The sequence below is a fragment of the Chiloscyllium plagiosum genome, chromosome 35, assembly GCF_004010195.1.
Source record: "Chiloscyllium plagiosum isolate BGI_BamShark_2017 chromosome 35, ASM401019v2, whole genome shotgun sequence".
Lineage (NCBI taxonomy): Eukaryota > Metazoa > Chordata > Chondrichthyes > Orectolobiformes > Hemiscylliidae > Chiloscyllium > Chiloscyllium plagiosum.
Genome location: NC_057744.1, coordinates 17,298,180 through 17,370,268, shown reverse-complemented (window position 1 = coordinate 17,370,268; position 72,089 = coordinate 17,298,180).

The window sequence follows — 72,089 nt, the reverse complement described above, 5'->3', positions numbered from 1 at the left end:
CCACAGTTCCCTGAAAGTGGCAACACAAGTGGAGGTGGTGGTCAAGAAAGGAGATGGCATACTTGCCTTCATTGGTTGATGCATAGAATATAACAATTGGTAAGTCATGTTGCAGCAGTATGGAAGTTTACTCGGCCACATTTCGAATGTTATGTACCATTCTGGACGTTACACTACCAGAAGGATGTGGAAGCTTTGGAGAGGGTACAGAAACAGTTTACCAGGATGTTTGCCTGATTTGGAGGGTATTAAATAAGAGCAGAGTTTGGACAAACTTGATTTGTTTTCACTTGAACTCCAAAGGATGAAAGGGCGACCTGTTGGAAGTGTACAAACTAATGAGAGGCATGGATCAAATGGATAGTCAGAATCATTTTCCCATGGTAGAAATGTCAGTTACTAGGGGACTTAGATTTAAGGTAAAAGGGGATAAATTTAAAGGTGAGATTCAAATTATTTTTACACAGTAGATGATAAGTGCCTGGAATGCACTGCCACAGGAGGTAATGGAGGATACGAGACAATAGCAAAGTTTTAGAAATATCTTGACAGATACATGAATGGGGGGAATGGAGGGATATTGGCATGATAGAGGCAAAAGGTTTTACTTTAGAAAAGCAACTTATGTGGACAAACTCTTGGTGGACAGAAGGGTTTGTTTCTGTGCCATACTATTCTTTGTTCTTTTCTTTGTTAGACAGATCTGGTCAAGCAGAAGGCAAGGTCAAGAGTTGCCTTCAGGTTCAGGAATTTTTAGAACTTTGATTATTGCATATGAATGGGAAGTATTATACTTCATGAAGTGAAAAGTAAATAAAAAGCTGTTTTATTGTCAAATGTAATGAGTTTCTCATCAATCAGTTGTCTGTATAACACAATATTTGATGGTCTTCTCATGTGCACCAGTCCTTCACTTGATTTTGTGTCCAGTTTTTAACTTGATTGAAATATTAAGAATTGTGCTTTTCACACTTGACAATTTGCTGATCTATCAAACAGATTTGATAGCTTGAATTTCTTTGATGGATAGATCGATTCTGGTGAATTTTGTTGCATTGACTGATTGTTCATGCGAATTTGAAGCCATTGATTTATTTTGATTTGGATAATAATTGTTTGGATTTTGATCTCCCTGTACTACACTCCTTTTGTTGCTTTGTTGTATTTATTCAAGATTAAAATTGCTTTTGAGTATTTATGTTTTAGTACTAAAGTTCAAACCTGCTGAAGTTTCTACTGTTCTAAATACTGTTTGCAATGTGAAGTTAGATTTTCCTTTACCAATATGGTGTATTCATAGAGGTGAATGAAGATATTCCTCTTCCAAGATGGCTGAATGATTTCCAAAATCTTTCTCAACATGGCTTCTATAATAAGAGTCAATGATTTTTGAACTATATCAAAGATAAATGCCATCATTTTGTTCATATATTTTTTATTTAATCTAGCGTATGTTCACATCTAATCTGATACATGATCAGATTGGTGCTCCTTTTCTTTGTCTCTGATACAATTTTTAACAAGTCACATTGATAAAACTTGTGTTCTTCAGCCAGTCCGTCAAAATAAAAAATAATTTATTATCCTCACACTTGGATTCTGAAGTTTCAGAGCTTTAAGAAATGATTCTTATTCCTGACTACTTTCTTTCAATCAATTTAACTTAAGCTTGTTCTTCAGAATATTCTTAACTTATTTATTGATCAGTTTGTTTTCAAGAAAATACTCAAAATTTGTTCAGCAACTGATGATAATTTTATTTTTGGTTCCCAGCCGAGTATTTTGCATTTCTCTTTCCATGAAGGGTTCTAATCTGCTTTGCTTGCCCAGTAATCAGCCTAATCTTGCGAGTACTAAATCAGAATTTATTCCCTGGGCAGCAGATAGATTTTTGCCGCTCTCAAAGCCTTCTCTTTTCCCATGAACGTTTGTTTCCCCTTTTGGTTTCTAAACCTATCAGCATCTTTGTTGTATAGTTTTATATTGACACCTGAGAGTTTAAGTTTCTTTAGAACTGTGCTTATTGATTATTAATGCTAAATGCTACCACATATGGTAATCTGAGATATACCAGGCTCTAATCTCACTGTTATATTACGAAAGGTGTACCCTCTACATACAGTTCTCTCTATAAATCCCACAAACACAAAGAAACCTCCAACCAACTCCACCCACACTGTGCTATTTATGCCCAAAAAGGGAACATCAGTATAACAACGTCACAATGTTGTTCCAGGTTCCTTAAGTCCTTTGACAGCAAATCAAACTCATGTCAAATATTCTTCCCTAAGTTTGCTGTTCTCTCTTTCTCTCTCTCTCTCTCTCTCTCTAGTTGATCGTACAAGGTCAACAATATTGTATTTTCTTCCACAAGAACCATTGTAACTGTCACATATGTCACCGGCCCCTCATCGTTGTCCAGTCAGTAAACTGGAATCTTTGTATTTTGCCATTATCTGAACAGCATCACCACAATTAGTTCAGGGAAAAGGAGTCAAGATTAGAGTGGTGCTGGGAAAGCCCTTCATTGGGAATGAGGCCGGGGGATGAAGGGCTTTTGCCCGAAACTTCGATTTTCCTGCTCCTCGTATGTTGCCTGACCTGCTGTGCTTTTCCAGCACCACTCTAATCTTGACTCTAATCTCCAGCATCTGCAGTACCCACTTGCAGCTCAGGGAGAAGGACCGCCACCAAGTTCGGAGAGCAATACTAAGGTATAACTTTGCCTGGGTCATCTGCACTGCAAGAGCAAGTGTACAGCTAAGCCACCTACTCAGATTGCTTTTCCTTCATTACTCAGAGCTGGTTAACAGGAATTGTAAGTCAGAGCCCAGGGAGGTGTTTCAAAAATATTTTTTTTTTTAGAAACAGCCCGGCCCTGTGGCTGTGGTCACACTTCAGGTTTGAGATGCTGTTTCACAACTCTGCCCGCCCATTAGTGCTTTAGAAAAAAAATGCTTATTGACAACAAGCCATTAATTTATCATGAAGGTGACGTACTTCGTGCACTGATTAATATTTTGTTAAAAGTCTTTGAGTTCAAATTACTGCCCCCACCAAAGAAAGTTCTTCATAAAACTTTCAATATAGCAACTCCATTAATTGCTGATAAAAACAGAAAATGCTGGAAATGCTCAGGGGGTAAGGATGCATCAGTGAAGAGAGAAACAGAGTTAAAAGGTAGCACCCTATTGGGGCCTGACTGATATGGTCTATGGCGTGATTGGGGGAGCTGTCAATTAGAATTCCAGTGAGCTCAATCGCAATGTCTGTAACACCATGCTGTATCTTTTATGCTTTTGGCAAGCAGCATGGTGAGTTTCTAACAAAGCAGCAGCAATCTGCTAATTAAGAGGGATTACTGCTTTTTAAATGCCTTTACGAATGCCACAACTCATCTCATTAATATTCAGCTACCTCTCTTCCCGAACACTGAAACAAACTGGGTGTTGAGAAAACTCGACATGGAATGGAGAGGGACTTGGCGCCAAAGGAGCTCCATGTTAGACACTGGGGGCTAAAAGTCTCAGGGCATGCTCCATGGGCATCAGCTACATACTCTCCACATGCAGAGACATTGGCATCAGATATGCCTAAGATCCCTCATTATAGAATCCCTGCAGAGTGGAAGCAGGCCATTTGGCCAGTCGAGTCCACAATGACCCTCCGAACAGCATCCCAACCAGACCCACCCACACCGTATTCCTGTAACCCTGTATTTCCCATGGCTAATTTATCTGGCCTGCTCATCCTTGGACAATTTAGTTTGGCCAGTCCACCGAACTGTGGACCGTAGGAGGAAACCCAGAGGGTTCCCACACAGACACGGGGAGCATATGCAGATTCCACGCAGACAGTCAGCCGAGGATGGAATCGAACTTAGGTCCCTGGTGCTGTGAGGCAGCAGTGCTAACTACTGAGCCACTGGTCTGCCCTGTCATGGCACATGTCAGATCCTCTGTCAGTAATCTTCTGGTCTTCAGTGCTGCACCCTAGACTACACCAGCAAGTCTTATTGTAATGTGACTGCAAAGACACTGTCCGCTAAGGGACACAGACCCAGTTCATTAACTGGAACAGCCTGTATCTCTGGACTCTTCACTTTCTGCCATGGTGCTCACTCATGCTATGCCCACTTGGATGCTCAGAATACCTCTGTCTTACATTATCTTTGCCAATTTGCACTGTGCCCTCTCAGCCAAAGATACAAAACTGTATACCACTCTGACCTGCCTTACTTAAACAGGAGTCTGGTACTGAAAAAGCACAGCAGGTCAGGCAGCATCCGAGCAGCAGGAGAGTCAACATTTCGGGCATCAGGAATTCCTGATGAAGGTTAGGGTTAGGGTTAGGGTGAGGGAATTCTTGATGAAGGGTTTATGTCCAAAATGTCGACTCTCCTGCTCCTCAGATGCTGCGTGACCGGCTGCGCTTTTCCAGCGCTGCACTTTTCGACTCTGATTTCCAGCCTTTGCAGTCGTCATTTTCTCCTTATTTAAACAAGACTCCATCATATCAAGGGGGACAGCCTTCACTCAGGGACTCCCTGCACAGTAAGTCAAGGTACCCTCAGATACTTACACAGAGGCTTGGAAAGTTGACCAGCCACTCACAGCAGTGAGGGTAAGCATGCTTTCCACATGAAGGGTGAAGAGCTGAATGGTGGTAGCCCACCACCTGCCTTGACTCCTTCTGCCCCAGTGGGTGCTGCTTCCCTCCTGGAATGAGACAGAAGGAGACAGGTATTTAGGGAGATGAAAGTGGGTGGTACAGCTGTTACTTTTGGTGCAATTGGGAAGGTGTCACAAGAGAAAGACTAGCAAATACAGAGGACATGCCGAGTTAGTGATATGTGGGGTTGGGGAGGTGATAGCGGGTGGTGAAAATGTTTTACAGGAAATAGTGATAGTGGTGTGTGGATATGGGTATAGTGGCAAAGGGAGAAAGTGAGTGTGAAGTCTCAAAGAGAAGGTGATAGCACTGACCTGGGCAGAGTGGAGAAGATCATTGACCTTCCTGCTCCAGTGCTGTGCATTCCTCCAGACAGTCGAGACTGCTTTATCCCAGGTGTCAACTTCAGATCAGGCTGGCATGGTCCAGTATAGGGGCTGGCATGGTCTAGTATTGGGGCTTCCATGGGGAAGGGGCAGTCCTGCTTTGGCACCCCCGCATCCAGCAGGACCTCCAGATCCCAAAGAAGGATGAGGATTTGTTCCTGTCCTCCATATCTGTAGCAAATGTCATAAAACTTGCAGGGCAATTCTGGACTGGCAATGCTTGTCTGAATATACAACGCGCTTTGAAAGATAATGCGGGAGCAAAAGCTGTCAATGAATTCTGAGTAGTAAGTTGTTCTGAGAATGGTGTCTGTGGTAGTATAATGCCAAAATCAGATATCATAGGGATAGGGTTGGTACTTAGACCTGGTCTCCATCTGACTGCCAGTTCTCAGGACAGAAATCCCTCAAAAAAAACTGCGTCTCAGGCTTAGCCAAATAAAAAGCAAGATTCAGCCCAAAGTTTCAGGTCAGTAACTTTTCATCAGCATCATTACTTTCTGATGTCAGCTAAAAGTTGGTGGAAGTTCAGCAATCTCACAAATTAAATTATTACTGAGTTGTCTGTGAACTCCATGCAGACAACAGTGAAAAAAACCACATCAATAATAATTGAGCTGAACTTATTTGATTGACATGCAGCTGTAAGTGTTCTGGCATGGGAAATCACTTGAGTTAATGGTCCTGCTCTTTGAAACAGATAAAGATGAGAAAGTTCATTTTCTAAATGCAACTAAATCAGCAGACCTAGGTTATTTAGTCATCATAACTGCTGTTCCTGTTGGTCACCTGTAAATGTGATTTTTCTGCAGCAGACGGTCACTTAGGACTGCAATGGAGACGCATTGTTAGGAATTAAGTATTTATGTGCTGTAGCAGTAAGGTAATTCAGAAATGGTTTCTTCATATATCTGTAATGATTTCAGCATCTGCTTAAATATTTACTACACTACACTCAGTTATTCGAGATTTTTATTGTTGTTGAGTGTAATTGCAAACAAATAAGTTGGGAGCAGGAGTAGGTCTGCTGCAACGTTCAGTGCTACTCCAGTCTCCCATCTACTCCCATTAACCTTCAACTACCTGCTCAAAAATGACAGGACACCTGATCTGACTCTTTAGAGAAAGGCCCATGGGATCTTTTTCCAAACAGGCACTTTAGAGGGCTGTGGTGGGCCCATCACTAAAATGAGCTAGCAGCCTGACCAGAAAGAACTGCCAGTCAGATGGAGACCTGCAGACCATGGCTGCAGCTGGAAGAACAAGCAAGATTCTGGAGATCAAGGCATCCCCGAGCACCTTGTGAGGATTAGAGAATTTTCTGAGATTGCTGGGAATGGGAGTGGGGATTTGAAGCAATGGCAGAGGAATGGCTCTCAGCAGCCAAACCGCTGCCCAATGTTCTTTCCCTCGATCATGTAAAACTTAGTGCCAGTCAAGGGAGCCCCTCCCAACTTGGGCCACTGGCTGAGGTTATTGTAGCCAGGTACTGAATAGGTTCTCAGGTTGCCATTCATCAATGACTTAAGATCCTCCATTGGCAGCAGGTGGGAAGGATGATCTTGGACCATCCTGCCCAGAACCTAGTCCTGATGGAGGCAGAGGAGGTGGTGGGTGTCCAGTAGGCCACCATCCTGTCTAGTTAAAAAAAAGAAACTGTGGAAGTGGAAATCAGAAACTAAAACAGAAATTGCTAGCAAGACTCAGAAGGTCTGGTAGCATCTATGAAGAGAAAACAGCGTTAACATTTCAAGTCCAGTGGTCCTTCTTCACAACCAACAATTTTCAGTTTTAGACCCTGTGTTGTTCAGTTGCTTTCTCACCTTCAGGCCCACTATTTCAGAGAGCAGGAGTGTCTGTTGAATATTATATTAGATCAGTGGTCAGCAAGAAGAGACATTTTTAAATTTAGTTAACAATCTTAAGAACAGCAGTGCTGTTACACAAGTATCAATAATTATGAAAAATTAGACAGCAACACATATGTCAATGTCTTGCAACATATTTTTGCTGATGCTTTTAGCATGTACTGAGAGCAAAGAAATAAATAATTTTCTTACCAAGACTTTAAAGGTTTTTATGATACTCTCTTATAAAGTTAACCAAACTTTAAATACAAGAAAGCTAATTTCCATCAGCATCAGTAAACAGTGACCAGCTGCATGTAATAACGTAATCGTGTCTAACATCATTTTGCTTGTCAAAACAGCAAATGTAACTTCTTATGACATTTGAAAGAATTTCATATTTTCATAATTAAACCTTTCACAAGTTCTAGTTGATATTTGTTAAAGCATCCATCCCTAAGGACATATTTACAGGATATTCCAACTAAATTTGAAACACGTTCTAAAAACTGATAATGAGGAAATAATGGGTTTGATCAATGAAAGTAAGGAGCTGCAAATGAGCCCTTAATGGGTTCCATGCTGTTTCAGAGCTTAGGCTTTCTGACCCCAGTATTAGAGGATGCAGTAGTGTTATTGTATTACTGGGTTAATGTTTTAGAGGCATGCCTGTAATCCAGAGAGCAAGGGTTTAAAGCTCATCAAAGCGGTTTTTGAACTTGAACTTAATTTTTAAAAATATATTATGTATACTCAAGTGCCAATAATTCCAAAAAACCAGACAGCAACACATTGATAGATTTCATAGTATCATACTTTTGTTTACACTTCTAAATGTACACCTACTGATAGCAAAGAAAGGATTAATAAAAAGCTGGTTTTAATAAAATGAAGACATTGTATTGTCATAATAATCCATATCATCCACTGATGCCCTTTTGAGGAACTTTTACCTCTACCATAGTCTGGTCGAGGCTGAGCAAGGCACTTAATTGTATCCGACTACTGCAGAAAATTACAAAAAATCTTTTCAACATGAACTCCAACAATACAGGTAAAGGCAATTAGTGCATGCCTTGCTGATGACATCTGAGTATAAATGAGGTAAAGAACAAATGTCACTCCAAAATTCAATGAGATCAAGTGAAGAGAATACAACTTTATAGGTTAAGTCAAATCTCTATCTTGCTTCAATTTAAGACCAATAAATTATTTTTTTTAAAAACTAGTCCCAAAGGTTTTTGTAAGTTTCTTAATGTCCTTATTCACTCGTGAAAAGCTTAGGCTTTTTAAATTCCAGGCCCGTTTGGCCAGTCTGCTTACCGTGGGTACACTTCCAATGCCACCCAGTGCACATTTAAAATAATCTTTTTGTCAGCCTGGTAATCAGTTGCACTTGCCTCAGACAAAAGGGAGTAAACTTTGTGAGCTTTCCCAGAAAGCTTACACTACAGTAATAAGGACCAGTGTTGGATAAGTCAGTTTATCTGGTATGCTAACCATTTGAAAGAGATTGATGACTGAGAGTGTCAAGTTCCTGGAAGTGATGATCCCTAACAATCTATCCTGGTCCACCCACATTGATACCACAGTCAGGAAAGTATCACAACACTTCACCTCTACTTCCTCAGGAGGCTAATGAGATTCAGCATGTCCATAAAGACACTAACAATGTTTTATAGATGCACCTTAGAAAGTATCCTATCTGTATCTTTACTGCATGTATTTCAGCTACTGTTCCTAAGACCCCAAGAAATTACAGAGCGTTGTTTAACACAGCCCAGTCCATCAGACAAACCGGCCTCCCATCAATTGACTTCATCTGTTGTGGTTCTGTTCGCCGAGCTGGAAGTTTTTGTTGCAAACGTTTCGTCCCCTGGCTAGGCGACATCATCAGTGCTTGGGAGCCTCCTGTGAAGCGCTTCTTTGATGTTTCCTCCGGTGTTTATAGTGGTCTGTCCCTGCCGCTTCCAGTTGTCAGTTTCAGCTGTCCGCTGTAGTGGTTGGTATATTGGGTCCAGGTCGATGTGTTTGTTGATGGAGTTTGTGGATGAATGCCATGCCTCTAGGAATTCCATGGTAGAATTTGAATGCAATAAAAATCTGGAATTGGGAGTCTGATAATGAACAATCGTTGGGGAGCAGAGGAGGGGGACAAACCTTTCTGTTTCAATAATGCCTTTTACAAAGGGAAATCCTACGGAAACCCTACCTGGTCTCGCCTGCTTGTAACTCCAGACCCACAGCAATGTGGCTAACTGGGTGGATAACAAATGCTATCCTAGCCAGTAGTGCCCAGATTCCATGAATTTAGAGAAAACAAGCTGGTAACACGTTTTAAAATACTTGTGGTCCCTACTATCAGTAATTCACTCTCACCAGCCTGTTATAATCCATCCCTTTGTCTGCTCAACAGCTGTTGTCTCTCTGGGTTCCATCTCCACCCAATTCCCCCACCCTCCTTCCTCTGTTATTTCCGCACCCAGCCTTCTTCAATCTGACTGAAGGTGTGACGCTTGCCAGTTAAGTGGCTGAGGGCTCCCTCCTGTTCTGCAGTCTGGGAGAAAGCTTTGTGTGTGAGGGCGGTGGGGACAAGATTTGAACAAGGAACAAATCCCAGCTTAATTAGTGTTAAATAATGCTTATCCAGAAATGCTCTTGTGTTCAGCAATGTGCGTTCTTGTCCACTGCACATACCCCATTACCTCAGGTACCATTATGCTGACGTTTCCACCAGAAATGTCATTGTCATCAATCTGTCAGCAATTTGGTCAAAATCCCAGCTGCCCATATGGCCTTGCTTCAATCCTTCCACAGTAATAATTACAGCAGGAAATCTGGATCCATCGTGTTATCAGGGTACATTTGTACATCTGCTTTAACAAAAAGTTAAATGATGAAGTATGATACTTTACAACACCATTGTAGGGAAGGCAACACTTGCAGGTTTCATTAAAGGGATTGATGGTAGTCCAGCAATGATGGGCAAAGTACTTAGCTGGTGATCATTTAATGAGGTTGAAACCCAGTGAGATAAATCAATAAACGATATAAATGGAACACGAAATGACACGACCAGCTATCCTTAGTAGCCACACACGCAGACAACAAGCAACATGAATTCGACTGGGACAACACTACTATCATAGGGCAAGCCAGACAGAGAACAGCCAGGGAATTCCTAGAGGCATGGCATTCATCCACAAACTCCATCAACAAACACATCGACCTGGACCCAATATACCAACCACTACAGCGGACAGCTGAAACTGACAACCGGAAGCAGGAGGGACAGACCACTATAAACAGTGGAGGAAACATCAAAGAAGCGCTTCGCAGGAGGCTCCCAAGCACTGATGATGTCGCCTAGCCAGGGGACGAAACGTTTGCAACAAAAACTTCCAGCTCGGCGAACAGAACCACAACAACGAGCACCCGAGCTACAAATCTTCGCACAAACTTTGACTTCATCTATACTTCCCATTGTCTCAAGAAAGCAACCAAACTAATCAAAGGTTATACTCTTTTATACACCCTGGTTATACACTTTTCCACCCTCTGCCATCAGGCAGAAAAATATAAAAAATTGAATACACATGCAAACAGGTTCAAGATTAACTTCTTGCCTGCTGTTATCAGACATTTGAATGACCCTGTTAAATGTTAATGTTGACCTCTCTCTACATCTTCTTGGCAACTGTAACATTGTAGCCTGCACTCTCTGTTCTGTTACCTTGATGCACTTGTATGGTATGATCTGCCTGTAAAGCACATAAGACAACACTTTTCACTGTACCTCAGTACACATGTCGGTAATAAATCAAATCAAATCATCATCAAACTTGGGAATTAAAGAAGAAAAATGAGTTGCCTCTGCCCATACGTCTGAGCCAATGGTAGCTTCACGGGACACAGTAGGATCCTACCCCTCAGCTCAAGCCGTCTTAGTTCAAATTCCCTTTCCTGCCATTTCTCCTGAAATTCTCTCCTTTCCTTGTTCCTTCCCTTTTCCCATTTCTCTCTTTTTCTCATTCTTTCCCTTTTTTATGAAATTATAATTTGTGCTGCTGCAGTTTTAATCTCTCTATTATTCTTTCCATTTCATCATCCTTCATTTCCACCTGTGAACCATTAGCCGCCTCTTTTAAAATTCCAGGTTTTCTGGCTTTCAAGTGAAATGCGAATCCCTAAGTGCCTCAATGAATCATTTAACTACTTGAGAGACAAAACATCTAAATCCTCAAAAATAGTTTCCCACAATTCTGCTAGTGACATACTGACCATGAATGTTTAGATTTAGATTTAGACTTTATTGTCACATGTACTCAAGTACAAAAGCACAGTCAAAAATCTCAATGTTGCCACACTTGGCTTGATTTTAGGGATAGGTACCTAGGTACAAAAACTTAAGAGCAAGTTAGTAAGAAATAAGGAACAAAGTTAAAAGTTAAAGATTAGAGCCCTTCTTAGTGTTAAGTCAAAAAATAATTTCTATACTGTAGTAATCCAAACTCAAGAAAATCTTTTGCAATTTAAATAAAAAAATGGTTTCAACGTAACAATTTGACCTTTCAAATTCTTTCATTTTGTTTTTAAGTTCATGTTATGAATATGAGGCCCAACTTATAATGTGCAGTTTTTGGAAGAGATACCCCATTTGTTATGTTTCTAGATGGGATTCTCCAAAATCCCAGGTCATGAGAGATGAACTGGCTTCTCTTCGTTTTTACCTATCCTTTTGGTTGGTTGCAACAAGTTTAATTTGAAAAGGCTCCCAGTTGTTGTGTGTACAATTCTGCCAGAACAAATAAACAGATATCTTAAAATGAGCCAATTTAACCAGGCTTTCTTAAGTTAGCAAAAGAATTAGCTTATTTGTTGTGACTCATGACAGGAAACAATAACTCAACATACAAGTTTTTTTAAAAAAATGTACAAATTGGTCTCCGAATCATTATGAAAAGTAGATAGCCAAACATTGCAGCCATTAGTGTGGATGTTTCTGGTTGATCTCGGGGATAGTTTAACAGTTAAATTTGAGATTGGTGACTTTGCAGATTAACTGAAATTCCTTTGTCCTTGTTCTGTCCAGCAATGGTTAGCTGGCAGTAAACACAGCGAGACTTTTACTTTTCCCTTTTTTTTGACCTGCAGTGCAGGGATGTTTAATAGCTATTCTTAAATCAATTACCTTCAGAGCACACCACTACAAATACAAAAACTTCAGGCTACTTACACATAGACTGGGATTGAAGTGCATTGTTAACTCTTATCCCTTTGATCCCTTTAGTTCTAAATCCAAAGAAAGGATGTAATTTAAAGGGCAGAGGCCTACTGATCAGTACACAATCAAAATGGTGTCAGTGTAAAATGTGTTGACACAGTCTTGGTGGGCTGAAGGGCCTGTTCCTGTGCTATCTTGTTCTTTGTTCTATAATGGTGACCCAAAAGACCATAAGACCATAAGACCATAAGACATAGGAGCGGAAGTAAGGCCATTCGGCCCATCGAGTCCACTTCGCCATTCAATCATGGCTGATGGGCATTTCAACTCCACTTTACCCGCATCCTCCCCGTAGCCCTTAATTCCTTGTGATATCAAGAATTTATCAATTTCTGCCTTGAAGACATTTAGCGTCCCAGCCTCCACTGCACTCTGCGACAATGAATTCCACAGGCCCTTCACTCTCTGGCTGAAGAAATGTCTCCGCATTTCTGTTCTGAATTTACCCCCTCTAATTCTAAGGCTGTGTCAACGGGTCCTAGTCTCCTCGCCTAACGGAAACAATTTCCTAGCGTCCACCCTCATGTCTCATCACAGGCCCACTCAACTCAAAGGGAAGCTACATAATAATGCAAAATCATCTGACTGCTAAAGGCTCTTTATCCAAATTAATATGTGGAAGCGCCAGATTTGATGAGTCTTAACTAGAGAATCCTTGACTAGCACTCCCAGATCCCTTTGTACTTTGGCTTTACGAATTTTCTCACCGTTTAGAAAGTAGTCCATGCTTGTATTCTTTTTTCCAAAGTGCAAGACCTTGCATTTGCTCACATTGAATTCCATCAGCCATTTCCTGGACCACTCTTCCAAACTGTCTAGATCCTTCTGCAGCCTCCCCACTTCCTCAGTACTACCTGCCTGTCCACGTAACTTTGTATCATCGGCAAACTTCGCTAGAATGCCCCCAGTCCCTTCATCCAGATCATTAATATATAATGTGGACAGCTGCGGCCCCAACACTGAACCCTGCGGGACACCGCTTGTCACCGGCTGCCATTCCGAAAAAGAACCTTTTATCCCAATTCTCTGCCTTCGGTCAGACAGCCGATCCTCAATCCATACCAATAGCTCAACTCGAACACCATGGGCCCTCACCTTGCTCAGCAGCCTCCCGTGTGGCACCTTATCAAAGGCCTTTTGGAAGTCTAGGTAGATAACATCCACTGGGTTTCCCTGGTCTAACCTTGGTCTCCTGTCACTTCCCTTTACAACATTGACTGAAGTGTGGTATGCTTCCTATTTTTGCTAGAGTAAAAGAGGATACAATTTCATTTGACCATGAGCAAAGTCATGGATGTTTACTCATAATTAAAAATACTCATAATTGTTCAATGTCTTGAAGTTACCTGCAGTTATAGTCCATAAGAAAATCAACAATGTCAACTCGTATTGATGATCAATAAGTCTCAAGGATGTGTTGGTCTCTTACGGTTGGAGAGTTGGGATGGTGAAAAAGAGATAGGAGGAGAAAGAGAAAGTCATATAAACAATGCCATGCAATGGTCTTTTTCACATCGCATCCCATATGCACATGCACTTGGAGGATGAGAACTTGAGAGGCAATAAAACCTTTCAAAATATGGAATAATTTGATCTGCAGAGTTTTTTCTTTTAATTTGAAACTGTACATGTAGGAGTCAGAGAATGCCTTAGGCAGCAAGACTTTGAAGAAGAGTTCCAACAGACTAAGAAGGAAGAATGAGGAGAATTTAAGAAGATCAAGGTGAAACACAATTCAAGCCTTTAAATTCATGAAAGGCATGGATGAAGTTGAAGAAACATGTCAGATAACTAGAACACTGGAACACTGTTGAATATTAATAGACATCAAGTAGAGTTATAGATTGAAACAAAATTCTCCACCACAGGGTATTGAATATGTAGAATAAAGTATCTCAGAAAGTAATTTGTTGATCGGTCAATTGTGTCAGATTTTCTTCTTTTGAGAATACTCAAGATGGTATTTGATATTTTCTGAAGCAACAATTGATGGTAAGTTAATGGGTGCTGTGTTGTCAGCTTTTATTTCCAATTTGAATTAATTGAATTTAAATTTCATCAGTTACTGCGATAAGAGTTCAACTCTTGTCCCCAGAACTTTAGAATGGGTCTTTGGATTTTAAAGGTTTATTCATGGGATGTGCACTTTGCTCGCTAGGCCAGCATTTATTGCCTGCCCAAGGTATCTGAGAGGGTGGTGCTGAGTTACTGTCTGGACCTCTCTTGTTCATTTTCTTAGGTGCACCTTTAATGCTATTGGGGGGAGAGGGTTAATTCCAGGAATGTAATCTAGCGGCACTGAAGGAAGATCAATAGATTTCTATGTCTGGATGGTGAGTGGCTTGCAGAGGAACTTGAAGGTAGTGATGTTCACATGTCTCTGCTCTCTTGTCCTTATAGATGGTAAGGGCTGTAGATGGTTTTGGAAAATGCCTTTATGGATTTCTCTAGTGCAACTTTTGAATGTTATATGCTAATTCTACAACATAACTGTGGTGGAGGTACTGAATTTGCCCATCAGATTGGTCACATTATCCTGCATAGTCTGCAGCTTGTTGAGTGTTGTTAGAGCTGCACTTATTCAGGCAATGGGGAGTATAACACATTCCTGGCTTGCACTTTCCAGATGGTGGATAAGCCCTGTGGAATCAGGAGATGAGTTATTTGCTGCACCATTCGTAGTCTCTGAGCTGTGCTTGAATCACAGTAATTGATTGGTTACTTGTATTCCTGAAGAAGGGCTCATGCCCGAAACATCGATTCTCCTGCTCCTTGGATGCTGCCTGACCTGCTGCGCTTTTCCAGCAACACATTTTCAGCTCTGATCTCCAGCATCTGCAGTCCTCACTTTCTCCTCATTGATTGGTTACTCCCGTTCAGATTCTGGTCAATAGTAACACCCATAATATTAATAGTGGAGGATTCAGAGATGGGGTAATGCCATTGAATATCAGGAAACAGTGGTTAGATACTATCTGTTATTGTATATAGTCATTGGCTTGCACTTGCCTTGTGCTAATGTTAGTTGCCACTTCTCAGCCCATGCTTGCATATTGCCCAGATCTTGCTGCATTTGTACATGGACTACTTCAGTAACTGAGGAATCATGAATAATGCTGAATGCTGTCAAATTATTGGTGGTCATCCCTATTTCTGACCTTTAATGATTGAGGGAAGGACATTGATGAAGCAGTTGAAGATTTTTAGACCTGGGACACTATGCTGATAAACTTCTACAGTGCTGTCTTGGAGCTGAGATGTTGGATCTACAACAAGCACCGTCATCTTTCTTTGTGTTAGATAAGCTCCCCATTGTGCTAGATATGATTCCCATTTATTCTGATTTTGCGAGGGCTCTTTGAGACCACATTTTATCAAATGCAGCTTTGTTCATTCTCACCTCATCTTCCGAGTTCATCTCTTTTGCCTTTATTTGAACTAAGGCTACGTTGAGGTCATGAACTAAGTGATCCTGGTAGAGCCCAAATTGAGCAGTAGTGAGTAGGTTATTGGTAAACATGTGATGTTTGCTAGCACTGTTGCTGATGCCTTCCATCAAGTTTTTGATGACAGAGATTAGACAGATGGGCCAGTATTTGGCTGGGTTGGACATCTCCAGCCTTTTGTTTACAGGATATTCCTGGGCAATTTTACTTATTGTTGAGTTGATCCTTCGGTGTTGTAGCTGTATTGGACTAGCTTGGTTATAGATACGCTGAATTCTGGAGGACACATCTCCACTACTAATGTCAGAATATTATCAGGGTTCATAACTCTTGCAGTATCAAGTGCCTCAACCATTTCTTGATATCAAGTTGAGTGGCTAAAGACTAGCATGGTTCTCCAAAGGAGGACGCTGAGATTATTAGTTCACTGTATTACCGCTATTCTCTTTCACCCCCAAATTAACAGATAAATAGATGGCCTGAAGGGAGTAAACATGCAATGGCTTTAAACAAATACTTTGAATTTCTGGATCATCTGAATAGCTGCTTCCTTTTATGATAAAGTGAAAAATCACATAATACCAGGTTATTGTCTAACAGGTTTATTTGGAAGCACTGGCTTTCGAAGCGCTGCTCCTTCATCAGGCAGTTGTGAAGCAGGACCTTAACACACAGAATTTCCCAGAACTTCTTTTAAGTCGCAATCTCAAGATAACTTAAGGTTTTATAACAAAAGGTGACATCTCAGTTCAGACAATGCCTTAAAGGTGCAAGGTCAGAGTCTGTCTGTATCCCAATCTTGAGTCAGACTGGTTCTATTTCCAAAGTGGAATTTACAAAATATTATATGGAATGACTGCCTGTGTGTTCTGCATTTTTTGAGCAAAATAGAATGTCTCTGCAAATATAATTCTGCAAATACAAATTCGCCCCATAAACTTATATGTGTGTGCGTGTGCAGGAGGGAGAGAAAGGTAGAGTGAGTGTGTGCTTGTAAGTGTGCAGTGTGCTGACTCCATTTCCAGAAAGAGAGCCCACAACTGAAGGCAGAAACCACCCCTGATGGCAGCCAATGCACACCCCACAGCACACACACAGATGTTCATTCTCCATAGAGGCCTGGTCTATCCACAGAGAACTAGGCCCACTCACAGGAATACAGTTCATTGTAAATAGTGCAATTAACTCACAAGGGATGATCCACTCAAACAGACAGGGTCCACTCCAGGATGCAGCAAATACTTACCTCCCAGCAAACACACAGGCCCTGTTCCTGGGAATGGATTCTGCATTCTGAAGAGAACTGTTTATGGTAATAGACTCAGTGTACCTGTGGACTCTGTTTTTGGTAATTGACTCTGCCTTTTTGCATGTTGGGTTTACCAACTGCACTGTCTTGTGTGTCCCTGGGTCTGGCAGGCCTTACTGTGAGCTGGGAGGCCCATCGTTCATCCTGAAAGCTGTCACCCCGAGATCCAAAGGGTGGGTAGGCCGTCCTGAGAACTGGAAGGTTGGGAGGATGCCCCGGGAGCCGGAAGGTGGGTAGGCCATTCTGAGTGCTGTCGCCCTGAGATGGGGTGATCAGAACGGGCTGTCCTAGAGGTGGCCAGAAGGTGTGTCAGAGCAGCCCAGTGCCAGAAGCCGCGTAAGGGTTGGCTGAGATCCAGAAGGCTTGTGGGCTGTCCTGTGTGCCATCGTCCCAGAGAGGGGAGTGGCCTGTCCTAGAGATGGCTGGAAGGTGTGTCAGGGCGGACTGAGAACTGGAAGGGGCATAGAGGGGACTGCCTTTGAGTGACCGGAAGTTGGGTGGCTTGCTGGGTTGCCGGGGGCGTCTGTGTTATATGCACTGTTTTATTGTTCAGTTTACCAAACTGTTTGTGTGTGATTGCCTTCTAATGTAAGGTGGAATTCAAGGTTAGTCCTTGTTTCCCTGTGAACGGGTTGTACGGTAGGGTTTAGCATCTGGCTTTGCTGTCCCTTTCACCTGGAAATTGCTGTTTCTTGTGTCTGGCTGTTAATGTTGATTGTTTGTAACTTGCACTGTTTAATAAAATTTTAAAAATATAACGAAGAGATGAAAATCTCCTCAGACCAGGGGAGTGACTCTGAACTGGCTGGCCACTCAGCTTGTGTGTACTACTGTTATTGGTTTCTGTGTTTTTTTGGGGGCACCTGATTCCTGAACTGGTTGATCTGCACATCCAGTTTGTTAACTGGTATTCCTTTTTTTATTGAGGACTGATTCCTAAACTGGCTGATTTACACAGTCATTGTGTTTCCAGTGTATTTCAGTTCTCATTTGGGAACTGTTGTTTCATTGGCTTGATACGGCCTGTGTGTTACTTTTTTCTTTTACTTTGAGAAAAGGATTATGCTGATTTTGTGGCAGGGCTTAGACTTCGCACTTTGGTTTTCTTTCTTTTTTGCATGTATTTTCACTTATTTGGTGGTTGGTCTGGGGCCCTGCGTAATACTGCACCTTTTCAGATGAACTGTTCATCTGTGGGTCAGGATCCTGAGGGTAGACTAGGCCTCTGTAAAGACTGAACACCTGTGTGTGTGCTGGGAGGTGAGCATTTGTTGCCTGTTGAAATGGATTCTGCTTGTTGGAGTTGATCATCCCCTATGAGTTAACTGCACCTTTTGTAATGAACTGTACTTCTGTGACAGGGTCTGTTCCTCTGAGGATGGACCAGGAGACTGAACATCTGTGTGTGTGTGTCCTGTGGGGTGTGCATTTGCTGCCGTCAGGAGTGGACTCTGCTTTCAGTTGTGGACTCTGTTTCTGATAGTGCACTCTGCATACTGGAGTGGACTCTGTTCCTGGGAATGGACTCTGCACTCTGAAAATAACTGTTTCTGGGAATGGACTTTGTGTGCCAAAAGGCATTCTGTTTGTTGCTAATTGACAATGTCTTGTTGCTTGTTGGGTTTATCATCTGCACTGTCTTCTGTGTCCGTGAGTCTGGCAGGCCTTGCTGTGAGCTGGGAGGCTCATAGGTTATCCCGAAATCTGTCACCCTGAGAGCCGGAGGGTGGGTAAGCTGTCCTGAGAACCAGAAGATGGGGAGGCTACCCCGGGAGCCACAAGGTGGGTAGGCCGTTCTGAGCGCTGTCGTCCTGAGAAGGGGTGATCGGGATGGACTGTCCTAGAGGTAGCCGGAAGGTGTGTCAGAGCAGCCGAGAGCCAGAAGATGCGTAGGAGCAGGCCGAGATCCAGAAGGCTTGTGGGCTGCTCTGTGCACCATCCTCCCAGGGAGGGGAACAGGCTGTTCTAGACGTAGCCTAGACATCTGTCAGGGTAGTCCATAGGCTGGATGGTGCATTGGGGTGGGCAAGAGCCAGATGATACATAGGGGCTGACCGAGAGCCAGAAAGTGGGTAGGCTCTCCTCAGTGCTGTCACCCCAGGCACGTACCGGGGTGGGCTGTCCTAAAGGTGACCAAAAGGTGCAAAGGGCAGTTAGGGAAGCCGGAAGGTGGGTAGGCCATCCTGATCGCTGTCGTCCTGGTGGGGGAGGGATGTGTGGAAAACGGGTCGGGCTGTCCTAGAAGTGGTCAACAGGTGTATCAGGGTGGACCAAGAGCCAGAAGGGGCATGGGGCGGACTGAAAACTGGAAGGAGAGGAGGGGTGTGCTGCCTATGAATGGCTGGACGGTGGGAAGGATGAGTGGGTTACTGGGGGATCTGTATTCTATGCACTGTTTCTTATTTGAATGGACTGTCTTGTATGTATTTGTTACTGGCATTTTTGTGATGACTGGAATTGGGATTTGAAGTTGTCCTCATTTCCCTGAAAGCTGGCTGTATGATGAGCTTTGGGATCTGGCTTTGCCGCTCCTTTCCCCTGTAAATTGCTGTTTCATACTTACGACTGTTCCATACTTACGGCTGTTCATGTTAACTGTTTGTTTGTCATTTGTACTGATTAATAAAATATAACCAGGAAATGAAAATCTCCTCAGTCCAGAGGATTGACTTTGAGCTGGCTGGCTTCAGCCTGTATGCTGTACACAAGTTAATGAAGGGTGATTTAGTGATGGGATACTGGCATCTGTGCAGTTATTTCAGCATTTCCACCAACACTACAATTATCCAAGATATCCACACCCTTTACTACTGCCCTATTCCACATTCCCAATCCAAACTGCCACCATCATGGCCTCGTTTTCAACTACGTAAGCCCGAGGCTCCGAAATTTCCTCTTTGCACGTCATGCCCATCTAACTTTAAGATACTTTAAAACACTTCTTAAAACCTATGTCTTTGATCATCTGACCTGACAACTCCTTATTGGCTCTTGTGTAAGCTCTTAAAAAATAACAGATAGGAGCTGGAATAGGCCGTTCAACTCTTTGAGCCTGCTCTGTCACCCATTGTGATCATAGCTGATCATTAAGCTCAATATCCTAAACGCACCCTCCCGCTATATCCCTTGATCCCTTTAGCCACAAGAGCTATACCCATCCCTTTCTTGAAAACCCTTAATATTTTAGCCTCTACCACTTTTTGAGGTAGTGAATTCCACAGGCTCACCACTCTCTGAGGGAAGAACTTTCTCCTCACCTCAGACCTAAAAGGTTTACCCCTTAACCTTAAATTGTGCCCTGTGGTTGTCGATTCCCTCACCATTTCGAACATGCTTTCTGTGTCTAGCCTGTCTCGTTAGAATTGTGTAGGTTTCTATGGAATTACCCCTCATTCTTCTAAACCCCAGAGAAAGTAATCCTAATCGACTCAATCGCTCCCCATACATCAGCCCTGCCATCCCAAAAATCAATTTGCTAAACTTTTGCTGAACTCCCTCTATAGCAAGAACATCCTTCCTCAGATGTGGAGATCAAAATTCCACACATCATTCCAGGTATGTCCTCACCAATGACCTGCATAATTGCAGCAAAGCATCCTTGTAACATATTGGTTTTTGTGAGGTTCCTTGAGACAATTCATTACATGAAAGTCACAATGTAAGTTGTTGTTATTGTCGTATAAGACACAATACAACATAAATACTACATCAATGACATCCGTGCTGAATTGTGCTGCTAAAGGACAAAGCTGACCATCCGCTAAATACGACTTATTGTCTGGGTACTATCAATGGATCCACACCCATCAAAGTGTCAGCTAGCAGACGTACAATGAATGAGAAATACAAGATTAGAAGTAGATTTTATTTTCCACAGTACTATAATTCAGCATGGAAAGACTTTTGTATACATCATTCTGCCACTTCACACTGAGCACCCTTGTTATTAATATTGTAATAATGCAATAGAATGCAGCTGCTGCAGGCACCTGTCAGCCAATATGAGTTACTATCGTTCAACCCTGAAGCATATAGAGTGCATTCCTCATCTGCTAAAACATTGAATGTTACAATGATTCTTTCCTTCATGGTCTATGTAGAAAATGTGAAAACACAAACCACAATATGTTTACATTTTGAAGAAATTTAAATAATAAGGCCCTTCATATACAATTGTCATATACAACTGCAGATAAAGGTAAATTAATTCAATGTGAAACTAAAACAAAGTTCACCTGTATTGGTTTTGTTAAAATACTGGTAGGAAGATTTTCAAAATACTAGTTCACCAACATAACAGTGACATGACATTCAAACCTTTCTCGCGAATTTTCATTTTGTGGTCTGCATGGAAAATAAAGAAAGCAACCTGATATTTTTGAAAGATGGTCATTATGCAGTCAGTGAATAAGCGAAATGTAAGGTGATACACAAGTGGCACTACGATTTGCAACCAGATCTCCCCCCTGCTTTTTTGTTCTTTGGGTACCTTGTGTGGCATTGGAATTACCTGGAATCATGTAGGGTTGAATTTTGCGGCAGTAATTCCACTGAAACTGTCAGCATTCACCATCACTAACTCTCAGAAACTGATTACTTCTGGAATGCTGATTACTTCTGCATATGTACAGCTTCATGATATATACTGTCAGTAATTCTGCGCTGCTCCATAGGGTGCACTCTTAAGGGATCCTGCCTCCCCCACAGGATACAATCAATTAGAAGTCATCAAACTGACCAAACTGTAAACCTTACAGTTTTAATTACATACAAAGTTCACGATTCCTTCCGCATTGGTCCAGGAAGAATAGCTTCATATTTATTGCATTATGATCATAAAGTTCCACATTTTTAAAACATTTGTTCAATATTTTATATCCTTCCTACATTTTCTCTTTTCTCTTTTCCTATACCTACACTTCCATTTCATCTCTATCTGTAAAATTTAAAACATACCTGTTATGGACCAGGCCAGACCACTCAAAACATTCTTAAGCAGGCAGCCCAGACCATAACATTATTATTTGTTCCGGTAGGTGTCCAGTGAAAATTACCCAGAGTAAGTTAGCTAGGTTGACTACTAGATTTTAAAACAGACAAAAAAAATTCACAAAATTACACAATGAAACACAAAGAACAGAACAATGAACCCCTACAGAACTCAGCCTATCCAACTAGATTTCATTATGCTGTTCCGAATATACACAACAGTCACAATAAGCAAACTCCCTTTAAACCCAGTATAAATGAAATACATGCTTACAGGTTGAAGTTGAAGGGCAGAAAGAGAGAGAGTTTCCACACAGCTCCATGTTGAACTTCCCAGTTCAAGACTGAACTAAAACTGCTCAGCCCAGCTCAGGTAAAGTGCTGACCACTCTCCTCTCTTTATACAGGTGACTTCTAAAACATGACCACTTTGGCCTAAAGTCTCATCTGTTTACATAATAACAAAAGGCGTCTCAAAACCTTTTTCATCTCTGTACCAAACTAGACAGATCAGAGTCTGGTACAGTTTATTGCCTCTCTGAAAAAAATCAAGGACAGAGTCTCCTTGAGCAAAGGAACAACTTTTAGAAAAAACGGGACATACCAATGAAGCGATTTGATCATAGTTATTTCATGTTTTGTGGTTTCTGACAATTCTTCAGTATAATTGGTTGCTTATTAGAGTTGGTAACAATGTTGTTGTGAAATGCCTGGAGAACAATTTCAAATTAATGTCAGCATAAAGGAAAATATATCTGATAGAGACTACTCCCACATGCTGACACACAAATGACAATGAGAAGAGGGATGGTCAATACAAGACCGAAGGTGTTATATCTGAATGCACGCAGTATAAGGTAAATGAGCTTGTGCCGCAGATCGAAATTGGCAAGTATGTCATGGTGGGCATCATGGAGATGTGGCTGCAAGGGGATCAAGATTAGGAGACGAATATTCAAGGGTATACATCTTATCAAAAAGATAGGCAGTTGGGCAGAGAGGGTGCAGTTGCCTTATTAATAAGAAATGAAATTACATCAATAGTAATAATAAGAAACAAAGTAGGCCACTTTGCATAGTTGCCTGTCCCAAAGTCCACCTTGGAGGATGGTAACCCGAACGATCACCAGGCAGGAGTGTTTGCTCCCAGTCACAGAACACTTCAGCGGTCTGGGATATTCAACCTCAGACCTTCAGGTGACCATCCTCCTAGGCAGACTTTGGGACAGGCAACAAAGCAAAGTGGGCGAGCAGAGGCTGATAACCAAGTTCGGTACCCATGGGGATGGTCTTAACTGGACCATGGGTTCATGCCACACTACAGGTGACCACACTGCACTATACATTCTTTCTCTCTCTCGCTCTCTCTCTCTCTTTCTTTCATACACAAACACATACACACACACACACCTCTCACACACAAACTCTCTCTCATATGCTCACACAAACACCCCCCCACACACACCACACCCACACATATATCCTCTCATAGACTCCATTCCACTCACACACATACATATATACACACTCTTTCTCAGACACTCATAACCCCCTCCCACACATGCACACTAACATGCTCACACTCACTCCATCTCCCCTGCACACACACACACATATCGATTGTGCAGTGAATTTGTACTTGCAAAATTACATTTTATTTCGCTCAAAAACTGCATACATCCATGTAAGATTCAGTAAATCCCACTTTAGAAATGGAATCAGTTTGAACATTAGGTTGCAGCTGGACTTTAACCTCACACCTTCAATGCAGTATCTGAGCTGAGATGGCACCTATTGTTAAAGCTAACTTGAGAATGTAACTTTAAAAAATGTTCTGGGATTTACATAAGAAAGAAACAAAACTAACATGGTCATTCTAAAAGGTGACAGACTGAACAAACAATCCAGCTTTTTTCAATATATCATTTCAGTGGCATCACACTGTAACCTTTTGCTATAAATTCTGTGTTATATGGTCTTATACTCCACAGCCACCTGGTAAAGTAGCAGTCCTCCGAAAGCTAGTGCTTCTGAATAAACCTTTTTGACTATAACCTGGTGTTGTGCAGTTTTTAACTTTGTCCACACCAGTCCAACACTGGCACCTCTAAATCATCAGTAATACAAACAAAGACTGTAAGAGTTTCTATAGATATATAAAGGGCAAAAGAGAGGCAAAAGTGGGAATTGGGCTGCTGTAAAATTACACTGAAGAGATAGTTGTGTAGAACAAGGAAATGGCTGAGGAACTGAAAAATTACTTCCTGTCAGTCTTCATGGTGGATAACATGAGTAATATCCCAACAATTCAAGAGATTAGGGGTCAGAGTGGAGTATGGTGGCCATCACCAAGGAGAAGGTGCTAGAAAAATTGAATGATATGAAGATGGATAAACCACCTGGGCAAGATGGATTGCACCCCAGAGTTCTGAAGGAGATAGCTGAAGAGATAGTGGAGGCATTAGTGCTGGTCTTACAGAAATCACTCAAATAAGGAAGGGTCCCAAAGGACTGAAAAATTGCTTACAGGACACCCGTGCTTAAAAAAGGAGTAAGGCAAAAGACAGAAAATCACAGACCAATTAGCCTAACCTCTGTCGTGGGTAAAATCCCAGAATCCATTGTGAAGGATGAGATTTTTGAATACTTGCAGTGTGTGGTAAAATAGGGCAAAGTCAACATGGTTTCATTAAAGAATGATCATGCCTGAAAAATCTTCTAGAATTCTTTGAGGAAGTAATGAGCAGGATAGACCAAGGAGACGTTTCGGGCAAAAGCCCTTTCGGTCGATTTTTCCCGGAAGGGCTTTTGCCCGAAATGTCAATTTTTCCTGATCCTCGGATGCTGCCTGGCCTGCAATGCTTTTCCAATATCACTCTAATCTAGACTCTGATTTCCAGTGTCTGCAGTCCTCACTTTTGCCTAGACCAAGGAGTTCCAATGAATGTTATCTACTTGGACTTCAAGAAGGCCTTTGAGAAGGTGCTGCACAGGAGGCCACTGAGTAAGATAGGGACCCATGGTGGTAGAGACAATGCACTAACATGGATAAAAGCTTGACTGCCTGACAGAAAGCAGAGCGTGGGATAAAAAGGGCCCTTCTCAGGAATGGCAGCCCATGAAAGTAGTGTTCCATAAGGCATAGTGTTTGGACCACAACTTTTCACTTTATTCATTAACAATCTAGATGAAGGAACTGAGGGCATTATTGCAAAGTTTGCAGATATTACAGAGATAGACAGAGAAACAGGAAGCACTGAGGAGGTGGGAAGGCTACAGAAGAATTTGGACGGGTTAGGAGAATGAGCAAAGAAGTGGCAGGTGGAGTACAATGTGGAAAGGTGTGAGGTCATGCACTTTGATAGGAAGAACTGAGGCATGGACTATTTTCAAAATGGAGAGAAAAGTCAGAAGTCTGAAATGCAAAGAGACTTGAGAGTTCTAGTCTAGGATTCTCTCAAGGTAAACTTGCAGGTTGAGTCATTAGTTAGGAAGGCAAATGCAATGATGGTATTTATTTTGAGAGGACTTGAATATAAAAGCAGAGATGTACTTCTGAAGCTCTACAAGGCTCTGGTCAGACCATATTTGGAGTATTGCGTGTATTTTTGACCCCCATATCTCAGGAAGGATGTATTGGCTTGGAGCATGTTCAGAGGAGGTTCACAAGAATGGTCCCAGGAATAGAAAGCTTAACATAGTGGGCGGCATGGTGGCACAGTGGTTAGCACTGCTGCCTCACAGCGCCAGAGACCGGGGTTCAATTCCCACCTCAGGCGACTGACTGTGTAGAGTTTGCACGTTCTCCCCGTGTCTGCGTGGGTGCTCCGGTTTCCTCCCACAGTCAAAACATGTGCAGGTCAGGTGAATTGGCCATGCTAAATTGCCCGTAGTGTTAGGTAAGGGGTAAATGTAGGGGTATGGGTGGGTTGCGCTTCGGCGGGGCGGTGTGGACTTGTTGGGCCGAAGGGCCTGTTTCCACACTGTAAGTAATCTAATCAGAGGAACATTTGAGGACTCTGGGTCTATACTCAATGGAGTTTAGAAAGATTAGTAATTGAAACATAAAGAATACTGAATAGCCTGGACAGAGTAGATGTTTCCATTGGTAGGAGGGACGAGGACCAGAGGGTATAGCCTTAGAGGAAAGGGAAGGTCTTTTAGAATGGAGATAAGGAGAAACTTCTTCAGACAGAGAGTGGTGAATCTATGGAATTCATTGCCACTAAGGCTGTGGAAGCCAGGTCACTGAGTATATTTAAGAATAAGATAGTTAGGTTCTTGAATATCAAGGACATCAACAGTTATGGGGAGAAAGTGGAACAATAGGTTTGAGAAATTTATCAACCATGAATAAATGGCGGAGCAGACTTGATGGGCTGAATGGCCTAATTTCTGCTCTGATGTTTTCTGGTCTTCTGGTCTCAATCTTCATAGTTAGATTTCTTCAAAATCAGCATGCAACAATTTGATCCAATGTATTTAAGCTTAACTTTCTCTGTTTTGTCCCTCGTTACTCTTCATGACAGGTCCACATCTAGCTTCCCTTGATGTACATCAATACCATTGATGGTAATCACACCATCATGAAGCAAATGTAACATTCAAAATAGGGGTAAATAAGTCTCTTTGTGTGTCTTGTTAGATTATCCGCGTATAGTCCTGATTCCTGGTTTAAGGAGTGTGTGTGTGTGTATAAGTGGAAGGAGGGCTTCATTCTAGTAAAACATTAACCAGACTATCCCAATTCCTTTAACTTCACGTAAAGTCCAAAATACAAAGGGCAAGGCTCCTTCAAACAGCAGCCAACAATCTGATGCCATATCAAATCTGCTCCCTGTTTACAATTAGATTATTTTAATTCCTTCTTAATGTGCTTTATTTTTGCCAAAACAGTGCCATGTACATGACTAGCCATCATACCTACAAAGGCTTTCTGTTACCAGTCTGTCACTGCTCTGTTATTGAACTACTTTTTGAAGCAAAAACAAAATCACAATATCACACTTGTACAATACTTTAATGGCAATGTTTTCTGCAATTTTTATTGTATTACCTTTACAGATCTCAGTGATTTCAAAACAGCTGCCAAAAACATTAAGGGATTAAAGTAAACAACTACTTAAAGTGCCAATATCATGCAAACAGTTGCTTCTCTGTATATCATAATATGCTGAGAGGTGTTCACTTATTTCAACTGTATCAGAATGATATGCATTAAGTCTTTTTTTTTTGCAGTACATTTTTTTATTTGGTCAATTGACCATTTTCACTTACACTACATTGTAGTGAAATTGGTGATGAAAGCTTCTTGTTTGAAATGTTTGCCCTATCCTCACAGGAATCCATTCCCTTTTGAAGCCCAGGAAGCTTAGAAGCTCGTTGACAAAATTGAAGGTGTAAGGACCCATTTACTTGTGACCTGGACCTGAATGTGAAGAACCATTTCTCTCAGGGATAAATTTATCTTCTCGATCTTATCACCAACTCAACTTTGACTGAACAAGGCCCTGAAACTATTGCATTCTGTGTAGTCCAAGTCTAAGATGAGACTGGGGAGAATATTGATACTTTGGAAAGTTTACAGTACAGAGTCAGAAGATTACTTCTCAGGTTAAAACATTTCAGTTGATTAGGTCAGCTCAAGAAAAGATTAGATTAGATTACATTACAGTGTGGAAACAGGCCCTTCGGCCCAACAAGTCCACACCGACCCGCAACCCACTCATGCCCCTACATTTACCTCTTACCTAACACTACAGGCAATTTAGCATGGCCAATTCACCTGACCTGCACATCTTTGGACTGTGGGAGGAAACCCACATAGACATGGGGAGAACATGCAAACTCCACATAGTCAGTCGCCTGAGGCGGGAATTGAACCAGGGTCTCAGACGCTGTGAGGCAGCAGTGCTAACCACTGTGCCACCGTGTCGCCCACTTGCAGATGTTGCAGATTCTGATTGATTTATTATCAACATTAGAGGGATTTGATTTTGTTTATATTGATGTTGTTTGTTTCAATTGGACAGGCCAGCTGAGAACTGCAGTCATATTTACTATACATATCATGGTGGGATTAGATGTTAGGTCTTTCTTTTTGAAAATTGTGAAGGTGTAGAACACACTATTGGCTCAAATGGTGAATATTTATTCTCTGTATCCCCAGGAGAGAGAGGAGGAGGAGGGAGAGAGGGAGAGGGAGAGAGGGAGAAGGGGAGAGAGAGACTGATTTCTGCCTTGGGCAGAGATTACTGTTTTTGAGAGATTGGTACTGTGAAACATAAATCAAAGTCAATGCCATTTTGTGCAATAATTTAGATCACCTCAGTGAATGAGAAATGTTCTGATTTGTTTTCCTCCAATTAAGTCTGGACTTTCATCTGTTTTTCTCTCTTTCCTCAGGAGTGTGCTTGTGTCCAAGTGCATAAAAAGTGATGTGTTTCCTGGGCATTAGGGACCTGATGGAGAAGGTGAAGTGGACTAGCAAGTCGTTTCCTGTCCATCATTCACGTACGTTTCATGAAATCCAGTGTCAAAATCAATTCAAGTCCAACTTCCTATGCGAAATATGCAAAGCATCTTAAATCAGACTCAAATCTGAGAGATCCACGTTTGCCATTGATGATAGATATGTAATATTTTCCCCAAAGTGCCACTCATGATACCTTGAAGTATTTTCCACCTCTACCAGTATGTGATATTGGGTAGGGGTTGTTTGAGGCCATTCATATCTAGATTGGACTCACTGTATTTGAAATCCAATTCTGCTATACATCTCACCATGAGTCACGTCATTCAGATTTTCATAAGATTCTGCTCCTAGTGTCGATTCATAAAATGCATGTGATATCAACAGAATGAATGGAGCCAATGTTACATGAACAGTAACCACTTCAGAATCATTGCCTTATACAACATTCACTAGACAGACTACACATGAGAAACTAGCACATGAGAGAGGCGAGAGAGAGAGAGATAGCAAAGTACCCCATGTGAACTGACATTTTCACCCTGCTTAAAACTTTAATACTCAGTGTACAATGGTCTTCCTTGTCAAAATAACTTTTATCATTGGCCGCCCTGAACTGTTAGATGCAAAATTTACATGACTGAAATAAATGTAGTTTGATGTTAAAAATTAGAAACCACGTAATAATTTAGCAGAAGTGAATGAATTTCTCAATGACTTAATAGGAAGGAGCTACAGGTAGTCTCTGCTGTATGTGCTGTGATAGCTACCAATCACCACCAAGTTGCAGTTGGAATAATTTACTACAGGTACCGCTATCCTCTTTATTTGACTCTGTCCAAGGATCTACTTGGTTTACAGTGGTAAAGGTAAATCACCAGTGAGTCATAATGACAGGAGTCCCTAGTCTTAAACAAAATGTAGTTTGTTGCATGATGGCAATCATGTACAGGTATTATGAGTAATTAAGACATCCGTTACAAACATTATGATGAGATCGAGAATAACAGGTCTGTTCTCTCTAAGATTCAAAAATACCTTTCATCATCTCATTCCTCATGGTAACATCAGATTGAGTGAAGCCTAATGCAGTCTCCAATACAAGCCACTGCAGAACAATCACCTTATGTAATAGTCATTCTCAGTAAAGGACATGGAATGAATTTGTCCACTGCACTTCAAGGAATCTCTCTGCTTTGAAAATTTTTTTTTCATGCTCTGGGAGACTTATGTTCTGAATACTTACTAAATTGTTCATCCTCACATCCTATAATTAGCTAATAAAAGATGTGCATGGGAACTGTAAACTGGAGTTTCAGGATTTTTACCCCAAAAGAAGATGCTCATGATATGCACATATCAGTCATCAATGCTCTTTGACCTATGTACAAAAAATGCTAAATGGCTTTTTTTTTGCATTCCATACAATAATTATTAATTCCAGTCTGCTATATTGCACAGGGGTGGTACAGCAAATGGTGGAACTGTTGCCTTAAAGGACAAAATGTGTTTTATTGTTCTTTTGTGTTTGTATATTATCCACAGTAGTACGTTCCATGGGTAGCAAGGCTGCAATGCATCTACAGAAAATAAATCCGAAACTTTAATTGTTAGCGGGCTGTCAAAATTCAAGGTGCTTGGGAGCATGGACACTGCAAATTAGTGGGGAAAATGTTTCCAGATGGAATACTTGAGAACATAATTGGAATATTGATGATTGTAGAACAGGTGATGAGAGGCACTAAAATGCAAGGGAACAATTTAGACGTGAGCCGTATGCTTTTGTTGGAGCACTGTCGTTGTTTAGAAGTACTTGTAATGGACTGAGAGTTAGCTTTGCTTTTCAAGAATAGAAAAAAATGCAAATTTGAAAGGAAATCTATTCGATGCTGGGAGCCACTGATGATTCATGGCTATGATATATAAAATAATGCACCAATCACAGTCACTAAGGGTGATTCTTCTGTATCTACTTATTTAGATACCCGAATCGTTTGATCATATTAACTATGTAATTTTAACCCAGTGACAGCAAAGCAACAGTGTCATTATTCTGAGTCCGTGGTGTTTGGTTTGGAGGGGAACTTTAATTTGATGGTGTTCTCTGCAGGAGTTACATGGAAACACCAGGAGGTTTGACTCCAACAAAAAGCACCACCCTTACTTTGAAATATATGCTTCAGTGTGACTGGGTCAAAATCCTGGGACTTTCTCTCCTCGAGGGATTTCTGCGTCTAACTACATGAAATGGATTGCTGTGGTTCAAGAAGGTAGCTCAACCAAGTCTGGGCAATAAATGCTGACTCAGCCAGCAGCATCCACATACAATAAAAACATTTTTAAAATCAATTCCTTGGTGAAAAGTAGGATCAATTTTTTTTAAAGCAGAAAAGTAATGTGGTCCACTGTCTAGATTATGTTTATTGTGAAGGAGAGTTAACGGCTGAGTGGTGTTATCACTGGCCTGTTAATCCAGAGACTAGGGTATGAATCCTGCCATGGCAAGTGGTGAAATCTGAATTTAATAAAAATCTGGAATGAAGAGTCTAATGATGTTAATGAGTTGATTGTTGGGGAAAGCTCATCTGGTTCATTGATGTCCTTTAGGGAAGGAAACTGCCATCCTTACCTGGTCTGAACTACATGTGACTCTAGTGTCTGGATTGGAGTGGTGCTGGGAAAGCACAGCAGGTCAGGCACTCTGATCACCAGCATCTGCTGTCCTCACTTTTGCATACATGTGACTCCAAACCCACAGCAATGTGTTTGACTCTCAACTGCCCTCTGGGAGATAAGTGGTGCTCTAGCCCGTGGCACCCACATCCTGTGAATGAGGAAAGAAACTGTAAATAGATCCTTTTCCCAGGCATATTTTTAACCAGCTGTATGTTTTTGTTGTTAAGAGCTCCCAGTGCAATCTGCTGAGAATTCAATACTGCAGTCTGGATTAATGTTCTACCCGCTAAACGTTGTCAATTAAAGAGATGTCTAATTCTCCTCCACCACCTGAGAGAAAATGAATGTTTTTTATTCATTCAGGGGATTGCTGGCCAATCAGAAGCCAGCAGCCTCAGGGAGCTGGGCAGCTTCATTAGGAGCCCAGGCTGTGCAGACATGAAGAGTTGCATAACAAGTAGGGAACATATTTTGTTTGGGGAGGTGGGGGTTGCAATGTGGGACTCATGGGGAGGGGTCTGGAGGTTGAAACCAGAGGTTGGCTTCCATCCCTGCCCCTCTGTTTGCCTCCTTGTTCGATCAAATTGACACCACTCTCCTCTGCCCTCCCTCCACCCTGCCAACCCATTAACCCAGGAGGCAGGACACCATGTTTTTCTGTTGGTAAACCAGTTAGTTTTCTTGCCACCTGAGAAGGTTGGTGATCGAGCCGGTTTGGGTGAGGCACTTAAGTGGCTTGTTATTGACCATTAAGGGGATTTAATTGGTGGCAGCTTGATAAATGCTAACCATGGACCTTCTCATCCAGAATCTAAATGTTGCAATAGCTGTGAAAGGCAAGTACCTCTCTAGGACAAATATCCCAATTATTTGCCCCTGCTGCCAACTTCCTCACCACCTCCAGGGAGACTAAAAATGTGCCGTGCAGATTTCCTGTTTCCATGCATTGAAGTGCGCAAACATTCCTATACAGAGATCCAATTGCTCAGGACGTCAGCATAGGATGGGGGAATCCCTAAGTGGGCACAAAGATTCTGCTGAAGTTTAATGATTAAGTGCTTGCCGGCAATGATAAATATCCTACTGCTTGTCCACCCATGGCAACTTTACTTATTGCAGTGTTACATGAAGCCAAATTAAAAGCATCACTCAGCCAACAGACAAGAGCTTTGACACTGAGATGTACGGCACAACTGAGGGAACTTGTGACTCAGTACGACCACTTTGGATTAAAGGGCTTCATTATGCCAAAGTGTATTCCCAGGGATATCCAGGGTGGGTTTAGATTTTGTCCACTCAGCCCAGAACTCAATTATGTTTGTTGTATTTGGTCATCCTTGAAAGGGAAGTCGCAGGTCAATAGGATAGTGAAGAAGGCATTTAGTATGCTCGCCTTTATGGGTCAATGCTTTGAGTATAGGGGTTGGGAGGTCATGTTGCAGCTATACAGGACATTGTTTAGGCCACATTTGGAATATTGCATGCAATTCTGGTCTCTCTGCTAAACGAAGGCTGTTGTGAAACTTGAAAGCAAAGATGTCCAAGGATATTGCCAAGGTTGGAGAGTTTGAGCTATAGGGAGAAGTTGAATAGGCTGGGGCTCCATCCATGGTCCCCATGCTCATTCACCCAGTTTGCAATTAGCCATATTCAAACAACAATATTTGTTGAAATACTGAGAACAAAAAAAAAATCAGAAAACCTTATTGTGTGAAAGACTGTTTTCCAACATCCCTGGAAAAAAGTAAATCGGTTAAGATGTTTATCGTCTCAGCAATAGAACCTTTAACCAATTAACACCTCCTAATCTTGTTCAAATAATCATCCAGACATTTACAGAAGATATTACAAAAAATACTTTTAACTACATTAAGCTTTCAATTAAGGAAATTTAACACTCCAGTTCAATTGTTAAAAAAAATGCACTTGTGAATGTTGGAGGTAAGCAAAACATTCATAATGAGCAGATGTAGATAACTCTGCTCTCTCTTCATCAGTTCCAAGATGGCCTCATGGAAGTCTTGGAGAGGCCATGGATGAGGTTTGAGGGCATCAAGTTAACAATGGAGTTGGGAGGGAGCTGAATGAGGGGCATTGATCAGACTTTTTGAAGTTACCTTTCCCCAATTCCAGGCTGAGATTTATGAATCCTCTGTAGGGCTGTTAACCGTGAGTCATGGAGAGCTGGCCAGGAACAAAAGTTGTTGAGAATGATGCACTAACTCCTACAATGGAGTGGATCAGGTATAGGAATCTCAAACATCATCCTGTGTTCGTGATAATAACTGACACCAGCATTGGAGGTGGGAGTCTAAGAAGTGGCTCACACCGTCTATTTTTAAATGATTTGGGAGTCAGCTCACCTCTGCAAAAATCTGAAAGAAGTTTGAAACAAATCTGAAATCAAATTTATTGGACTGCTTCATTATGGTGATAGGTTGGAGGGGAGCTCCACCCTCTACTCTGACCTATCACCATCACGTCCCACCTGCATCTACCTATCACCTTCCCAGCTAGCTTCACCTTAGTCCCACCCCCTCCTATTTATCCCTCAGCCCCCTTTGCATCCATACCTCCCACTCCTGATGAAGGGCTTATGTCTGAAATGGCAACCCTCCTGCTCCTTGGATGCTGCCTGACCTGCTATGCTTTTCCAGCCCCACATTTTTAGACTCTGATGAATATCAACTGAAGGGTCCACACAAAAAAATGCATTTGTATTTTGCCATTTTCATGATTTTTATGAACGTGAACACTACACGCCATTTTCACTAGCCACCTAATCCAGGTTTCCACTTAAGGAGCTCTGATATAGGGCTGTGCCCATAGCAAGATAGACCTCTCTCCAAAGGCACAGCCATTTGGACTAAATCCTGCCTCTCTTCCAGTCACATTCCTGTTTGTCACAAACTTCTTTGCAACTTGGTTTGATGTAACTGCCTTGATATATGACTTTGTGTGTGACATTAATTCAAGTATTGTCAGGTACAAACATAAGATTTATGAGGTGAGGTGGAGTGAAGCTGGAAAACTATACTCCAAGGACATAATAGAATTGTGAAACTCCATTTCTGAATGACGCAGTCTACTAAAAGTTAAAAACATTTTTTTTCCCTGAGCTGTTTCTAGTTAACATTTTCTGCATTCTCAAGAAACACTGAACTATTTTGTTCAGTTTTTTTTTGACCTGGTGGTGGCTTCTTTAATTTCATAGATATCCCAATTGAATCCACAGTAAGATATTTCATTAATCTATTGTTAATTGGAGCATATCATTCATTTCAGTTCCTGGGTTCAATAACAAAGCACTGGTGGCAGAAGATGGCACAGATAATGAAACATGATGTTTTTTTCTACTTATGAGACATTCATTTGCACTTGCTCTTCATTTGGAATAATTGCACAAAAAAAAATTGCAGAAAGCACTGTTTAGAAAGAAGGAGGTGACTTCGTGTCTCCCTCCTCTCAGCAATTGTTTGCTCATTCCTTCATTTCAGGCATTAAATTGAATTCCTCGGTTGAGAACAGGAAGCCAAACAGAGGCAGGTGTGAAGAATCTGATCTTGTTTAAACCTGAGAAAGTGTGAGTAATGCAATCAGATACATGTTGATGGAGACGAGTAAAACTGCAGGAGAGAAATTACAGAAGGAAACTCATCTCAAATCGAGCATCATCTGAAAGAGATTATCGAAATGTGAAAAGAAACAAGTTGGAAATTAAATGAATTAATGAACTAAAACTTTAATGGTCTTGACTTTCTCCTTTCTGTTAATCGCCTTTCAGCCCGTAAAGTGATAAATAAGACTAAATAAGAATGGAATTCTGAAGTCAAGATGACCGATATAGAAGGGAGGGGTTACACTATTAACCTGAGTGGGATGTGAAGAGAGAAAACTTCGATTGAATTAAATGTGAGAACATATTAACTTTTTTTTAAAATGGCTGGATTATATTCATGGAGCTGCATCATTGATATAAATCAGATCTTCCTCCAAAAGACCGTGTTTCATCTCAGGCAGCGTTTTTGTCATTGGGTCAGGTTCGCAACAAGGATGATATCTGGGCCCCAACCTCAGATGGTGATGGCAGCCATGGCTGCCTGACTGTGTTGATGGAAAGGAGGCCTGAACTCCACTCTGAATAGTGCCACCTCTGCTATCAGTCCTACCATTTGGAATTGCCAGTTAAATCCTGAACCCCTCCACGGGCCAGCCTACTGACTAGAAAAGTGTGGTCAGCGTAGGACAGCCTCTGCTTTCTTCAGCAGGAAGGTTTAAATAAGGCACCAGACGGAAGTAAGCCAGAAAACCTCACAAGCTTGTTCACTGAGAAACCTGCACAACAGCTCAGTTATATAATTGATGAGGCGAAAAGCAGAAGATTGTCCAAAATAATGTGGCACAGGCCATAGCAGGCCAAATGCCGTTAAAGTCACTTACCACCACACTTTAATCATAAAGGGGAAAATTCATCCCTACTTCATCTATGCAACAATCTACTATAGTGTCCACTTGTCACTAGTGGGTGTGTCACTACTTTTGCCCCAAGACTGAGAAATGACTCAGAGGCAGGAAGATTCCAGACAATTGTTGCTGCGATTGCCTTATTATCCAATCATCACTGGCCTTGCCTCGTTGGTCCTTTGAAAATGCAGCCCCTGAATATCATCGCCTAAAAATGGAGATTTAGCTTTCCTTTCGTCTGAGACGTTTTCAGGCCAAGCACCACAGTTTGAGCAGTCTTGCAACATTCAAAGTGGTCAGCAGGAAGGTTTAACTAATGCACCAGAGGGAAGTAAGCCAGCAAACCTCACAAGCTTGTTCACTGAGAAACCTGCACAACAGCTCAGTTATATAATTAATGAGGCAAAAAGCAGAAGATTATCCAAGAAAATGTGGCACAGACCATAGCAGGCCAGATGCCGTTAAAGTCACTTGCCACCCCACTTTAAACATAAAGGGGAAAATTCAGCCCTACTTCATCTATGCAGCAATCTACTATAAGATAGATTTTAACCGCACTTACTGAGTCACCTAAATAATGAGAACCCTTTTCTGAACCCCCCAAAAATAATTGAGGAAAGGCTGTCACCTATCTGCATGTACTCTGCTGTTATATAAACAGATCTTTTCCTTTCTACAGAAATTAATTAATCCTCGCTTCATATCTGAATATTCCATAGCATTAATGTAAACTTTAACTTCTCTATTACAGTCGCATGGAAATAAACTGAAATGTGGAACATTGTTATTATATTCAATTTTATTTACTGAAACTTGTTTGCTGTCTTGAAAAAGTACTGTCACTCAATTATCTAAAATCAAAGTCAGATGAAATGATTTTTATACTATTGGCAAGAAAATGATTGCAATATATTTTGTTTACTGCAAAACTAAATGAGAAATCTGCTGCTACTGTTTCAATTTCAATGTAGTAAAAAAATCCTTAAATGCATGTGAAAGTTTTCTAATTTAAGTAAAGTTCAGCAAAATGGCAAAAATAGCAATAATTACTTTTTAGTGGTCGGTAAGTGGATGAAAGGTCACAATCGAATGAACCATAGTTTTATTGAACTGTCAAGTACAGTGCAGGAGTCACGTGGCCTGCTCCTGTGTTTACTTCAGGAAAAGTAGGAGAGGTAGCATCAGATAAACTGATAGGATTCGCAACGAAAAACACTTCCTGCAGACATAATCATCAGTAACATGGGAATTTTAAAAAGAGGCCCTCGAGGATAGTAATATCTGTATTACTCCTGGTGCTACGAGCTAGTGAGAGTAGGAATAGGAGGATAGAACAGATGAATGTGTGGCTAAGAAACTGGTAGAGGGTTCACATTTTTGGATTATTGGAATCTCTTCTGGGGTTGAAGTGATCTGTACAAGAAAGTCAGATTGCACCTGAATTGGAAGGAGACAAATATACTGGCAGGGAGATTTGCTCAATCAGCTCGAGAGGATTTAAACGATTAAGGTGGGGGTGTGGGACCCAAGGAGATAGTGAGGAAAGAGATCAATCTGAGACTGGTACAGCTGTGAAAAGGAGTGAATCAAACAGTCAGGGCAGGCTGGGACAAAGCAGAGAACAAGATAAGACTGATAAATTAAACTGCATTTATTTCAATTCAAGAGGCCTAATAGGGAAGACAGATGAACTCAGGGCATGGTTAGGAACAAAGGACTGGGATATCATAGCAATTGCAGAGATGTTGTTCAGGGATAGACAAGACTGTCAGCTTAATGTTCCAGAATATAAATGCTATAGAAAGGATAGAAAAGGGGGCAAGAGAGGAGGCAGAGTGGCATTTTTGATAAAGGATTACATTATGGCTGTAGTAAGGGAGGATATTCCTGGGAATGTATCCACGGAAGTTATTTGGGTGGAACAGTGAAACAGGAAAGGGATGATCACTTTATTGGGATTATATTATCGAACCCCCAAATGTCAACAGGAAATTGAGAAACACATTTGTAAGGAGATCTCTGTTTATCTGTAAGTATAATAGGGTGGTTATGGTAAGAGACTTTAACTTTCCAAACATAAACTGGGACTGCCATGGTGTTAAGGGTTTAGATGGAGAGGAATTTGTTAAGCATGTACAAGAAAATTTTCTGATTCAATATGTGTATGTACCTACTAGAGAAGGTGCAAAACCTGACCTACTCTTGGGAAATAAGGCAGGGTAGGTGCCTGAGGTGTCAGTGGGGGAGCACTTTGGGGCCAGCAGCCATAATTCTCTTAGATTTAAAATAGTGATGGAGAAGGATAGACTGGATCTAAAAGTTGAAATTCTAAATTGGAGTAAGGCCAATTTTGATGGGATTAGGCAAAAGTTGATTGAGGACAATTGTTTGCAGATAAACGAAGAGCTGGAAATTGGGAAGCCTTCAAAAATGAGATAACGAGAGTCCAGAGACAGCACATTCTAGTTAGGCTGGTAGATGCAGGAAATGTTGGATGACTAAAGAAGAGTCATCAGAGAGAGTAAAAGGCAGTTGGAATATACCTAAGAGGGAAATCAGGAGGGCAAAAAGGGGACATGAGATAGCTTTGGCAAATAGGGTTAAGGAGAATCCAAAGTGATTTTGTAAATACATTAAGGACAAAATGATAATGAGGGAGAGAATAGGGTACCTCAAAGATCAGCAAGGCGGCCTTTGTGTGGAGCCCGGAGGTGATGGGGGAGATGCTAAACGAGTATTTTACATCAGCGTTTACTGTGGAGAAGGATGTAGAAGATATAGAATGTAGAGAAATAGATGGTGACATCTTGAAAAATGTCGACATTACAGAGGAGTATGTGTTGGATGTCTTGAAACACATAAAATGGATAAATCCCCAGGATCTGATCAAGTGTACCCTAGAACTCCGTGGGAAGATCGGAAAGTGATTGCTGGGCCCCTTACTGAGACATTTGTGTCATTGATAGTCACAGGTGAGGTGCCGGAAAATTGGAGGTTGGCTAATGTGGTGCCATTATTTAAGAAAAGTGGTAAGGAAAAACCAGGGAACTATAAACCTGTGAGCCTGGCATCGGTGGTGGGCAAGATGTTGGAGGGAATCCTGAGGGACAGGATTTACATGCATTTGGAATGGAAAGGATTGTTTCAGGAGAGTTAACATAGATTTGTGTATGGGAAATCATGTTGCACTAACTTGAAGAAGAAGTAACAAAGAGGATTGATGAGGGTAAAGCAGTAGATGTCACCTGTATGGCCTTCAATAAGGCATTCAACAGGGTTCCTCATGATAGACTGGTTAGCAAGATGAGATCACATGGAATACAGGGACAACTAGCCATTTGGATACAGAATTGGCTTGAAGGTAGAAGACAAAGGGTCATGGTGGAGGGTTGCTTTTCAGACTAGAGGACTGTGACCAGTGGTGTGCCACAAGGATCAGTGCCTAGTCCACTGTTTTTTGTCATTTATATAATGATTTGGATATGAACATAAGAGGTACAGTTAGTAAGTTTGCAAATGACACCAAAATTGTAGGTGTAGTGAACAGTGAAGAAGATTACCTCAGAGTTCAATAGGATCTTGATCAGATGAACCAATGGGCTGAGGAGTGGCAGATGGAGTTTAATTTAGATAAATGCAAGGTGCTGCATTTTGGAAAGGCAAAGCAGAGCAGGACTTATACACTTTATGGTAAGGTTCTGGGGAGCGTTACTGAACAAAGAGATCTTGGAGTGCAGGTTCATAGTTCCTTGGAAGTCAAGTTGCAGGTAGATAGGATAGTGAAGAAGGCATTTGATATGCTTTCCTTTATTGATCTGATCTCCTTCCTATTGGAAGGATGTTGTGAAACTTGAAAGGGTTCAGAAAAGATTTACAAGGATGTTGCCAGGGTTGGAGGAATTAAGTTATAGGGAGAGGCTGAACAGGCTGGGGCTATTTTCCCTGGAGCATCTTAGGCTGAGGGGTGACCTTATGGAGGTTTATAAAATCATGAGGGGCATGTATACGATAAATGGACAAAGTCCTTTTCGTGGGGTAGGGGAGTCCAGAACTGGAGACTACAGGTTTCGAGTGAGAAAGGAAAAATTTAAAAGGGACCTATAGGGCAACTTTTTCATGCAGAGGGTGGTGCGTGTATAGAATGATCTGCCAGAGGAAGTGATGGAGGCTGGTACAAATGCAACATTTAAAAGGCATATGGATGGGTATATGAATAGGAAGGGTTTAGAGGGATTTGGGCCAAGTGCTGGCAAATGAGACTCGATTAGTTTAGGATGTCTGGTTGGCATGGACAAATTGGACCTAAGGGTCTGTTTCCATACTGTCCATCTCTATGACTCTATGACTGTATGACCTGCTTAGTTTCTCCAGTAGTGTCTTTGCCCTTATTTCAGGTTTCCAGCATCCACAGTACTTTGTCTTCATTACATTGAAGCTGATAAACATTTTGATTATCAGAGGATTGAGTCTGTCTCTGCGCCTTGCCAACTCCACTGCGACTTCTATACTACAAACAAAAACATTGAGGATTTAATGAACTTTGAAGACGTTTTTTTAAAATATGGTGAAATAATTTAATATTAGAACTTAAAAAGCATGTCATGTTGTTAAAAATATCTCTCTTTATCGTGAATTCACCCTGAGTTGGTTTAGCTTTGAAAACGCTATATTTAGAGATTTGTGTTTAATTCATCTTACTTTCCAATCTATTTTCAACTTCCTTAAAATTTCAGGGGAGTTTCCTTGACTCTGCTCCCAGTTCTCAATACCAGCTGCTGAATTCTGCAGCTTTGTTGTTCATTGAGGACCTCAGAGAATAGCATGGCAAATTGAAGGCATCTGCTCATTATCTGCTGTCTTGCAGGCCACAATGAGGAAGGAAATAGACTGCAAAAATATCAAAGCAATGGTGGAAAGCAATAATGCAGTCTCAAAGTCCCACTGAAAGAAGCATAGACTTCTGACAGGAGATCCCGATCAGGCTCGTTCAGAAATAAAGAGCCATGCTTCCATTCTGACAGCTCTTTTGTAGCGCAGAACTGTCAAGAGAAGGCAAAATATGTCTCCTTTTCACAGTGGAGTGCTGTTATACTCTGGAATTAAAAGATCCAGGATCACAAACAGCCACTTTGACAGCTGCTATACAATGGTAAGTAGTTAAGGTAAGTGTGAGGTCACGTTGGGATTCTGGTGGGAATTTAAGGTGCCAGGAAAGTATGGCAAGCTGAGTGGATTAAAGGGTGAGTAGATTGCAAGCTGAGTGGGGAGTAGGGTGCTGAGTGAGTAGGGTAAAATAAGGCCCAGCATACGGAGTGCCAGGGGAATGATACTAGGTGGGTAGGATGCCAGGATGCAAGGTGGCAAGGAGTTGAGGGAAGTGTTTCAGCATTTAGGGTGGGTTTCGGTGAAGGTGAGATATTGAGTCCAGGAGGACCAGGGAGAGGGGGTGTCAGGCTTGTACCCAGCAGCAGGAGAAGTGGATAACAGCTCCTGAGAAATTGTGTGCTATAATATCCATCTGCCATGGAAGGCTGTGTTGTGATTCATAGCATTACTGAATACTTTGCTTCAAAATGCTAACTTGTATTAATGACTTCTTTACATTGCTTGTTGTTTTAACAGTGACAAATAATGAGTTGGATTTCTATTCCCAAATTTTCCAGAATGATTTCACCAAATGGGTGGGCAAAGGCAGATTGAGTCTCAAGTAGAGGCGATGAGCTGTGGGTTCTTGCTTGTACGGTGGAGGGTGAACGTGAGGCAACTTAGGTCTGAAGTAGGGAAAGGAGGCAAAGTGAGTCCAAAATGGGTGAAGTGGGGGCCTGGGTCCCTGGTATGTCAGCTTTGGAGCAAGTGAAGGGCTCACAGCTCCTGGATTCCCAGGGATAACAACTCCAGAGGGCTCCTTAGAGACTATGCTTGTTTGTAGCAGAGTTAATGTGTCAGGAAACAGAAAGGAAGAAATTGCAGTAGAGTTAGCAAGGCACAGAGATGACCTCAATCCTCTGATGATCAAAATGTTTAGTTCCTGGGTAGTGAAGGGCAGTTGGATCCAGCAGGGGTGGGTGAAGTGGATGGAATGGGTTTGGAGCAGTAATGGGGTAGCAGGTCCAGAGTAGGTGAAGGAGATGGAGTGGGTCTGGTGCGGCTGAGGGGGTAGCAGGTCCAGGCTGGGTAAAGAGAATGGAACAGGTCTGAACTGGGTAATGGGTAACAGGTCCAGGCTGGGTAAAGAGAATGGAACGGGTCTGAAGTGGGTAAGGGAGTAGCAGGGCCAGGGTGGGTGAAGGGGATGGAGTGGGTCTGGAGCCAGGGAAGGAATATTTGGTCCTGGGTGTGTTAGGTCAGGTTCTAATGTATAAGGGTCTAAACAGACCTATAGTTGGTGGTGTGTGAGGTTAGTGTGTGGTCAGTTGAATAGTTACTCAGCAGCTTGACCTTCTATTTAAAAGTGATCTAACCTTTCCTGGTAACTATTTACTTAATTTCATCACAGCCCTCCAAATTATTTGATTCAAAGGAATATTTTACAACCTCAATCCTCTGATGATCAAAATGTTTATCACCTTCAACATAATACAGGTGAGGTCTAAGTGTAGAGGAATTGTCCAGGACTTCAACTTCCCAGTCATTCTCTTGGAGTCTGGTTCAATGGAGATTCTGCAGAGTCCTAGTGAGCAACTCCCACCTACGCTGCAATTGCAACTGTCTGACCATTGGAAAACCTAAGCCAATTAGTAGACACTTCAGTGATAACTCCCCATTTAACTGCGTGAGTATCATTGAACAACTGATGCAGCCGTGAGTTCAATCAGAGAAAGTTTAAATGAATTCTCGCAAGTATTCAGGAAGAGATAACAGGTACACAGAAAAGATTGCTGTACAAGATTGATGGGTTAGAAGATGACATAAAATATCTGTTGGAAATGCAGTGGTGTCCTAATCATGTATTCAAGATATACAGTCAATCAAAGCATCAGCAAATGCAGTTATTGTGCAACAGCATCACCTAATAACAAGCAAGATGTTGTAGTGATAGCACAAATTTCTCACGAGTTCCTGCAAACACTTATGCCAATATCAAAATATGGAGAAATAATTGTGGGTTTCTTTGACAAATATACATGACTTGTGCATTTTGAAATCCCACACCTTCAGTCAGAGGCATTACACACATTCACACTGCTTCTGGAATGATCATGAGAAACACCAGCCTTGAAACAATTCCTTACTTTCTTTTCCTTCACATGTCATTTACTTTTTGTTATCCAATCACTTGACAAATTTTCTCATTGTAGAATAAGGTTCGACATTAGAACTGTAATTATTTTACCTGAAACTGTGGTTGAAATTGATCTCTAACAGTGAATGGTAATCTTCCAAAGAGAAAAGTTGCACAAACATCTTCCACACCAACTTAGTTATCTTTATCTCTGTATTTGTGTTTTCTTCCCAACTCTTCTTTGAGGGTCATCACTTTTATCCTCTAAGTTTATATTCTCTCTGAGTTTTCTTCTTTTCAGAAACATTCAGGAAATATTCAGAAAGTGTAGGTGTGGCATGGTAGCTCAGTGGTTAGCACTGCTGCCTCATGGCCCCAGGGACCTGGTTTGATTCCAGCCTTGGGTGACTGTCTGGGTAGAGTTTGCATGTTCTCCATGTGTCTGTGTGGGTTTCCTCCCACAATCCAAAGATGTGCAGGTTAGGTGATTTGGTCATGTTAAATTAACCATGATGTTCAGGGATGTATAGGTTAGATGCACGAGTCGGGGTAAATATAGGATGGGGGGGGGGGAGTCACTCATCAGAGTGTCAGTGTGGACTTGTTGGACTGAAGGGCCTGATTCTATTTTAATTCATGGATCTCATCTTTGCACCAGTAAGAATTCCAATTTCAACAACACTTATTGTCAAAGAACCTTCATTTTCCAGAAGACTTTGTTGCGATTCATAGCATTACTGACTACTTTGCTTCGAAATGCTAACTTGTATTAATGACTTCCTTATATTGCTTGTTGTTTTGACAGTGACAAAAAATGAGTTGGATGTCTATTCCCAAATTTTCCAGAATGATTTCACCAAAATTCAAATTCAAATTCAAATTAGTTTTTGAGGTGTTGCTTTGAGGCTGGATAAAATATTGTTGACACAATATGCAAAAAATAAGTTAGCGATCTAGACAGACGTTACATGCACACAACTTAAACACCTCTACTGAAACATGACATGATCCTTGGAGAAGCTTGAAAGATCTCAATGATAGATTTTCTTGTATAAGCTGCTTATAAGTTTTTGACTCTTGTTTATTAGATTTGTTGATCTATAAAGAGATGTTCAGTGCATTAAATTTATGGTAGATGGATATTATAGCATATAATTTCCTATGTGTATCTCCCAGTCAGCATGAGCAAGGGTCATTTTGGCAAGAGAATGGACAATAGACACTAAATGGTTGGTTTTCAGATAGGACTGGCTTTTTTGGTAGTCTGGTTTGATCCACAATTTTGAGTCTAATTGATTGGTATGATTTGAGCTTATCTGGAAGTGTGGAACCAAAAACACTAAAGGTAAAGTGTATACTGGCTGACACACAGCACCACATTACAGTGTAGTACAAGGATCGAGGAAAAGATTTCACAAGTTCTCCGACACAGTACTCGATGTTCATTTGGAGAACCCAGAGGAATGATTTCCTGCACTTGTAGAGGAACAGAACTTTGCCTCTTCCACGAGAGTCTCCATTTGCTTCCCTTTCTTTGCAAGCAAAACTTGCATCAATTATATGAATATCAAAATCATTCATTGATGTAAATTTCAAAAGGAATAACAAAGTCAGGTTTATTAAAAATTGATTGGTTTACTACGTGGATTTCAACAGTTGTCAAGTTTCCATAGTGAATGTCATCTGTCAGATTCTTTTTGGACTTTAGCCAACTCACTGCAAATTGTTTCTCTTTCTGTGTGTCAGCTTTCTTTCAAGTTTCTGTCAATGGACACAAAATTCGGATTCATAACATTGATTTTTATGGTCCAATGAATGCCCTTTAGAGGTTCGAGATGGTGTGTTCAGCATGTGGGTGCACTTCTGATGTGGGTGCACTTCTGATGTGAGTTGCACTGGATAAAATGTAGATGCTGTTAGCCCCTCAACAGTGAACATTCACTGTAACTGCTTCATTACAAGACCACGATGCCAGTGCAAACCAGTGCAGTTAAGTTGAAACTCAACACTCCAACAATAGCCTCACTTTACCACTCATGGCTGTTACGCGAAAGTGAGGACTGCAGATGCTGGAGATTAGAGTCGAGAGTATGGTGCTGGAAAAGCACAGCAGGTGAGGCAGCATCCAAGGAGCAGGAAAACCAATGTTTCAGGCAAAAGCCCTTCATCAGGAATTCCTGATGAAGGGCTTTTGCCCGAAATGTCAATTTTCCTGCTCCTTAGATGCTGCCTGACTTGTTGTGCTTTCCAGCACTACACTCTCCACTCATGGCTGTTACACAGGGACAACTCACCATTCCCAATCAGCAATATTTCAGGGGTCTCTCAATTAATTGTTAACTATTTTATGAGCTGCAGCTATGATTATTGCCATGAATGCTGAATTTCACAAGTTGATTATATCTTACAATGTCCCCTTGAACTTGCGGTGAAATAGAAAGAACTGAAAAAAGGGGAAGAGTGGATTCCTAATAAACACCTCAGCTCAGAGAAATACCCATGGAATCATTTTTCCTTTAGAAGATGTTTATAACTCCTTATCACAATCCCTTACAATAAAAGGACTGCAGTTGTGTAAGAGCTTGAAAGGAAGGAAATGTGAAGAAACCCCAAAGTGGTCTGTTGTGTGGACATTTGTGAGAATTCAGCTTCCATTTGAACAAAATAAGTGAGTCTTGAAGATTGTGGAATGGGGAGTCTCAGCGATGTGCCATGATGTTGATAAGCAGATCCAGAAAACATGAACAGGGAATGAAATGTTCATCAAAGGAAATCAAAACAAAGTTTTGACATTGCAGGGAGAGATGGACATTAACTGGGAGATGGGAGTTGGTGTGGAGACTGATAAATGCATGGCTCCCAGCAAAATATTTTTAGAAAGGCACATTTTAGTTGTTTTACTTAGTTGATATGGAAAGGTTTTTCCTAATTTGATCTATTAGTTGCATTTTAATTGTTCTACATTGACCTTAAATCATTGGCTACAGTAAAAGTCTTACAAGGCAAAATTTTGCCCTTCAGTTCTTTCCGTTAATTACTCGTAAATTCAGTTATCTTGTTAGTCTCTTAAGAGGGCCATATCATTGGTCAAAGGTTTGGTGCTTTCTAGAGTTTCTTGAAGTTGCTAAAGTACATGAGGAGTAGTGTGGCAGGTGGTGGAGGCAGATTTGATGCTAACCTCAAGGCTTCTGTGCTAACTGGTTACCAGAGTCATGGTGCAGTATGAGGGATTTCCCCTGAACTGTCACATGACAGAAAGAATGAACAGAAGCAACACAAAGCAAGGCAAACTGCTATAAGATGGAAGAGATATAGGAGAGAAATTTCTCAGCAGGAGCTGGTAAACATGCAAGACATTCAGTGAAAACTTTCTTACCCTGAACCTTAGTGATCAGCAGTATGTGAAATGTCTGTATTTCAATAATTACATCCTCACTTAAAAGTTGCAATTTCCATACAATTGCATATTGCCAGAGAGCAGGAAGGTGACCATGTTCATGAATTTCTATATGCCAGACTCCTTTCCAGGCTGATGTGGATAGTGGTATTATCTCACAGTTTGTCACCTACTATGCAGAAAGTAGGTCCTTGAGGTTCTCTATTCAACAACATTCAAGTACCATTCATACAGCCTGTTAGAAAGCTGCAGACAGAATGAGACGCAAAGCTATGCAAGGGTTGAAGACCCCTCCTTCATGCAGTCTGCCTGTGATTGGGCACAGGAGAAAGTGAGGACTGCAGATGCTGGACATCAGAGCTGAAAATGTGTTGCTGGAAAAGCGCAGCAGGTCAGGCAGCATCCAAGGAGCAGGAGAATCTACGTTTCGGGCATGAGCCCTTCTTCAGGAAAGCACATGGCATTTTGGTTTTGCCACATGTCAGCTGTAAGATATACCATGACCAAAAGGAACAGTAATATCATAGTGGGACTGAGAAACTTTGCATCATTTCACTGATACCAATCCTTCTTGCTGACATTAGTCGAAACTACTGATACTATCTGGTGAAGGATGCTCACACAAAGTCTTCAGTAAAAGTTAGGCTCAATCCTGGTCATGAATAAATAGACTTATTGTGCATTGCATAATAGCTAGTTACATTACATTTAAATACCTGATGGAGTCATGAGGTATCAGGCTCAACTTGAACGTAAGTTCACATAACTACTGTTGAAACATTCTCTCAAAACATTGGTTAACAAACACAACTTGGTCAACACTGGCTAACTCCTCCCATGGATAATAATTTATATCCTGATGGATGGAATCCATCTCATGATGTCAGTTAATGCTTGCAGATACTAACTGCATACTACCGCCAGGGTTTTTTTATTCTTGTTAGTATCATTTAGATTACTTACTTACAGTGTGGAAACAGGCCCTTCGGCCCAACGAGTCCACACTGACCCTCCAAAGAGCAATCCACCCAGACCCATTCCCCTACATTTACCCCTTCAACTGACACTACGGGCCCAATTCACCTAATCTGCACATTTTTGGACTGTAGGAGGAAACCGGAGCACCCGGAGGAAACCCACGCAGACATGGGGAGAATGTGCAAACTCCACACAGACAGTTGCCTGAGGCGGGATTGTTTTAGATAAATATAGAAGGTTTATTATTACCCAACTCTCCTCCAAAATCTCTCACTTAATAAATAGAAGATGGCTTGGTAGAATTGAAAGGCTGGTGCCTGAGAACAAAACATTTGTTGTTATACTGTAACCTTGGTGGATCTTCGATTTCCCAAATGTACTTTGTCGAGGATGTATTCTGGATTGGCATTGTTGTTGAACATTTATTTGGAAATCTTTTAGCTTCCTCCAATCTCATTCCCAGTTGCTGAAGATTTCCAGACTTTGAAGATTTAACTGCAATCAGAAAACAATTAAATTCATTCCTCTAGACTTATGAAGTAATTGGTATCTTCTGATCCATCAGTTATGAAGAGTTGTCAAACACAGGCATAATTAAAATCAAGTGGTATTTCCTTTCAAGAAAAGTTCAACAAAAAAAAACTTTCCTGAGATCTGTGAGGTCTTCTTCTAGTTGAATGAAGTTTCATTGATCATTAGTATTGGGCTCCTGGGTTCGTTAAGGTTCTTCAACTTGCTGTAGAATTTTAAGAGCGATGCGTGCATTTTTAACAGTCAACAGTCACACTCACCTCAGTATCAATTTTGAAATAAATTGAATGACCTGTATGGTTTGTGTCACAGCTGTTTCAGATGAATCACCCATTATCCTTAAAAGATTGATTCATATCTTCCAAAGTCAGCATATTATCGTATAATGACTTGTTGTAATGAAGCTATGTTTCCATATTCTGAGTTTTCCTCCAAAGGTGCTTAATGTAAGATATTAAGATCTTTGTGAACCACAGGACCATTAATTCTAAGGTATAACAGTTGATTTTAATTCTCACTCATTTTCTGGAAATATCCCATTTTCTGACAAAAGTTGCATTGTCGTGATAAAGCTGTGCATTGTTTATAGACATATGTGCTTTTTGGTTGAATGACAAAACAATTGCCTTCAAACAGAAGCTTTGAGGAAGATTGTTATTCTCTTCAAAAGACTTTTTTAATAAATTCTTCTCTGCTGAAATTTTTCCCATGGGTAATAGTCAGTTTGTACGCTCCCAGTTTTCTTAATGCATGGTTTTTTTTTCACAAAGGTTATCTTTCAGGTTTTCCTGACATTTTTAAACAATTATAACAAAGTCTATTTGCTTCATATAATGTTTTAAACCTTCTTTGAGCCACATAAAGATCATTTTTATTTTTCTGGACTATCAACTTAAAAATGATTTTAAAAAATACTCTTTTTTTAAGCCAAGGGACTGTGCTAGAAAATATTGTAAGTTTTGTTTTTTTTAAATGAGACACTAGAGCTCATTGTGTGTTAGATCTATGCATTTGCCTTCTTGAAGCTCTTGGGTAGGATGCAAGACATCTTAGACTCATGAGTGTGTATTCAGAATAGGTTTGCACAGCAACAGACATTTGATTATGATCATTTTTCCGTATCCGTGAGGGTTCTGCTCCTGAGAAACCCTGTGATTGATGAAATTCATGAATGCAAGCTCATTAAAAATAGATTAAAAATTGCAAATAAGTAACTTTTGCCCTCGGATGTTGGTTTTCATTGTCAGTTTTTTTTTGGTGCAGATAGGCGAATTCTCAAATAATGATATTGCAAATATGGAGAAGTGACTGTATTTTTCAACCAAGACCTAGTGGTGTGAGTTCAGGAATACTCAGCATCATTACAATGTCTTGAGTAGTTCCTGGCTGAGCGGCCAAAGTTTTGAGTTTGGACAATACAGCAGGAACATCCAGCCTATAAAGAATAAACATCTCTACCTCCCTTCTTTTGTGAGGAGAGAAATAAAAGGAAATCCTGAGCAAATAGTTACTTTATCTCCATCTGCAGATTCGCTTCTCGAAAGGAAAGAAAGGGGCAAAAAAAAGTATACCTTCAGAGACGTGAAAGTTGAATCCTAAACCAGTGAATGAAAGTTTGAGAACTGGTGCACCCACAATCTTGTGTCCTCCTCAAACTGTTGAAAGGAATCAGTAAGGGAGTGGATGATAACTATCAATGCATGTAGTTCATATTGGTGCCAGAATTGTGCTCCACTGACATTTTCTTGCGTACTTTCCCCACCTATAAAATTTGATCTTGTCTTGCCATTATGCGTGTGGGATTTTGTTTCAGTAAAAACAAGGTTGAGTTTAAGTTATAGAGAATTACAATAATCAATGTGTGTATTCTTTTCTGACACTGTTAAAAACAATTGTTTTTTGCAATAAATAGTGATTTTCTATTTATGTACATAAGCCAGGTGACCTTTCTTTATTATCCTGAGTTTATTAGTCAGGTAAATGGGAGACCTTTTGAATAGTTTGTTTCAAGCTTTACACATTTGTGATTATTCCTGGAATAGTGGGTCAGATTTCCAGCAGACTCCAATGAGACTAGACAACCTCCCAGCCTAGAATGTATTCTCAAATGTAAAACTTTTATAGTAAAGATATTATTGAGTTGGAGACACATCAGAAAAGATTCATAAAGATGTTGCCGGACTACAGGGTTTGAGTTGTACAGATAGGCTGGATGTGCTGGAACTATTTTCACTGGAGCGTAGGAGATTATAAGGTGACTTTATAGAGATTTATAAACTCATGAGGGGCATGGATAAGTTGAATAACACAGGTCTTCTCCCCGGGGTTAGTGAAGTTCAAAACTGCAGGGCTTATTTTTAACGTGAAGGGAGAAGGATTCATAAGGGACCTGAGGGGCAATGTTTTCACACACAAGATGGCTCATATGTGGAGTGAACTGCCTGAGGAAGTGGTAGATGTCGGTTCAGTTACAACAATTAAAAAACATTTGGGCAGGTACGTGAATAGGAAAGGTTCAGAGAGAAATGGGCCAACGCAGGCGAATGTGACTAGTTTAGTTTGGGAAACCTGGCCGGCATGGATGAGCTGGACGGAAGGGTCTGTTTTCAGGCTGTATGACTATATGATTTTATGACTCTATAAGAGATTTAATTTGAATTTTTTCCCCTTGCAATTGTCATGGTCTACTGAAACCTTTTCAATATTTTTCACTATTTCTAACTGCTTAGGCTTTTCCAGGCAAATTGTTTGTTTTTATTTAATTGCTGGCTGCAGCATTAGCAGAAGCTGGCGCATTCTGTGTGCCTTTGAGCTCCTGAATATTTAAAGGTACACTCAGATATTCCACATTGGAATTTTCTTTTTTCCTTTGTTTTCCTCAGCTGGCTGTGGCTTTTGTAATAATGAACGTTTTTCCAGCTATGTCCACTGCTGCTGTTATATAATGAGTCGGTGTTACACACCACTGCCATCATATTAAAATAAGAAATGAATTTAAATCTCCAGGTGACCGCCATTGGCAGCAAATTGTGATAATATGTCTGTGAAGCTTTGGGTAGTTTCATTGCCAATAATCCTCCTTGTTAGCATTTGTCGACGTTAACGTTATAATCCAAAGAAAGATGACCATGTTATGTTTTTGTTAGAAAATGGCCTGAATCATAATGAACAGTAAATAGGTTATTACATATTATTTATTTCAGAATCCCTACAGTGTGGAAAGAGGCCATTCAGCCCATCGACTCCGCACCAATCCTCTGAGGAGCATCCCACCCAGACCTAGCTCCCAACCCTATCCCGATAACCCTGCATTCTCCAAGGCAACCCACCTAGCCTGCACATCCCTGGACACTACAAGACAATTTAGCAAGGTCAATCCACCTAAGCTGAACATCTTTAGACTGTGGGAGGAAACTGGAGCACTTGGCAGAAAACCACGCAGACATGGGGAGAATGTGCAAACTCCACCCCGGCATTTGCCTGAGGCAGGAATTGAACCCCTGCCCCTAATATTGTGAAGCAGCAGTGTTATTCACTGCCAAAAGAGAAAATGCTGGAAAATCTCAGCAGGTCTGGCAGCATCTGTAAGGAGAGAAAAGAGCTGACGTTTTGAGTCTAACTGACCCTTTGTCAAAGCAGTAATTTGCTTTTATCTAGTGCTAATCACTGAGCCACTTCACCAAATGGTAAGTTATAATGCATCTGAGACACTTGATGGTCTCTTGCACAACATCCAGCTCACCTTAAGAGTAGGTTCACACTACGGTTACTGGAAAGGTCTCACACAACTTTGGGAACAAAGTCAACATTAGTTAGCTCCCCCTAGGCTCATGATGGTCACAGCCTGTCTCGTGATGCCAGCTGAATGATCCAAGTACTAAATGTCTTATACAACATCCCCCACAAGATTTTCTCTTCTACAACACTGGTGTTTAACAGAGAATCATGAAAGTCAATGCCCAGTAACCTGGCAGCAGTTGACCACACCATCTGCAGTTGAATAATCGCAGCAGACCATAGCTTCCAAGTTACAGGAGCTGGCAGAAACATACTAAATTTCAGTGAAATACGCTAGAGTGCAACTTGGAAGGCTTCAGACTATTATAACTCAGTATGAGTACCAATCTGGACAGACTGACTAACAGAGGGAATGGCAATTGTGGAAGGATGTATGCTGTCAACTTGAGAGGAATAGCAACAATGTATTTCTCTTTTGCCACTGCATTCCCCTGAAAACAATCCCTCAGCAATTGTGTTACTGGACAAAATGCTTGACTGTTATGATATTTCGCAAGCCCCTTTGAATGGTCATGTCCACAGCCATGATGGCAGCAGTCTGATGTTGTGTGACTTAAATCTGAGCTCAAGTTGCAGTTGACTCTCAGATGCTCCATGTCTTTAGTTTGTGCTGCAATGGAAACTGTAACATAGCCACTGGAAGCAGCATCATCAGTGGGTTAGTCACTACATTCATGCTGGAAACAATCGGCTTTAAGCTTGATGGAACACTGTATAACATTGGTGCTTGCAGGACTCCTCCATGTTGTTTGACATTGCACCAGATTTTCTGCTGGGTCTACCAATGCAGCAAACATTTCATTTTGCATTCCCTTCGTTCTGTTGTTAACTGTCAATGTTCGCATCTCAGTCCTCTGTCGTAAAACCCTCCCCCACTGCTGAGCTGGCATCTGTACCCCCTACCTTGGCAGCAGGGTATTGGATCCTTGTGTCTCACCATGTACAAGTGCCAACTCTATGCTAATCTCTAAAATGCATGGTGTCAATATCTGAGCAAGTCAGTGTGAGATCAAGTGACAGTGTTACTTCACCCTTAAAGTTTTGTCTCTTTCCATCTGGTACCTTGCTCACCATCACTAAGTGCACTTGTACAGTTTCAACCATAAGTCAGTGGCAGCATTCTTATCTCTGAGGAAGAAGGTTATGGATTCAAAAGCATCTCTAGAACCTCCATCCAAAATATCTAATGAGGAGGGTGTATAGCACAGTCAGAGGCTTTTCTTTCACAGGAGACATTAAACTAAGATCTGTAAGCTCTCTCAGTTGATATAAAAGATTACCTGGCCCTATTTTGAAGAACAGTAGAAAAGTTATCCCCAGTAATAGTATTTATCCCTCAGCTTTCATTACTAAAAACAAACTATCTGGTAATTATCATGTTCCTATTTGTGGGAGCTTGCTGTGCGTAACTTGGCTCCTCTGTTTCCCACCATATTTTCGCCATTATGATAGAATCTGCTGTTCAAATTGTTTCTTTAATGCTTACCTTTTCACTGTTAATGTAAACTTCCCCCAAAATGGGGATCTAAATGCAGATCTGGAGCCACTGTATAGAACATGTTCCTTCAGACTGAATGCTTGACCTAAAGCTTCCAATGACATGGCATTTTAATTACCACCCCAGTGCCTCAGTAACTTCTCTGTCCTCAGCTTTCCATGCTGTTCCAAAGAAGCTCAACAACAGCTCGAGGAACAGTGCAACTTTTTTAATGTGGCACTTAACACCCGCATGGTCATAACACCTGAATTCAACATTTTCAGATCGCAACTTCTACTGTTACTTATTTTTTTGGATACCACCTGTTGGCATTGATTCTAATTTTCTCATTTGCTCATCCTTACAGTCCATCTTTTGTTTCTTGATTTATTTATTTTCCTTACCATCGTCAGTAAGCAAGACTGGAGTGACTGACTGGAGATAATTGATTAAATGATGGTATGTAAACATAAAAATGGACCAGGAGAGTTCTTGAGGCACAGGGATAATGTTGCATCTCTGGGTTATAAGGCAAAGCTTTCAATCTCAACTGAACTGGAAGTGTGTGAAAGAATGCCTGAAGAGGTTGAATTAAGATTTTGTATTAAAAGGGAGATGAGGTGGGACTCATTCCCTACAGTATGGAAACAGGCCCTTCAGCCCAACAAGTTCAAACTGACCTTTTGAAGAGTAACCCACCAGGACCCATTTTCCTCTGACTAATGTACCTAATGGTATGAGTTGTGTGGCTGTAATTTATAAGTAGCCTGCATCTGATTTAACACACCTTATCCATCGCCACTGTCTTTGCTGATCCTTGCTTTAAATCTGTTACATATCTAATCTTTTCCAGTTTTGATGAAAGATCATTGATCTGAAATGTTAACCCTGTTTTTCTCCCCATGGTTGTTGGCAGAACCACTGTGTATCTCCAGCACTTTTAATTATTGTTTCAAATGAACTTATGGCCAAAAAGTGCTTTGGATCTTCCTGCAGTTGTCAATGTTATCATCTAATGTGGTCTGAAGGAATGCTTGAGATCTAATTAAATGTGGAAACAGAAGATGGAAATATTAATTAAGAGTTAATTGAGTTTGAATTGATTGTATAAATATGAGGAGCTAGTAATGATCAGTGGGGTGAGTTTTATTGAGTGTGGCTAACCAAAATAAAGCTCTCACATAAAAATATGGGCTTGAATTCTGTTTGAATACAATTACTTCCTGGAGGATAACAGTCAAATGTGTTATGCAGAAAAAAATATTTTAAATTCTGGGGCATTTGAAAGAGAAAGGTTCAAATTCAATATTCAGTTGAGATGTATACTTACAACACTTCCAGCTTCTAATTCAGAGGCAATTGTGGAAAGAAAGGGAACTGGAATGTAATAAGGACAATTATGTTTGCTGATGTCTAACTGAGGTGCATAAAGAGGATTGACAAAATAGATGCAGAAACAATATTTCCTCACATGAAGCAACGTAGAAAGTGGTCATAGCTTTAGGATAACGGGTCACAGATTGAAAACAGGGATGAGGAGAAATTATTTCTCTCACAGGGTTGATAATCTGTATGTTTGGTGGATGCTGGGACATTCAATAAATTTAAGGAGGAGATAGATTTTTAATTAGTAACGAGTTGAAGAGTTATGGAGAGCAGGCAGAAAATTGATTAAATCAGCCATTATCAAATGACGGTGCAGGCTCAAGATAACAAATTACCTACTCCTCTTAGTTCTTATGTTTCAGTGATGTGATCATCTTATACTGATGGATCCAATAATTGACAGCAGATATGTTTTCTCCACAATGGAACTCCTTCTGTTTCTGGTTGTATGTCAACTATGGCCACACTCAACTGCCTCATGCATTGACCATCTATCTGCCTCCATGAACAGGTTGGTGATTGCTACAGAGAGCCAGGTCCAGCCCCATCACAGTCTGTTGGATATTCACTCTGGCCTGCACTTAAAAGGCCCAGTCACATGTCCTCAAACATAAAAACAGTTGGCCCTTCCTCACAAGGAGGCAAAATCTTTGCTGAATTTTTTGCAGTGCATCTTGTCAATAGTATGCAGTTCTGCTACTGAGCATGGTGGTGGAGGAAGTGGGTAGTTGTGGAAGTGGTGCTAATCAAGTGGGCTGCTTTGTCCTGGATGCTGTCAAGCTCCTTGAGTGTTGGTGGAGCTGCAGTCATCCAGACAGGTGGAGAGTATTCCATCACACTCCTGACTTGTACCTTGTAGATGGTGGGCAGGTTTTGGGGAGTCATGAATTGTCTGCCACAGTATTCCCAACCTCTGACATGTGCTTGGAGCCACTGTAATAATATGGTGAACCCAGTTGAGTTTCTGGTCAATCATAACCTGAACATGTTGATGGTGAGAGACGCAGTGAAGGTAACAGCATTGAATATCAAGGAGTGATAGCTAGATTGTCTCTTATTGGAGATGGTCATTGCCTGGCATTTGTGTGGTGCGAATGTTTCTTGCCACTTGTCAGCCCAAGCCTGGATATTGTCCAGATCTTGTTACATTTGAACATGGACTACTCCCTGGACTGGTCGCAATGGAGCCACAGGAATGATGGTGACTCACCCTCTGGACTGCAGATGCACTGACATTTTGCTCAACAATACTCTGACAGAATGCCTGACCACGGCCAATCTCCAGGACTGATATTGGAGACTGCCCATCATTTACTGTCTTTTCACCTCCAGGTGTCTCCATGGGCCTTAATGAGGACTAGACCCCCAAGACTTTGCGATATGGCTGCCTGCTTCTATTGTATTTGTGGTACATGATGCAGGCATGTGATTGACTTGACACACCATCATACAGCAAGATGTCCACCATCCCCCTTTGACTGAGGACTGCTGAAAGGCAGGGTCAGCTACCTGGTTATGTGACTTCAATAATTGTCACTGCAAGACAAGGCAGGGATGCTGTTGGCATCCAGATAGACACTAAGTGAGTAAGTGCTGAAAAACCAAGTAAGCAGCCTGTGATGCAGTTGATCTCATCTGTGAGCTGGTCAACTGACCCTGTGTTCAGTGTCCTTGCAGCTGCCTTTCAATGCTGGTTACTGATGCAATCCTACAATGGAGTTCTGTGCTTCCTAAGTTTTGCACATGGATCAGAGAGATGCAATGAGGGGATGCCAAATATCAGATGCCCATGTCTATGGACAAGGTGTGGCTGTGGCAGGCTGCCTGGGGATGAAGTCTGGCGTTTTCTCTTGCACTGACCTAATTGGAGACTCTTTGCAGTCAGTGGTGATCTGAGGTACCCGCTCTGAATTCCATTTCGCGAATTCTCAGCATCTACTTTGCCGACAGTAAGTTTGGGAACTAGATAGCTGCATATTAATGAGGCCAGACGTACTGTTAATAAGCTGAAAATGTGTTGCTGGAAAAGCGCAGCAGGTCAGGCAGCATCCAGGGAACAGGAGAATCGACGTTTCGGTCATAAGCCCTTCTTCAGGAAGGGCTTATGCCCTGAAGAAGGGCTTATGCTCGAAACATCGATTCTCCTGTTCCCTGGATGCTGCCTGAGCTGCTGCGCTTTTCCAGCAACACATTTTCAGCTCTGATCTCCAGCATCTGCAGATCTCACTTTCTCCGTACTGTTAATAAGGCCGTTAACGAGTAAAAATTCCTCTTACTGGGCAACTCATCACTATTTATTGAGAAACCGCACCTCAACTCCAAGAGAATGCATGGGTTGCTGCTGACAATGAGCCAGGTCTTGTCAGATATCTCATCTGATTCTGGCCCGAATCTCAGACCAGCCCACATTCTTCACACCCCTCTCAAGTTCTGCCTATTTTTCACAAACACTGAGTCTGGAAAACGGTAAACTTCAGCAGAGAAGGAATGTACAACCTGCTGCTTTGTCAAGAAGCTTGTTCAAATTTGCTGTGAGGCTTGCAGCAGTATTAAGTGTGAGGGTGATTTCGATCCATGAAGATTGAGTGACAAAACTAACTCATGCAGATGGATGGTCTAGGATTGATGGTGCTATCATGCACACTGAGTGGGGCTAGCTATTCAGGTCAGGTGATGTGATGTTTGGGGTTGCCTACATGTGTGAAGTGAATGTACATTTTAAAGCATTGCAACCATGTCCTTGTGGCTTGATACCTGGCGTGACTGCCATGACTGTCTGGGTATTCAGCCTCCTGAACCCCAGGGAGTATGGAACCTTTATTCACCTGGGCATCTCCCCTTCCAAGGCTTTCTGTGTCCATCATTGAATCCTTTTGCCACCTCAGAGTGACTTGTGTAAGTGCTTCAACCCGCAATGCACCTCCCCTTTAAGAAACACCTCTGGGGACCTTATCAGTTGCACTGCTCCTGTTGATGCATCCACTCAGTAAAGTGGAACTGAGCAGACAGCACAACCTCTGCACACTGCTATATCCCATTGAACAGAAGCAGGCTCCTTACACATTATGAGCTCCAGACCAATTCTTACCCCTGTCTAATTGTCATTTGGCAGTTAAGAGAGTTCCTCAGAGTTTATTACTTATAGAGGATAGTCCCAAACAAAAGCTCAGTCTCTGGTTTTCATCAGCATCCTGTCTTACTGGACTCCTCAATGAAATAGGTAATAGGTTAATTTTCCACATTTAGTTAATGTTATAGCAGCTGCAGTTCCTGCCACATATACATCTTGAGTTGCTTTTGAAGGACATTCTGAGAATTTTTGAATAATGTTGAGGCAATGATAAATTAGTTCATTTAAAAAGATGCATTGGAGGGTGATGGTGGAGGGTTGCCTTTCAGACTAGAGGCCTGTGACTAGCAGTGTGCCACAAGGATCGATGCTGGGTCCACTGTTTTTCATCATTGATATAAATGATTTAGATGTTAATATAGGATATACAGTTAGTAAGTTTGCAGATGACACTAAAATTACAGGTGTAGTGGACACAGCGAAGAAGGTTACCTCAGATTACAATGGGACCTTGATCAGATGGGCCAAAGGGCTGAGCAGTGGCAGATGAATTCAATTTAGATAAATGTGGGGTGCTGCATTTTGGAAAGGCAAATCAAGGCAGGACTTATACACTTAATGGTAAGGTCCTGGGGAGTGTTGCTGAACAAAGAGACCTTGGAGTGCAGGTTCATATTTCCTTGAAGGTGGAGTCACAGGTAGATAGGATAGTGAAGACAGTGTTTGGTGTGCTTTCCTTCATTGGATTGAGTATTGGAGTTGGGAGGTCATGTTGCGGCTGTACAGGACTTTGGTTAGGCCACTTTTGCAATGTTGTGTGCAGTTCTGGTCTCCCTGCATTTGGAAGGGTATTGTGAAACTTGAAAGGGTTCAGAAAAGATTTACAAGGAAGTTGCCAGAGTTGCTGGGTTTGAGCTATAGGGAGAGGCTGAATAGGTTGGGGCTGTTTTCCCGGGAGCATCGGAAGCTGAGGGGTGATCTTATAGAGGTTTATAAAATCATGAGGGGCATGGATAGGATAAAAAGACAAAGTTTTTTCATCCTTGGGGTGGGGAAGTCCCCAGAACTAGAGGGCATAGGTTTCAGGTGAGAGGGGAAAAATTTAAAAGGAACCTAAGAGGCAACTTTTTCACGCAGAGGGTAATGCCATGTATGGAATGAGCTGCCAGAGGAAGTGGTGGAAGCTGGTACAATTACAATATTTAAAAGGCTTCTAGATGAGTATATGAATAGGAATGGTTTAGAGGGATTTGGGCCAAGTGCTGGCAAATGGGACTAGATTAGTTTAGAATGTCTGATCGGCATGAGCAAGTTGGACTGGAGGGTCTGTTTCCATGCTCCATGACATTATGTCCTGGTTTTTCATTTCATAGTGCACAGTTTTTTATTGACATAATTTTTGATATGAGATCATTAGTATAAAAGTGATTGTAAATTCTACACTGTTCCTATCATATTTTAGGCTGCAAGTAATTTTCCCATACTTCCTAAGTAAAACAAATAGATAATTGGTTAGATGCTTGTTTACATTTAAAGATTCCCTACACTTTATATGAATTTGTAATCAAATGAGCTTGTACTTAAGGTTATTCCATGATATGACATCTGTTGAAATCTTAATGTTAAAATGAATGTAAATTGTTTATAACTCTTATGATAGGCTTATCAATTCAATAAATGAAAAGTAGCCTGTATTCATGAACAACATGATCATAACTTGCTAACTGTGATAAACTAGCACCGTGATGCATTTAGAAATATTTAGGTAGACGGTCAGTGAAGCACTAAGTGGCTGAAATAACAGAAAGAAGGGCAACACTAGTGAGAGCAATGGTGTCTGTCAAGTGTGAAACACATCTATCATTCATAACTCTATCTCACCTCAGACTGGTTGCAGAGTCTGCAGTGAGCACTGCAGATACATTAAAATCAAGCAGAGAAAATGTGGGCAATGGATGAATTCTTACCTCTGAAAGGTGAAGTTCTGCTATTCTAAAAGAACTGAGTTTTTAAGGCTTGTGTGGATAGATCGAATAATGGTGGAGCTCTGAGTAGCAACAAAGTATTCCCTCTCACAAGGGATAATTACCTGGTACAATGTCAGAGAAATGTTATCCCAAGCATTTACAATTTTCACCATTAAACATACCAGAAGTCTGTTTTGTATTTGTTGGTCGGGCATCATTTTCATAAACATAGCTCTTGGTTTCAGTTGCGAGAAGGCATGATTGCAGTGATGTCCTGTTGGGGAGAATTCTGAAATCCACAACCCAAGCACAGCCTTGCAAATGGAAAGGAATCGAACCTGGGACCCTGGTGCTGTGAGGCAGCAGTGCTAACCATTGAGCCACCATGCTGCCCACATCCACTGAGCCACCGTGCAGGAAAGACTGCAATTAAATAACAATAGGGTCACTACCATGAAACTTGCAGATCAGAGTGGAGTAGAATATTCAGTGATCCTGAATTCTCCCAGAAGAGAGCTACATTTGAAAGACATGTGGGTTGGAGAATCAGCACTAAATGTTGTAACTTTTATCTCCCTTAGCTGTCTGTGTGGCATTCTGCAGGAAGTGTACAGTTGTTAAATATTTGGAAATAACAAGTGATAAGAACTGTCCGTTGCAAAGAATTGTCTCATTTGTAGCCTCTTTGAAGTTTCCAATGTCTATCTTGGTACTTCAGATAACTACAGGGTTAGCAAAATACAAACTGAACAACCTGAACCTGAATGGATGAACAAAGCAAATAACTGAAATAAGCAAGAAAACTAAGCCCTTAAAAAGTCTGCAAAAAGGAAGAATGAAGCAAAACTCCTTGAATCAAACCTCTTATCAAAGAAATGGTCTTAGAATAAAACAGTGGGAAGAAATTCATAAAAGCCATAAAAACCGAATGCAGCTGCAAGTGCATTTTTGTTATAATGATAAGAAATCAAGAAAGAATTGAAATCCCTTAACTGAGGATGAACTCAGTATTTGTAATATTTTAAATGAATGGCTCTTGAAACTATTCATTGGAACAGATTCTAAAAAAATGTGACATGTCGCAAAATAGAAGTACGCTTACTGACATGGAGGAAGTGGGTTAAAGGTCAGTACTTTAAACTTAAATAAAAGAAATTACAAGAGCAAGCAAGCAGACCTAGCTAAAGTTGACTAGCAAATTAGGTTGGGTATAGTTCAGTAGTTTACATTTAAGGAGATATTTCAGTATATGTAAAATTCAGAAATTTTTCAAGTGGAGAACCAATCTTCCATAGGTATTTAAAAAAAACCCTGCAGTAATCGAGTCTCCTGGCCCATTGTGGAGGTTTCTCAGCCTGGCATGATGTTCTTTCAGCCCAGCGTGGTGATCTCTCAGCCCAGCACTTGGCGGTCTCTTGGCACGGTATGGCAGTCTCTCAGCCTAGCGGGGAGGTCTCTAGGCCTGGCGTGACAGTCTCTTGGCACGGTATGGCAGTCTCTCAGCCCAGCATGGCAATCTCTCAGCCCAGCATGGTGGTCTTTCTGCCTGGCGTGGTGGTCTCTCAGCCTGGTGTGGCAGTCTCTCGGCCAGGTGTGGTGGTCTCTCGGTCTCAACCCAGCATGGTGGTCTCTCAGCCTAGCTAAAGTTGACTAGCAAATTAGGTTGGGTATAGTTCAGTAGTTTACATTTAAGGAGATATTTCAGTATATGTAAAATTCAGAAATTTTTCAAGTGGAGAACCAATCTTCCATAGGTATTTAAAAAAAAACCTGCAGTAATCGAGTCTCCTGGCCCATTGTGGAGGTTTCTCGGCCTGGCATGATGTTCTTTCAGCCCAGCGTGGTGATCTCTCAGCCCAGCACTTGACGGTCTCTTGGCACGGTATGGCAGTCTCTCAGCCTAGCGAGGTGGTCTCTAGGCCTGGCGTGACAGTCTCTTGGCACGAGGTGGTCTCTAGGCCTGGCGTGACAGTCTCTTGGCACGGTATGGCAGTCTCTCAGCCCAGTATGGCAATCTCTCAACCCAGCATGGTGGTCTCTCTGCTTGGCATGGCGGTCTCTCGGCCCAGCATGGTGGTCCCTCTGCCCAGCCTGGCAATCTCTCGGCCCAGCATGGCGGACTCTCAGCCTGGCGTGGTGGTCTCTCTGCTTGGCATGGCAGTATCTCAGCCTGGCGTGGTGGTCTCTCTGCTTGGCATGGCAGTATCTCAGCCTGGTGTGGTGGTCTCTCTGCCCGGCATGGCAGTTTCTCGGCCCAGCATGGCGGACTCTCGGTCCAGCATGGCGGTCTCTCGGCCCCAGCATGGTGGTCTCCTGGACTCACAAGTCAAGTCTCGGCTTGGATTGAAGCCTCGGTGTCAGTATGGAATGTTGTTCTGAACTTTTCATTTCACTGTTATCTAATTTATTCCAATGGTCTGTAATGCTGAGCTTTTGATTTTCTTTTTATTTTTCAATGTTTTTTACTCAAAGCTTCTACAGAAGAATCTGTACAGAGATACCTTGTGTTTAAAATGGCACCTTAAGTGGCGACTTGTAAACTTTTCCCGTATTCATCTGAGTACATGTGACAATAAAACCAGTTCAATTCAATTCAATTCAACTGATATCTTCATGTGATATCCACCTATTTGGAGATCCAAAACAGTGCCTGCAGTTCAGTAGCATTGCCTTCACAGCATTTAAAGACAGGTATCTGGAGGGACCAAATGAATATCAGGGTGACCACTGGATGAAAAAGAAAACAAAGCATTATATTCTCAATTTTCAATCATTTTCAAGATTGTAAATCCAATGAGTTGCATACTCATTCGCCTTGCTTTCAAAACTGGCAAAATAGCACAGTAAGTCATTAGAAACAAACTCGTTCACCTTTCATTGTGTCTAATCCACGTAAAAAGGATTTTAAAGTTAAGCCCGTGACCTAAAAATTTGTGTCTTATGTGTCTACAGTCCCCTTTTAGTTTGCAAACAATTCAAATTTATAATAACCAGTAGCAAATTTTTAGTCTTAAACATAATAAAAATTATTTTATTGCAACAATTGCTGCAAGTAAAAGTAATAGCATTATGAACTGGATATTTATGAAGATTAAATACAGCGAAGGATGAAAGAGACTTGTAAACTGAAACTCTGCTCAGTCCTTTAAGTCAGTGAACTATAAACTTTGAGGTTGTCATTATTGAATTGTTCTATGTAAATGATACACTTGGAATATCATTTAATCAAATTAGCATCAATATTAGGGCTGAAGGGCTTTTGCTCAAAACATCGATTTTCATGCTCCTCGGATGCTGCTTGACCTGCTGTGCTTTTCCAGCACTGCTCTAATCTAGACAATATGGGTCATGACCCGAAAGCAATGTCCAGCCTGAGATTGATACAAACAAGACAAAGGTGATTCCTAAAGGTCAGAGTCTAAAGAAAAACTTAAATAGATTACTTTGCAAGCTCTGGAAAGAAGTAAATAGGCTAGAATCTTACAGACGTTTATTATATATATATTACATGAAATATGTAAAGTTAATCTGAAGCTTAATTTGAAATTAAGGAATGATTGATTGCAGGACAAGAGGATATTGATACTTAGCAGAAACATTTCAGGACTGAAATCAAGAATAATTGATACCCTAAATAGTCCTTTACATATTCAAAGAGCTACTAATTGATTTATGTTGAGAATAAAATATTGAATCTTGAAAATACTTTTAGTTCCACGTGTTTACTCAGTTATGTTAGGTAAACTGAATACACTCGCAACAAGTTTGGGGTTTTAGTGTCGATTTATTTTACTCAGTAAGAACATCATTTTCTTCCTTGTTGAGGAAATGAATTGAGAATGTTAGTGTTATAAATTTCAAAGTATTTCTGAAATGCAAAATGCAATATTCCTTCATTGCCAAAATTGGGCACTAATGTGCTTGTAGTCAGTAATTGATGAAGTTTGCACAACATAATAAAATAGTTTCTTGCATAAGTCATTAGAAATAAGAAATGCAATTATCTGTTGTCAGAAGATATTGCCAGTTATAAACTGCCTAATATAATCAAATTAGCATCAATATTAGTGCAATACCTTACCCAATCCATCTACCTAATACTTGTACAGGATGCAATCTCATCCAAGGCAATATTGCAGGCTGAATGTAATTCACTCAAAATGCGACTTCCCCCCCTCACGCACACATACCTCACATGATTGCATTTAATGGAAATGCCAAAATTCACAAAGCAAAAACGCATATTGGATATGCAGAGAGAATCTTAGATATGCTATAGTTTACATATTTTTAAAATCCCATTTTATTGCAAGCACATTTATCAATTCAAGTACCCTAAAGAATACAAACCAAAAGTGATTGCTTTTAAAAAATGATGAATGATGTCAGAAGGAAATGGATGCAGTATTCAACAAATTGAAAATTTGAATTTATGCAGTGCATTCAATATAGGTATGATGTGAAGGTATTTAACAGGAGCTTTATCATACAAAATATGCCATTGAGCTACATAAGGAGATGTTAGGATAGATGACTTAACATTTGGTCAAAGAGATTAAGGTTTTAAGGAGTACCTTAACCAAGGAGGTGAGAGATGGATGAAAGGCAGAGTGGTTCAGGAGGCAGCTGAATATGCAGCCATCAATACTGGAAAAATTTAAATAGCTATCCAAAGGCCAGGTTTGAATGAATATGGTGACCTCAGAAGATTTTGGGGCTAGAGGAGATGAACAAGATAGGCAGGTGTGAAACCAGGAGGATTTGAACATGAAGTCCTGAATCCAGATGGGGACCCAATCAGGGCTAAATAAACTTGAGTGTGATGACCTTATGTAAGAAATGAAGAATAGCTCTAGTGCAGCATGTTTTGCACTCTCATCAATGCCTATTCTATAACTGGAAAGGATTTTCTGGATCAGTAAGTTTGGCTAATTTGCTTATCAAAAATAAATCTAGTGCTGGTACAGACTCTGTGGTTAAAATAAATCACATTTTCTCATCTAAGGTGAAAGAAAATATATATATATTGGCTTCTGGGGAAGGAAAAGTCACCAATGTGACACAGATTTATTTGCTTAAGTATAACATTATTAATATGAAATGATGCAGAATTGTTGGAGAGTTGTGAGATGAATTTATTCAATTGGTATCAAATATTGGAGTGTCAAAACAATCTCGAGTTTAAATAAAAATCTCCTATTCATTTTCTAAATTTTGATTATAAAAAAAATTCATTCATAGAATGAGGGCATTGCTGGTTAGATTAGCATTTATTTCCCATCCCTAAATGCCCAAAGGATTCAAGGTTATCATTAGACTCTTAAATCCAGATTATAATTTTTATTGAATTTAAATTCCACCATGAACAGTGATAGGATTCAAACCCAGGTCTCCAAACATTACCTGAGTCTCTGGATGAACAGTCCAGTGATAATACCCCTCAACCATCACTTCCCCTTTATTATCTTAGCAACTGCAATGTTCAAATACATGGTTGAATACAGATGTTGGGATGTCATGTTGAGATTGTAGGGTTCATTGGTGAGGCCACTTTTGGAATACTGTGTACTGTTCTGGTCGTTCTGACATAGGAAGGGCATATATTGGAAGGGGTTCAGAAAAAAAAAATATCAGCATGTCACTGGGACTGGAGGTTTTGAGTTATAAGAAGAGGCTGGATGGGTGGGACTTTTTTGCTGGAGCACAGGAGATTGAGGGGAGACTTCGTAGAGGTTTATAAAATCTTGAGGAACATGGATAAAATGAAGAGCAAAGGTCTTTTCCCCAGGGTGGGGGATTTCAAAAGAAGGGGACATATTTGTAAGGTGAGGGGAGAAAGATTTGGAAGGGACCTGAGGGGCAACTTTTTCAAACAGAGGGTGGCTCAAATGTAGAATGAATGGAGGGAGTGGTAGATATAGGTACAGTTACAACATTTGAAACTAATTTGGACAAATACATGTATAGGAAAGGTTTGGAGGGATATGGGTCAAATGCAGGTCAGTGGCACTAGTGTAGTTTAAGAAACTTGATTGGCATGGATGAGTTGGATCAAAGAGTCTGTTTCTGTGCTGTATGACTCTGGGGCTATATTTGCTGGTCCCCTTAATGTCCCATTCACTAATAATTTAATAATTTGTATGACAATGGCTAATTTGCAATTCTACATCACTGAAAAAGACTATTTGCTTATTTTAGATGTAGAACAGTATGGTTAACTGAAGGAAGGATATGACCTTTTTATTTTCATATTATTGATGCATGGAGTATATAATTATGCATAGCTTAGCCAGCAAGGTACAGCAACAATTGGGTAAATATTATGAATATCTACACTTGAGATGCAAGATCTAAGATCTGCTGAACAATCGGACTGTAATAGCTTTGGTCACCCTATTCAAGCTGATGGATGTGGAATAAAAGTTAAAGGTTAATAGTGCTGAACATAACCCAGGCATTTATGGATGCAGCAAGCTATCCTATATCTTGAAGTGACAAGCAAAGCATTGAGGAAAATTGCTCTTGCACTATTTTGTGCTGTTTCTTTCAGATTTGTATTATTCTTCAAACAGACAAAAATAGTTACAAACTAAAATTGTCTTGGGAGACATTAGAATCCAACGATGTCACATTTTTATTTGAAAGCATGGTTCAGTAACAAAATAAAATCTGGTATGGTTCTTCTGTGTCAGCACCATTGAATATCTAAATTACTGTGCAAACACTTAAATGGCTCGCACCAGCTAAACCAGACTAACCTACTGAAATAAGAGTTCTGATAATGAAGAGTTTACAAATGCAAATAATTGAACGAAGAATACTTAAAGACTTAAATAATGGGGCTGTGACTATTTATTTCCTTCGGCAGCTTGCTCCACTGGGGAGAACAATAGTTGATACATTGTCTTGGCAACAAACAGTCTTTGTAGCATGTGAGTGGATAGCTATCTCATGGTACTTAAATTATTTCCTTGTGGGACGTGAGCATTGCTAGCTGGGCCAGCATTTATTGCCCATCCCTGACTGCCCTTGAGAAGGTGGTGGTGAGCAACGGAATCCACATGCTGGAGGCAGACCCATAATGCCCTTAGAGAGGAAATTCCAAGACTTTGACCCAGCAACGGTGAAATATGTTTCCAAAGCAGGCTGGTGAATGACTTGGAGTGGAACTTGCAAGTGGTGATGTTCCCATGCATCTGCTGCCCTTATCCTTCTAGATGGAAGTGGTTGTGGACTTGGAAGGTGCTGTCTCAGGATCTTTGGTGAATTTCTGCTGTGCCTCTTGTTGATAGTGCACACTGCTGCTTCTAAACATCAATGGTGGAGGCAATGGAAGTTGGGGATGTCGTGTCAATCAAGCCAGCTGCTTGTTCTGAATAGTGTCAGCTTCTTGAGTATGTTAGGGACCAGTCCAGACCCCCTCAAAATAATTAAGAAGGTAGCCTACACCATAACTTCTTATGTTAAAGACCAGTCTGATGTGCTGTGTTCCAGATGCAATTCAATTCTTCAAACTATTTGATATTAAGCAAAACACAATTTATTAAACACTGTGGTTAAAATACAATAACAAAAGAAAGAAGAACTTAGAATAACTTAACTCTGTTGGAAAATTTAACTGAATAATAAATACAGAAACTATTACAATTTAATTTTTCCAACACAATAACATTCCATAAACACACTCCTTGGCAAAAAGACAAATTCAGACAAATAGATTTGTCTCATGGATAACCCAGCAGCCTTGAGAAACCATAGCTTCTAGCTGTAACTGAAAGAGGGAAAAGATAGCTTTTACATCTTCAAACCTCCAGCAGTTTCTGACACTCCAACAGCAAATGCTTAAAGCTGAACCGGAAAACTGAAATAACTAAAAATCCTGGTCTGTTGGAGCCCACCACACCCATCCAGGCTACTTGTATTGTTCCAACTTTAAAAAGAAAACCCAAGGTCTCTGTCTTAAAGCATCTCTTCAAAAAGAACTAGGACAAAATAACCTCTTAAAGCCACAGCATTATTACAAGTATTGTTGGAGCTGCATTCATGCAGACAGGTGGGAATTATTCCATCATACTCCTGACTTGTGCCTTATAGATGACGGGCAAGCTTTGGGGAGTCAGGAGGTGAGGTACTCACTGCAACCTCTGACCTCCTCTTGTAGCCACTGTGTTTATGCGGTGAGTCCAGTTGTGTTTCTGGTCAATGGTCACCCCTAGAATATTGATAGTGAGGAATTCAGTGATGATAACCCCATTGAATGTCAAGGGATGGTGGTTAGATTGTCTCTTATTGGAGATAGTCATTGCCTGGCATTTGGATGGCACGAATGTTACTTGTTATGCATCCGAGTATTTCAGATCATGGGTGTGTGCACATTCACTGTTAATGAAATGGCTGCCTCCTTATCTCTAAAATAAGGCTCTTCAACTCCTTATGTTCTGTAACACTCATTAATTTACAATTGTATACAATAAGTTCTCAGATACAGCTTTCTTTTGCAAGGTATGAGATTTCTTTCTTCATATGCTTCATCTATACTGTCTTCCCTCATATTGATGTCAGAATCATGTAATCAGTTACAATGGTATGATTTATATGAATCTCATTACACCCAAGGCACCAGGTACGAGTCTCCTTAAAGCAGGTTCTAGACTTGATGGTCAGGTCTTGGAAATGATTATTAAAGTCGAGAAGTTGCCACATGTGTTAAGCAATGAAGTTAATTCAGTTATTGACCTTAGTATTAAGAGATCCAGTAAGGCAAAGTGAGCTCATACTGCAAAATATCTCGCATTGTAGCTTTACATTTCTGACACACTCTTTTTAAACATGCACATACAGTAGGCCAGAATGTAACTTTGCACAGTAACCAGTGTATGTAATGTGATATTATGTCATGACATGGTAAAGATCACTGACCTCAAAATCTCTTGGCTATCAGAGATAATCCTTACAGCACAAGGAACAGTGAGTGCTGTGACACTCTTCCCTTCTGTAAGGACACTGTCCCTGTCGGCTGCTTCAGTAGAATAGTTCACCATTTCAATCAGGAACCTGAAGTAGTTGACTGAATATTTATTTTACACCAAGTACATGAATTGGATTGTGTATTTATAAAGTAAAAAATTGCAAGCTGACAAATAAGCACATAGGTAATAAAATAATGAATGACAACCTGATGTTTACTTTTTACTTCAGTTAATACTCCTCATGTGTCAAAGATACAGGAACACTAAGTGTTCCCAATTCCCAAAATTGATGCGCACGGTGGCTCAGTGGCTAACACTGCTGCCTCACAGTGCCAGGGACCTGGGTTCAATTCCCATCTTGGGCAACTGTCTGTGTGGAGTTTGTACATTCTCCCTGTGTCTGCATGGGTGTGCTCTGGTTTCCTCCCACAGTCCAAAGATGTGCAGGTTAGGTGAGTTGGCCATGCTAAATTGCCTGTAGTGTTGGGTACATTAATCAGAGGTAAATGTAGGGGAATGGATCTGGGTGGGTTGCTCTTCGGAGGGTCGGTGTGGACTTGTTGGGCCGAAGGGCCTGTTCCCACACTGTAATCTACTTAAGAAATAAATGGAAATCAGTATAGTATGCCTGAATCTTTTCCTGCAACTATAAGTTGTAGAACCTTATGAACACTTCCGATAAACAGTAACAAGCAAATGCAGTTGTATGTATGAAAGTACTAGAAATGCATTCAAGTCTTTTTTGTCATGTGTTCTGTGATGCCAATACTACCAGCTTGCAGAGTGGTCAGAGCCACTCTGATTTTCAGGTCAGGCACTGTCAAGGTCTGGTTTCCTTCTGGTGGGTGATAAGAGAGGAGGTTGAACATTAATGAGGTGAGATTTGGTGCTAATGAAGCTGTTAATAAGCAATAGTTCCCATTAAGTGGAATCTCACAGCTACATAGGGAGAAACTCAATGTCAGGACCTTAGTTCGGAAATGCAGCTAATTGCTCACAAAATTGAGGCAGACTTCACTGGACTTCTCACATGAGACTCCGAGATTTCGTGCCTTGGCACACATGTCATTTAAGCCGCAACAAATACAGCCCATTGTCATTGCTGTTTGGTCTATTCTTTGTGTTGGCTTGTGGTAAATATTGTTAGGGTTTTCATCTTCTTAAAAATTGAGTTGATTCTACTGTTGATAACGTTGTTCTACTCCTTCAGTATTTCTCTGTAATTCTTCCTGTTTCCAGCCCAATCTGAATAACTTTCCCAAACATCAAGTTTTTCTTGAACTGTAATAATTCTAACAATGACACATCAGTGATTCCAACACAGATACTATCCTTTATAAATTACTACACTTTCAGATACCAAGTTGTATGTATATTAGCAGTCTGATAAATATATTTAGAAATATGTAAGCATAATTGCAAACATGTACAAATACCAATTCATGATGGTAATGTAAGTGACAAGATGACGGCAGAGGAACTCCTCGGCTCCACCTGTTCCTTTTCTTTTATCCCCTCTTCTTTCATTTTCTCCTTTCTGCATTTGGGAATGGAGGAGCTGGTGACCCTGGAGGCAAATCCTGGAGCAGAAGCTGGCGCTGGGGGCGGGGAGATGGCATGGAGGAAGCATTCCCGGAGCAGGGATCGATGTGGGGGAACCAGTCCCGGAGAAGGGATCGGCGTTGGGGAAACAGTCCCAGAGCAGAGATCGGCGTGGGGGAAACTGTCCTGGAGCAGGGATCGGCATCAGGGAAACAGTCCCGGAGCAGGGATCGGCGTGGGGGAAACAGTCCCGGAGCAGGGATCGGCGTGGGGGAAACAGTCCCGGAGCAGGGATCGGCGTTGGGGAAACAGTCCTGGAGCAGAGATCAGCGTGGGGGAAACAATCCCGGAGCAGGGATTGGCGTGGAGGAAACAATCCCGGAGCAGAGATTGGCGTGGGGGAAACAATCCCGGAGCAGGGATCGGCGTGGGGGAACCAGTCCTGGAGCAGGGATCAGCGTGGGGGGAACAGTCCCGGAGCAGGGATCAGCGTGGCGGAAACAGTCCCGGAGCAGGGATCGGCGTGGGAGAAACAGTCCCGGAGCAGGGATCAGCGTGGGAGAAACAGTCCTGGAGCAGGGATCGGCGTCGGGGAAACAGTTCCGGAGCAGGGATCGGCGTGGGGGTCACAGTCCTGGAGCAGGGATCGGCGTGGGGGTCACAGTCCCGGAGCAAGGAGAAACTGGAGGCCTGCAGTAGAGTGGGGAGGATTGTTGGACTGGGGTCTCGCATGGGCATTCAGATGATCTATGGAAACCCCTGCACTGAGCAACTGCAGTGTCATGGTTATTTGTTGTTGTTTATCTGACTGTCTTGTCAACTTTTAACTGTGTCTTATTTCTAACTTACTCTTTAAACACTGTGAAGTAATGCAAATATTTTTCTTCTTTATTCCTCTTTTGGTATCTAAGATTTGTACCTAGGTATTTGCACCTAAGCTGGCTCCATAAGAGGCAACATTGTAAAACATTTTACTGTATCGCGTACTTCTGTACTTGAGTACACATGATAATAATGAATATTTTATTCTAATTTAATGAAAGAGGAAAGAGGTTAATTAAATAAAGTCTAAACCAAAGTGTAATCTCTTGTTATTTTTTAAAGTCAACTTGATATTTGTATGCATGCATGTGCGCATGCACAGTCAGCAAAACTGATAATACATTAATCATATACAGCAATTAAGCATACAATTTTAACAGATGAGTATATTGCAATAACAGTATTTCATAAAGGTCACAAAGTGTGAAACCAAGTCCAACTTTTCTGTTAATGTTCAATGAGATATCAGTAGTGTGTTGGTGTCAGCGAACAAGTGTTAGCAAACAAATCCTTTCTAAATACTGATATCCATGCTCTTTTCTACCCAAGCTATAGAGATCATTTTATCTACAAATGTTCTTGAATGTTGAAGTCTTTTGTTAAATCATGCTCTTTCAAGAAATGTATTTGTCCTCAGATTAATGGCATAGTTAAAAACGTATAGAGCTGTATCAAAAAGCCTCTGTGCCTTTATGCCTTACCAAGCTAGAACATCATCTGCTGCAGTTCCTATTGAAGACAATAGTGTTTTTACTTCTTTAGCTTGGAAGCAATTGTATATCTACAGAACTGTTTTCTGCAAGATATCCAATGCTGTGTTCTATCTAGTTCATCTCTAATGCAAATCTGGCAGGCAGTATTACTATTCATTTGTTTATGATCTCATTATTTAATTTTATCTCTTTAAATGTTTTTAATTCTGTTCTATATCAATGTTATCTTTATTCCTGACTTTAAAGGCTGCCTAACTTGCAGCATATCAATACTGTTTTATCTTCCTTGTCATAAAAACCTATAAACTCTGTAATATCCCCATAAGCTTATAAGATTTCTTCCATGCTTCTGTGGTCAAAATGGAGGTTTAACCACCTTCCAATGGGAAAGAGGAAGTTCTCACCTCCTGCTGGAAAAATCAAGATTTCCTGCTTAACCTCCCTAAATAAAAGTTTATGCCTGACACCTTCACAAGTTCTTCACCCTGAACCATGGGTGAAATTATGCTCCTCCTGCTCTTATCACAGCTTCTATGATCTTCTTACTATCTTCTTCTATTGGAATCTCTCTGTTTGAATTGCCCCTTTGACACCTTAACTCTGGATTGTTAATGTTAGTGGTTCTGTAGCCTTGGTTTAAATCACTTCAATGGCCCTCCACTTCCCTTTCGTA